The 72089-nt window shown below is 44.8% G+C and overlaps 1 protein-coding gene across 1 annotated transcript; it reads left to right on the top strand.

Annotated features, from left to right (window-relative positions):
- Positions 1-21506: 21506 nt before the first annotated feature.
- Tex36 (testis expressed 36) lies at positions 21507-45646 on the top strand. The gene is given in 6 exon segments (XM_050137180.1): positions 21507-21631; positions 32744-32846; positions 37681-37812; positions 38523-38603; positions 44207-44492; positions 44495-45646. Coding segments are annotated over 6 exon segments (807 nt in total). The 3' UTR covers positions 44575-45646.
- The last annotated feature ends 26443 nt before the right edge of the window (positions 45647-72089 follow it).

Below are 72089 nucleotides of genomic sequence, written 5' to 3'. Positions count from 1 at the left end.
ATAAATATACATACCTTAAGGTTTCATGCTCAGAAATATTTTTACAGAGCTAGTTCAGTTGGTAAAGTGCTTGCCACGCAAAACATGAGGACATAATTCAGATTCCCAGCACCCATGTCCAATGTTAGGTTTGGTGCCATGTGCCTGCAATCCCAGCATTTGGGGGCAGAGACAGCAGGATCTTTAGGTCTTCCTGGCCAGTCAGTATAGCCAAATCAGAGAGTACCAGATTGAGTGAGAGACCCTGTCTCCAAAAATAAAGTGGAAGGTGACTGAGAAAGAGCACCCAGCATAGCCCTTTGACCTCTCCACACCCCCCCCACACTTTATGTGTGATTTTAAAAGTTTATAAGCTACTGCTTTTGTATTATCTTGATTTATTTGCATTGTTTATTTGATCGATTTGGGATTTTTTTTTATGACATGGTCTCATGTAGGCCAGACTGACCTCAAAATCTGGAGACAGCCAAGGATTTCTTTGAATCTCTGATCCTCCTGCATCTGCCTGCCACATCCGGGGTTTACAGGCATGCATCATCATGCCTGGCTTTTAGAAAGACTATTTTAGATGCAATCAAATGCTATCTTTAAGTCAAGAACAACTAGCAAGTTAATGAGGTGTACTTTGCTTCACTCTTTAATTTGACAAGAGTAGACAATTTTGAAGCACAAGACAATATAAGCCTGGATGCGCAGTTCACTGGTGTAATGGCAAGATAGTTTTGGTCACAACTGCCTCAAGCCTTATTCACGAACTAATAATAATTTAATTTCAGTTATGAAATTAATAACATCTAAGCAGAGCGTTTGGAAACCCTTTTTTCTGCATCGGAAGGAGTTTGTTTCCTAGACACCCATGAACTCGGATTCTTTTGCGAGTTCTCAGCACTGGTTTTCAGAATACAGACAAGTGTTTGTAAGGGCAAGCTGTCTCTACTAGCTCTCTCTGTCTCTGTCTCTCTGTCTCTGTCTCTAACTTTCTACTTTCAGTCTATCTCTCTGTCTCTGTCTGTTTCTCTGGTCTCTGTCTCTGACTCTCTGGGAGATTGTTGGAGGAATGACTGTGTATACATGTGGAGCCCAGAGGAGAACCCTGGGTAGCTTTCGCTATCATTCCTCCATCATATCCTCTTGAGACAGGGTCTCCCACTTAATCTGGAGCTAAACTGGCAGCCAGCAAACCAGGGCTCCTCCTTCCTCTGCCCACCACATCGCTGGGATCACAGATGCATGTGCAGCCACACCCAACTAGCTCTGCATTGCTTGAGGTTTTATGCTTGCAGAGCAAGTGCTCCTACCCTTTAGCCACCTCCCTGCCCCTAGATACCGCTTCCTAGAGAAGGAGTATTCTCGAGTATTGCGTTTATCCTCCAAGCCTGATCGATACCAGAATCCTGGGAATAGTTTCAAAGTTGCTAACATCTGCTCTCTAAGCAGTGTTAGCTTAGTTAGCTCAGTGGCTGGAGCCCAAATTCAGTTATTTACACAGCACATGGATGAATAAGGGAAAAAAAATTTGCCCAGTGAACCATTCAACGAGTGTACCAGTCAATGATGTTGTGACCTCCCCACTCCCTCCCTAGTCCTCTCCCCTTCCCAGTTAAGGGTGTGGCCTCTGCAGACCCAGATGAATCCTTCGGCTATTAGACAATACAAGGAGGCGTCCAATGAGGGCAACAAAATGGCCACTGCCTGAGCCTCATCTCTAACCATCTCATAACATCATCTGATCGTCTTCCCCCAGGCACTGAAGAGATGTGGTTTCTATTCTCAGAGTCCCACAGTCACGAGGAGCCTAGTGACAAGACCCATTGCTTATGAACGCCATGCAGGATGGCAGCCGCTGCCTGAACGGTGGGTGTTATCCACATACGACAGTTTTTTTTTTTTACATATTTATTTACATTTTTTTCTCTCCAGGAAACGGAGCCAGAATCCACAGATGTCATTATCCATCTGCACACGTTTGTTTACTACCCAGAAGGCAAGATTGCATTTTAAAAGTCTTGGATGGTTATTCTTTCTTATCACAAGTGACTTTAGACGCTCTGACCATTCACATTGACCCTGGCTGAAAGTGTCTGTCAAAGCCTTGCTTCCTGGGGTGCTTTGAGATTCTCCTACAAAAGGCATTTTTCCACAGAGTGGAAAAACATCATTTATATTCATCCTTCGCTGTGGCATTTCTCCCTGGAATCTTCCTCTTGTCTGTCAACATTGGGGGAGAGGCACTGACCTCATCTCCATTACAAATGGCCTTCTTTTAACCAGAGGTGGGTAAGATACAAGCTATTCACACGCACATGCACACACATGTGCACACTCACACACACACAGAGGAGAGAGGAGAGAGAGAGAGAGAGAGAGAGAGAGAGAGAGAGAGAGAGAGAGAGAGAGAGAGAGAGAGGATCTTTTGTTCTTCTCTGGGAGAGTCTCAGGCTTGGCTATCCATTAACTGGTACAGCCAAATAGGTGTGGTTACAAATGTTCTGGAAAGGCTTGAGTACTTGAGGACTTAATCAATACAGTGTTTTGTGGATTTTTGTTCCTGGGGAGGTGGGGCGCATCCATGCTGAAGATTGCACAAGGTTGATTGGCTAGAGCTTCCTTGATTATGAATAGTTGAAATATTGTAGATCCAGAGCCAATTAACTTGAGCTATTTTTAGTCCCCTCAGTATCCATTCATTGCCCAGCTCTATGTCTGACTCAACATCCTTCTGACAGTCAGGTAAAGCTTTTGGAATTTATTAACAGACCACTAGCTTCTACTATAACTAAAAATTTAAGAATGTAGCTGGTTGGTGATGGTGCATGCCTTTAATCCCAGCATTCAGGAGATAGTGGCAGGCAGATCCCTGTGAGTTTGAGACTAGCCTGGTCTACAAAGTGAGTTCCAGGACAACCAGGGTTGTTACACAGAGAAACCCTGTCTTGAAAAACTACACACATACACACACACACACACACACACACACACACACACACTAAGAATACCATGCAATAGCATCAAAACCCTATGGCAGAGTTTTTTCTCTCCTCTGCTATAACCTGCACATTTGATCTCCCCACATTAAATTTTACAGATGCCTCGATTTATGGATGTCTTTTGTTCTATGATAGTAAGTTCAGGTAACAGTTCCTATACACGACACATGTTGTTAGGTAGCCTGTTACTACGACATGATCACTCATATTGGACACAGAATAAACTCTTTTTTTCCTTTTCAGGTGAGAACTGTTTTGTATTGACACCTGGATGCACAAAAATATTATTTTATATCTCTCACTATACTGTGACTTATAGGAGTATCACCAGAAAGAGGGGAGTGCTTTCCAAGGAGTCGTTTAGAAAGTAATGTAGACCAGGTCTACACTTTCCCAGGACTGTGTCTAGAGTAGAGAAATTTCTTTCTTTCTTTCTTCTTTCTTTCTTTCTTTCTTTCTTTCTTTCTTTCTTTCTTTCTTTCTTTCTTTCTTAAAAAATATTTATTTATTATGTATATAGTGCTCTGCCTGCACATCAGAAGAGGGCACCAGATCTCATTATAGATGGCTGTGAGCCACCATGTGGTTGCTGGGAATTGAACTCAGGACCTTCGGGAGAAATTTCTACCAAACTAGCCCCATGACCTGAAAGTAGACTCACACAAAGAGGGTGAGGTCCTAATCAGTGTGACTTTGCCTTATTGTAGTGGGTGGTTAGTGGCTGGATTAACTGAGGAGAGTCTCCATCCCATGGGCTCTTGTTCCCATTTGGTAAAGTTCTAGGAAGTGGGGCACAGCCTGAGGTGGCAATACCAAATGTGAGAGTCTGCACCTGTCACTGAGGGCAGAAGTGCTCCCAGGGGGCCAGGGGACCAAGGGAAAGGGGACCTATCCTGGAGCCCTTCTCCCACACCTGGGCCTGACAGCCTCTTGGTCTGCAAATCAGCTTCTGCTTGGTTCTCTTTCATCTTCAAAGCTCTGCATCACAAAAACATTTCAAAAGCAAACTTCTGTAGGGATGACAGAAAAACAATCTGAACTGGCACCTAGTCACCATCATCTTAATGACACGTGGACCATTGAGGTCCATGTTCCTTCCTCCTCCAGAAGACTACTGAAATTGGCCCACCCTTAACCGTGTTTAATTCAGTCCTCTCAGATGCGTTTCTTCTGGCCATGCTTTTCTGCCCTGTCAATCAGTGTCAACAGTCAGTCGTGGGTTGCCTAAGAAAAGCCATGTCTCCAGAGAGCCCCAAGCAGCTTTGAGAGAAGTGTTGGGACTGACTCCCATGAGGTATGATGGATTTAATTCATTTCAATGATCTTTTGAGTCCCAGTGGCAGCTCCGAGCGGAAGATTGTTATTCAGACATGACTTCTGACTTCTGAGGGTCTTTGCTCTAGGTCAGGATCATGGGCAAGGGCAGCAGCAAGTATTGAGGCATGAAAGGCAGAAGGACGAAGGGAAGGAACGAGGCCTGATGAGCACAGAAGGTTGGGTATGAAGGCTGATGGAGGAGAGGATTAGGGCGTACTGCAGAGTCTAGGTCCCCTGGAGAGACCGAGAGGCTGGGGTGGGGTGTGAACGTGAAATATGGAGGTAGGAATGGCCGCAGGGAACTGGGCAGCCCTAGAACACACTGTGCAAGGGGCCTGACAGGAGACAGGCTTTTGCTTCTCAACCTCAGAGTTCTTTACAGCTTGGTAATGAGATAATTCTTACTCTTTTAGAGTTAATTCTCTTTCTTTTTAAAGATTTATTTATGTTTATTTTGTGTGTGTGGATGTTTTGTCTGCATGTATGAATGTGTACCACAAAGTTTCATACATGGAGACCAGAAGAGGGTGTTGGATCCCTGGGATCAGAGTTACAGACAGTTGTGAGCTGCCATGCGGGCACTGGGAATCGAACCAAAGTCCTCTGGAGAATCAGCCAGTTTTCTTAATTCCCTGAGCCATCTCTCCAGCTTTCTCTCTGTAAATTGTGAAGTCCGGGCAGAACAATCTCTCTTTGTAAACAAAACAGAACTCTGACCATTTTTCAGAGGAGCAAGATTTCATTAGGGATGTGGGCGCACTTCCTGAGGTGCTCTCAACAGGGGCAGCAGAATGTGAGGGGAGAGGAAAATCTGCTGTCCTAAGAACAGGCTCCTTAGTCTTCTGAGATGACTCCGGCGATTCATGCCTCCACTGATCCCCATTCATCGTGCTTATCAGCGAGTTTAGACAACACAGTTGTTTTTAAAAGGTTTTGCTTGTTTGTTTGGTTATTGTGTGTGTGATCAGCCCACAGAGGCCCCCAAAAGATCCCTTCGAGCTGGAGTTCTAAGTGGTCGTGAGCCACCCACTGTGAATTCTGGGAGCCAGTAGCAAGTTCTCTTAATTGATGAGCCCCGAGCCTTTGCTATAGCCCCCAATCATAGTCTTGTCCCTGATGATGCTAATTGTCAACTCTCCCTTGAACTTTGATTTCAGAGAGGCCCAGGGGATACTCGTGGAAGGCAGCGATGTGCCCCAGTCTATCTTACCACACTCCCAGGAGAGCCTCTTTATAAAAAAAGAAAGCATAAAGGGTATTTTCAGATCCCTGGGAAACAAACGCCAGGCTTGAGGATGCTTACAGACAGAGGCTCACATGGCGTGTGTCTACTATGAAAGCTTCCTCAGAGTGTACTAATTGTTTTTCATCACGGCTACCTTCTAGAAACTACTAACTGAAACATCTCATTTATTCTCTTACCTCCATAGCAGCTGTCCCTTGGCCGCTCCCTCGGTAGGGGGCTGGATTAGTCAGGGTTCCCTGGAGGAGCAGAACTGATAGAATGAACTTATATATACTAAAAGGGGATTTATCAGAGTGGCGTACAGGCTGTGGTGGTTCAGCTAGTCTCAAAATGACTGCCTCCCAACAGAAAGGCTGAGAGTCCAGTGGTTGTTCAGGTCACAAGACTGCATGTCTCGGGAGTCTCCAGTCTTTGTTGGAACCCTGAAGTCTTTGTTAGGCTCTAACACTAGTGAAGGAACACCTCAGCATCAGGATAAATGAACTTGTCAGTGAGACTAAGGGGGAGCAGGCCAAAGCAAAACCTTTTCTTCTTCACATCCTTTTATATAGGCTGCCATCAGAAAGCTTGGCCCAGATTTAGGGTGGGTCTTCTCACCTCAGAAGATTCAGTCAAGCAAATCCTCCACAGGTAGTTTGAGGTGGTTGGGTTTCAGTTGATTCCAGATACAGTCACGTTGACAAGCAAGATTAGCCACCACAGGGATATATATGCCAAACCCTCTGAGGACAGGGCCTGGAAGCAGATTGGAAATCTCAGTTAAGGGTTTCTGAGGTTCCCTAAAGCACAAGTGAGGCAAAGTAGGGACCAAGACAGGTGCCCTTTGGGGCTCCGGTCAGAGGTAATCATTCTATATTTCCTATATGCAAATAGACTGGGTGCTGGGACACTGTTTTTTGAACATTGAAGTGCAGTCAGAATATCTAGGAACTTTTAAGTAAGGATCTCCAACCCTAAGACCCAACTAGAAGGAGGTTGTTTTGCAACCAGGGGTAGGAAGAAGGACACAATGAGAATTACAGGCAGAGAGAACTTCAGCAAGGTCCTAGCAGTTAAGAGAGCATTTCTGGTAGAGACCACAAGTGAGGCTGAGAGGGACTCGAGAGGCACGGGGATGGGGGTGGGGGTGGGGGTGGGGGTAGTATTAAAAAACCTCTGTCTGCCAAATGCTGGGATTAAAGGTGTGCACCACCACCTGGTCTAAAGTATTTATTTCAAAAGTTCAAGGACCTGAATTTGATCCCCAGAACTCATGTGGGAAAAACAAAAACAAAGAACCCAGGCACAGTGGTGATCTTGTGATCCCAGCACTAGGGAGACAGGTAAATTCCTGGGGCTCATTGGCCAGCCAGCTTAGATTACCTGCTGTGTTAAAGGCCAGTGGGAAGGCATGCTTCAAAAACAAAACAACAGGCGGAATAATACCTGAAGTTGTCTTCTGGCACACACATGCACACACACACACACACACACACACACACTCATACACATATACACATACACACCACACATACACACATACATACACCATATACACACACTCATACCCATACACACATACCCATACACACACATACACCACACACACACTACATACATATCACATAACATGTACATACACTACACACATACACACCAGACACACACACATACCCATACACACATACTACACATACACACCAGACACACATACCACACACACACATACCCATACACACATACACACACCCACCATACACACACTACACACACATCACATAACATATATACACCACACACACCATACACACATACTGCACATACACACCAGACACACATACCACACACACACATACACATATATACACACACTATACACACATACCACACAACACACACATCACACACACAAAACACATGCACGCACATACACCTTACACACATATTCGCAACATATACACACACTGCACGTACCACACCCACACCAGACACACACATCACACACATATGCATATACACCACACACACACATACACACACATAGCAATCCCCCAAACTCCCCATACATACACACACATACACCCTGCACATGAACACACATATGCATACACAAATGGTAATGAAAGACCTTCAAGTCACATTGTGTCATTGTAACCATGCTCTTCAAACAAATCATCTGCAACAACAAAGAGGTTTGTGGATGGATTTGATCACTGTAGCCTGAGCTCATTCATGCCTGCGAGTTGAAATCAGAGTCTCGCTCTTTGAGCACCATTTTGCTGTGTATGTTTGTAAATATATCTCCCTAGCATATTTTATGCTTCAGTTAATTTAGTTGACATCTAATTTAGTTGACATATAAAAATAAAATCAATTTTCAGGCAAAATACCCATAAAATAAGTGAAATGGTATAATAGGTTTCAAGAAATTAAAATGTAATATATTTAGGCTTCTAGTCTAAAGCAATTTCATCTAGAATAGTAGATACTGGAGCTGTAATTTAAAAGAAGAATCACTGTCAGTTGTACAATAACAAATGTTGCTACATATTCAAAAATTTATTGCTTGGAGTACTTTGTTATAAAAAATGAAAATTTTTGTTCAAGTGTCCTTTAAAATGTCAAAAAGCCTAAAACAGGAAAGCTCGGTGCCTTGATGCGCAGGCTGTGATTAAGCTGTGACAATGATTATTACTTTGGATATAAACACTATCACATTTCACTGGGTGAGTTCTTTAATTAATGTCGGGTTCTGTTCTGTTTATTACCCTGTGTGCTTATGCTTCCTGTCATTTTCCAGTTGTCTGCTTGAATCCCGTTTTTAAATAGTGATTTAGCAACTGATAATGTGTATTGATTTCCGTGTTCCCTCTCATTTACATTTTTATCACTTTGCTTGGCATATTCGGGTTTAATCATTTTATTTTTATAAACAGTCATACAGTGTGCTAATTTAGCTGCATGATTAAGTTTAGTTTCCAAAGAGAGTTTGTCTTAGAAACTGGTCCCCAAAGCGACTCGGAGCTGGGCATTTTGTGCGAGTGAAAGGGCCTGCTCTCCTGCTGATAACTGGGAACATAAATTCTTGATTTTCAAAAGTGCTTCTGTCCTCTGGGGCTTACAGCACCGTGTGTTCCAGCAGGGGGTGCAATGTGATTTAAAGCCAGGGACAGGATTTCAATGTGTCTTCTCAACTGCAGACGAAGGTCTCTCTAAGGAAAACTAGTCCAAAAGTCCCATCCTGCTGATGACCGCCCTGGGGACGTGAGAGGAGAAAGCAGAGAGGGCTAGAAAAACCAGAGGACCTGCTAAAGGTCATGCGCTGGGAGAACATTTGCTCATGCGCTCCAAGTCCATGATGCGTTAGAATATTCGCTTTCATGATCACAGGATGGCGTGGATGGGGTGCTCAGTGCAGCATATTTTGAAGAGTCAGTTGTTTACTTTCTTACTTTCTCTTTTGAGTTTTTGGTTTTGCGAGACAGGGTGTCTCTATGTAGCCTTGGCTGCCCTGGCACTCGCTCTGTAAACCAGGCTAACCTTGAACTTGGATGTCCACCTGCCTCTTAGAGGCCACCACCCCCAGTGCTGGGATTAAAGGCCTGTACCACCACTGCCAGACTTCAATTGTTTGCTTTCATTGTGTAATCTGTGACCATACAGGATGCCTAAGTGCAGGGACAGCTCTGGGTTAGTCTGCCCGAGAAGGAGCTTGCTACAGTTCTAGGTAGCTGCTTCCTTTCCAGTATCCAAACCTCCCACATACATAAGCACATAGGCAATGCATTTAGAGCATGGCAGACCATAGCAAGTGCTGTATACCTGTGTGTGTGTGTGTACATGTGTGCAGAGGCCAGAAGAGGATGTCAGGAGGTCTGCTCTCTCACTCTCCATTTTATTTGAGGCAGGGTCTCTGATTGAACTCAGAGCTAGGCAGGCAGCTGGCAAGACGCAACCGCTCTTTAGACTTCGCTTCCAAGAGTTCCTGTGCTGCAGTCACGTGCCATTATTCCTGACCTTTTATGTATGTTTTGGGATTTGAACTCAGGTCCTCATGCTTGTGTAACAAGCACTCTTATCCACCGAGCCATCTCTCCAGCCCCAACACAATATTCCAAAAGGTAAAATAGACAGATGTGGAGGCCAGGGCTATGCAGAGAGGCCCTGTCTCCAAAAAGCCAATAAATAAAATAAAATAAAAAGTAAGAGGGCTGGAAAGGGCTCAGTGAGTGAAGTGCTTGCCCTGCAAGTTTGAGGGCCAGAGTTTGGAGCCGGAGCACCCACAGAAATGCCAGGCAGCATGGTGGCTCACCTGTAATCCCAGATCTTTGGAGCAAGCAGGCTAGCTCAGTGAGCCTAAGTGGGGAGCTCTGGCCTGAACTGAGAGACCCTGTCATTATAAAAGGTGGAACTCTGTAGAAACACAGATCCTGTGTTTCTCCTGCCATTCGCTATCACAGCTTTTAAATGTCATCCTGTCTTTTAAAGCCATTCAAGCCACATTAGTCACCTTTAGTGGGTAATTTAGTAGCGTTAAGTATATCCACGGTGTTTTTATCTGCTGTTATCCACTTCTAGAAGTTTCTCACCATCCCAAAGTGAAATTCTGCCCATGAAACACAAATTCCCTAGCTCCCCATTCTATCCCCAGTTTTATTTTCTGTATCTATGGATTTGGCTATACTAATAGCCTCAGGGAAGTGGAACTAGACAATATCTGTTCGGTTGTGACTGGTTTATTTAGGGTGTGTCTGAGGGTGATCCTCTTTGTAGCCTGTGTGTCAAAATCTCATTCAGTGTGTGTGTGTGTGTGTGTGTGTGTGTGTGTGTGTGTGAAGTTCCAGAAGCTAACATAGGGTGCCTTCCTCAATCATTCTTGACCTTTTTTTTTTTGATATGGATTCTAACTGAACCTGAAACTTGCTGTTCCAGCTAGCCTAATGAGTTCACAGAGACCACCTGTCTCCATCACCTAGCAATGGGGTTATTGGTGTGTGCTGCTGTGCTGAGCTTTTTACATGGGTGCTCATGCTTGCACAGAGGCACTTTACTGACTGGATTATCTCTTTCCCCCTTGCTTCTTTATAAGACTGAATAATATTCCATCAGTGGACATGCCATACTTTGTTTATCCATTTCCTTGCCAATTGACATTTAGGTCTCTTCTGTCTGAGGCTATTGTGAAGATGTTATATGCCCCTGCTTTCAATTCTTTCAGGCAGGTATTTCTTGATTTATCTATTGTTTTTGATTGTTTGTTTTTAAATCTTCCAGACATGGCATGTTAGTCAAGAAAGAATGTGACCTGGAGTCAACCTCTTTCCTTTTACCCACAGAGCCCCAATTCCCACCCAACACTGGTACCAAGTCCATTTTATTAGGATCATAAAAATATGGGTTCCATCTGAGGCGTGTGCTCTGGACCTGTTTTTTCTTGACCATTCACTGCCTTTTGCTGGAGTTTTCCAGCATCAGTTATTACTTGCTAGGTCTGTGTGTCACCAGATCTCACATGGGGGCTCTGTGTGTCACCGGATCTTCTGTGCTGACTCTGTGTGTCACCAGATCTCATGTGGGGAGCTCTTGTGTCACCGGATCTCACGTGGGGACTCTGTGTGTCACTGGATCTCATGTGCTGACTCTGTGTGTCACCGGATCTCACGTGGGGGCTCTGTGTGTCACCGGATCTCACGTGGGGACTCTGTGTATCACCAGATCTAATGCAGTACTCTGCATATCATAAGTACTTTTCCATCAACATTGAGCTCCATGTTTAAGAATAGCAAGTTCTGGTCAATCAGACAAGGTAGTTTGTAGTGGGATTTCAACTGTATTTTAATAAATAAAGACTGCCTGATGATCTGAGAGTAAAACAGTCTACTGGTCAGCCTTACAGACCAGATTATGGTAACGCCCACCTTTAATCTCACACTAGTTGCCATGGAAACTGGGCGATGCATGGATTAATGCCTTTAATTAAAGGTGGTGCCCACCTTTAATCCCAGCTATAGAGAGGAATATAAAACGGGGGCAGAGGGGAGATAGCTCTCAAACATGCAGTCTCGCAGGACCGCCATTTTGGACTGAGTTCGAGGTAAGAGCCAGGGACTTGCTGTTTTGCTTTTTGGATCTTCAGGCTGAGCTCCAGTTCCTGAGTTTTTATTAGCCATGCTTCAGTAGTTCTTTTCCTGCATCTCATGTTGTCTTGTTTTCTTCTCCCCACCACCTCCAACCCAGAATTCTGTTATGTACCCTCACCATGTGTTGAAGGAGCGGCAGGGCTGCGTTTCTGGCACCCGGCCGCCTGCGCGGCTAGCTTTACCCAAAATAATTACACGGAAACTGTATTCTTTTAAACACTGCCTGACCCATTAGTTCCAGCCTCTTATTGGCTAGCTCTTACATATTAATCTAACCCATTTCTAATATTCTGTGTAGCCCACGAGGTGACTTACCAGGGATGATCTTAACCTGCGTCTGCCTGGAATGGGAGAATCATGGCGACTCCTGATTCAGCTTCTTTTTCCCAGCATTCTGTTCTGTTTTCTCCGCCTACCTAAGGGTTGGCCTATCAAATGGGCCTACGCAGTTTCTTTATTAATAAGAAATCACTCCCACATCAACCATGTCAGTGGGTACTCCTTTGTATGGCCGAAATTCTGTCCTCTTCTCCATTGTCCCAAGATATCCTTTTATTTTTTTAGATTTATTTCTTTTATTTTATGTATATGAGTGTTTGCTTGTATGTATGTATGTATGTATGTATGTGTACAACATGCCTTCCTGGTGACCTTGAATATTAGAAAATGGTATCAAATACTCTAGAACTAGAGTTACAGATGTTGCCAATCACCATCTAGTGCTGGGAACTGAACCTGAGTCCTCTGCAAGAGTAACGGGTGCTCTTAACCTCTGAGCCATCTCTGCAGCCCAAGACGTCCCTTCTTTTTGATGTTCACCACATCACATCTTTGTTGAATCCAAATGCCTTTCAATGGCTTTCTAAGAAAAAAAATGTACACTAAAGATCAATATTTTATTTGTATTGTTAAATGTATTTAGTCACTATGTTAGAAAGTTTTACAACTGAGAATAGAACACTAAATGGACAGATCACTTTATTTAGGACACTGTGAGGAAATACTTTATTTCCCCTCTTGGTCAGTCTAGAGATTGAACTTGGGAGTTAGCACACTCCAAGCCCATTTTCTGCCTCCAAACCATATCCCCAGCCCCTCTTGCTCTTGCTCTTAGTTCTCAATGTTGCTGCTGAGAAATCTTATGGAACTCTTGGTTTTCTGTTTTATTTCATGATATTACAAACCTACAAAAACCAGACAAACAAACAAAGGAGAGAATGGAGGGCACCTGAAAAACCACACTCGTGACTCATTACACACACGTGACCCATTACTGTCACCATCTTGTTAGGCACACCCTCTGTGTTTCTTTTCCCTTTTCGTCTGGTTTGTTTCCATCTGCTATGTGATTACTGTCTGTCCTAGTTTGCTTTCTGTTACTGATAAAAAAAAAAAACTGACCCAAAGCAGCTAAGGGGAAGAAAGGGTTTGCTTCATCTTACAGCTTATGGTCCATCATCAAGAGAAATCAGGGCAGGAACTGAAGAAGGGACACCGTAGAGGAATGCTGCTTACTGGCTTGCTCCTCGTGTCTTGCTTAGTCTTCTTCCTTATACACACCAGTACAGTACCACATGCCCAAGTGTCCAACTGCCCACAGTGGGCTGGGCCCTCTTACATCAACCATTAATTAAAAAAATGCCCAACAGGTTTGCCCAACAGCTAATCTGTTGGAGGCATTTTCTCAATTAAGGTTCCCTCTTCCCAGATGAGCTTGTGTCAAGTTGACAAAAAACTAACCAGCACACTGTCTATGAACAAGCTCTTTGCTCATCTGTTGAGCATTTGAAAGGAGCACCCATCGTCATGCCCATCCTGAATACTTCTGCATGGCTTTTTGAAGGAAAAGGACGTTCTCTTAGGTTTACACAATATTATCACCACAGTAAGACACTGAAAGAGACCCATAGAGCCCAGCATAAAGTCTGTACTTCATATTTCCCCCGTGAGCTCAAATCACCTTCATTTAGTGCCTTTATTCTTTTTTTCTGACCCCGGATTGAGGGTGGGCTCTCAAGGCACATATGGTGGCTGAAAAGGATGCTGCGTCCTGCCCAGAGCTTGGTTCTCCCAAGTGTGCATGCCAATATGCAGTCATCAGCATTGACAGGCCAGTGTCCTAGGCCTCATTTCCCCTCGTATGGAAAGCAGTTGGCCTGGCCAGAGTTAGCTTTGAGAACTCCCTCCTCCACTGCCTTTGGCTCTACGCATGGGAATAGAAGTTGTGCCTTAGCCGCACTGCAGTAGATTGTCAAGCAGCCCTCTGCTTCACTCTGCTGGGCCCCACACGCCTCCCTTGGTTTTTGTGTCTCCAGGTCTCCGTTCATGTGACCTGGCTAATGCCCTCTCGACATCTGGGATGTGGCTGCTGCTCTTTGCCATACAGCTGCTGTTTCTCTTGGCTCCCTTGGTTCTTGTGGGTCTATATCGGCAGTTCTCGACCTGTGAGTTGTGGCCCCTTTTCGGGGGGGGGGTCTATACCCTTTCAAAGGGGAAAATATATCAGATATTGACAACAGTGGCACAATTGCAGTTATGAAGTAGCAACAAAATTATTTTCTGGCTGGGGTCACCACAAATGAGGAACTGTATTAGGGGGTTGGGACATTAGGAAGCTTGAGAACCATTGCTCTACAGCTTTCAAAACTCCCTTTCTGCAGGACTTTCAGAAGCAGCTAGAAGAGACACCGCCATCTTGCCAAGAACTTCTCTTTGGTATTTCTTTTTACTCATGCTGGGGATTAAACCCAGGGCCTTGCACAAGCTAGTTAAGTGCTCTACCACCGAGTCACGGCCCTGCCCTCACTCTTTTCTAACGCTGAGAGAAGGTCTTGCTAAGTTACTCAAGATGAACTTGAACTCACTGTGTGGCCCAGCCTAAATTTGTAGTCCTTTTTTTTTTTCTCCTCTTTCAGCTTTCAGAGTAATTGAATAGCAGGCCGGCACCCCCTAGTCCCCACATTTGCTGCTTATTTTGAATGGACAAAGCATTACTCACTCAGGACTACTGAGAAGCTGCCATCCATCAGGCCACGGAGATGTGATGGTGGGCACTAATCTAAGGATGGCCTTTGCTTTATGGAGATCACTGTCTGGGGTATGTTTGTGCACGCTCATATGTGCATCTGTGTCTGAATGTGCATGCATGTGTGTCTGTGTGTTTCTGCAGGTCTCATTGCAAACTGTGGTAGATATTCTGCGGGATGGTACTAGTTTCTCTGCTTAACTGGGAGAGCTGACCCTGTGTCTTGGTACTCCGGGTTACCCAGGCCACTGAAGAGATCTGAAAGCATCAGCAGAATCTTCTTCATGTTCTTCAATGACTATGGGGAAAAGAATGGCTCGATGGGAGAGAAGTGTGGACCCGGGGACCCAGGGAGGAGGCAGGCATTGATCTGATAAATAGGGGTGACTTCCAGGATATGGCAGAACTTGGGGAGCGGGAGAAGCAGGCATCATGAGGCTGATGCCTATGCCTTTGGTATATGGAACTGGACAGATAATGAGTGAAGGAACAGAAAATTCTGGACAATAGCTAGGTTCAAGAACTACCAGAAATGACATTCGTCCAGTTGGTGCATGCCTGTGATCCCAGCATTTAGGTGGGAGCAGGAGGAGCAGGCCATCCCCAGCAACTTAGTAAGTTTAAAGCCAGCCTGGAATATATGAGACCCTGTATCAAAACAAAACATTTTAAAAAAGACCAGATTCTCCATCAACAGAAGAAACAATGCCAGGTAGAGTGTGATGGAAGCAAAGCTGGACAGCAAAGGCTGTGAGGAGCCACACAGACCAGGAAGGACTTGATCATGAGTCTGGAAGATAGGCTAAGGGTCCAAAACCACAGAGCTTTTGATCAGCCGAAGGTGCTGAGAGAATAACGCAGAGGCGGCAGCCCCTGTGGGTGTTTCTCCTTTGCGAACTGGAAACGACTGTTTCCAAGGGAAGCTAGCTGTCTGCAGAGCTGCATCATCCAGGATGACCACACGGGGGTGCTGAGTTGGTGTCCAATACTGGCTTGAGAACTAGGTGGATACAATTAATCCACCTGTATGGCTATGCAGGGCTGCCTGACTGCTAAACAAAGGTAAGCCATTGGCTTTCGTAAGATCCAGCTAGTCAGGGACTGCGCTGTAAGCAGGGCCCCTTGGTACCTGTCAAGAACCCCACATCTCCAGCTCATATTGCAACCTTACACTCTGTGGGGCTGCAGATGGGAAATAGAGAGCTTGACCAGATGGCTTCATGAAAACGTTTTCATGGAGCAATGATTCAGGGAGATATGGGCAGGTTATGAGACCATGTGCATATCAAGGCTCTGTCACTATTACTGGGACTACAGGACAGGGATGGATCAGTGGCCCCTGGAGCTCAGTGGAAACCAGAACCAGAGAAGAAATAAAAGAAAACAGAAACCTCTAGAGAGATGGTGCCATATCAAAGATGAAGCAGAAAAAAAAATATCCTAGCCTTTCTCCCAATTTGTTTCATCTTGCCTAGGCAGTATCTGCAGGGTTCAATCTTATATCCAGGAGCAAGGAGGAGGAGATAGACTGAGAAAGGGGGGAGGAATGGAGAACCACCCATGTACTGATTACTTTCCTAGTTGCTGTAGCGAAAGAGCCAACAGAAGGGAGGGATTACTTTGAGTCATAGTTTGAGGACACATTTCAACACATGAGAAAGGAATAGCAGAAGCGGCTTACGGCAGCTGCCCATACTGCATCCACAGTCAGGAAGCAGTGAGATGAACACCAGTGCATAGCTCACTTTCTTTTTAATCAGACTAGGACCTCAGCCTGAGGAATGGTGCTACCCACATTTAGGGTGTTTCTTTCCAGCTTATTTAACCCAGTCTAGATCCTGTCATATTGCTAATCAGTGTTAACCATTACAACTTCTAAACTGCCCTTTTCTTCTGTTGCTGCTCTTGCTGCTCCCTGGGAAAGATCTTCCTCGAGTCCAGCCTGCATCCAGGGCTCTGCTCAGCCCTCTCCCAGCATATGCACATGGATCTCCCAGGCTCAGAACTAGCACAGAAACTTCTCCTAAGGCCAAATACAAATGGCTTTGGATTCCCCACCATTTGGCTGGATTATCTGCACCATTGCTTCCGTCCGTCACTGAGGAGAGCCAGGAAGTGTCTGGACTGTCCTTGGTTTTCCAGGATGACCTTGTGTAGAGCTGATTACAGTGTGTGTGTGTTTGCTCACAAAGCTGTGTGACTGTCATTTCTTTGTTCCCTCTGGTTCTGCAAAGCTTAATCTTTGCCTTATGACTGGACCCCTGAACTGAAGAGGCTGCTGTTGCTCATGGGCTTTCTCACTCCGAAGGGAGTAAGTGGACCCTGACGGTAAAAGACTAAGCACATGCTAAGAACTCCAGGGAGATCTCTGGCTGGACAAGGAGGAGGGAACAATGGAGGCTCACTGTACCAGCTGGAGGAAAAGCCCAAAGAATGGGACAGAGGGGATGTCATGGAGGCCCGGGGCATTTTGAATGAAGTTCAAGTCAGAGTAGGCTGCTTGGGATTAGAGTCAGGTATGTAGAAGATCCCACCAGGACCAGGGAGCTGGAATCCTAGCCTTTTGCTCGTTCCCACAGGAGAGTAGGTTTCCACAAGCACCATCCCTGTGGAGAGTAAGGGTTGAGACCCAACTCTCAGCCTTGGAGAGGCAACAGCAAAGGTGGCCAAGGGCCGATTTGTGCTCAGCCATGGTGGACAGATAGGCCTGGAAAAGCCACATTGGAGGAGAGAGAAGTGTCCCTAGCTTTGAAGGCTTCAGTCAGGTCTCTATTAGGGTTTTTTTGTTGCTGGAGGGCCCCTCTCTCCCCAAGACTCTCTCTAGTCGTCATCAATGAGGCCTCACTTTCTTTCTTTTCCAGCTTCCCTTCGGATCCTCATTCTTTTTCTCCTTCCTTCCTTCCTTCCTTCCTTTCTCTTTTTTTTTGACAAGGAAATATCACAGGTGGGAAGGCAGCAGAACCAGCCTATATGGGTTCAGATTCAAATCTGTCAGTGAGGACTGAGGTTCTCGCTCTGCTCGAGTAAGAATTCCAGAGCTGGGTTTGATCCATGTGTTCATGCTAGACCCCATCATCCTTCCCAGAACAATGTGATGCTCTGATAGGCTGGTGTTGGAGCGAGGAGTAGAGCTGCCTCCACCTAGACAATACAGAGTACAGTGGGGTGATTGCTGGAAGGACAAGGAAGGTGATGATCTCAGAACTCCAAGGCCCAGGTGTCCTCTCTATAGCCTCAAGTTCGTCTGCCTCTAACCCTCACAATTACTTCATTATGTTAAGATCTGGTCACTGGCACCTCCCCTTTAAGGAGGAATGATTCAGGATGCTTATTTACATAAAAATTACTCCTGGACACTCAAAGAGTAAGGCCAATAGGCTTTTCGGAACTCAAGAAAGGAGATATATACATACAACCTTCAGTGGACACCTTCTATCTATCTTTTGGGGAGTCTGATTCTTGAGAATAAAAATTTAGAAAGTTTCACAGTTGTGTTCGGAGAAACCATGAAGACAATCTAAAGGGTCTTGGCTTCCTGCTTACAGATCTTATCAGGGATTTCCTGGAACTCAGCTCTGTTATTCTTCACTGTTGGACTCCAAAGCTTCCCTCTTCCAAGTCTGGTATAGGGCCAGGTATCAAGCCTCAGCAGACCGGACACTATGCAATTTCACTTTCCATAATGCAAGACTTAATTAAAGCGGCCCCCTAGGAGCCGATGAGAGAACTGCTCTGCCTGCCATAAGGGCGGATGGCAATGGTTCCCTGAAAATGTGGGTCCATCCCTCAGGCTGTGAGCCCTTGAGAATAGGAGCTCTTTAGCACCGAATGCTATTTGGTGTATCATCTGTAGATAGCCCTACCTCTGATCTGGCATCCACTGTGGCTTCGTCCCATTCTGGCCTGGCTCCTGAGTGACTGAAAGACGTTAATCATACCTTACAGGGTTTGCTATGCTTTCCTAAAAAAAAAAAAAAAATCCTTAGATTTTGCTTCCGGCCACAAATAACAATATATGTTCATTATAGAAATTTGAAAAAAAAAACCCCAATGCAGTTAAAAAGAAACAATTATAAAATATTTATGCAATTTCCACTAACCTATGCACATAACCTTTTTAAAGAGATCATTGTGTAGAAATATCTATCTTTCTCTTTAATCATATTTTTGTACCATTCTTTCATATTTTTCAGGGCTGACTGTCCCCCTTTCAGTTGCATTTAAATTATGACACATTTTTCTCCCATAATGAATATTATAATGACTATTGTATACTTAGGGAGAAATCTGTGGGAGCGCATGGCTGTTTTCTTGGGATGCGTTCTCAGAGGTAGAACTGCTGGACCACAAAATCTGGGTATTCGTACAGCCTCGGAAGGCTGTTGCTACCACTTACTCTTTGATGCCAACAGTAGTTTCTTCATTCTTGGTTCTGGTCCGAAGACGGGCAGCACCACTTAACACTGAGTGACGCTGGGGAATGCCCATACCAGCACCAGCCCTGACAGAGGAGACTCCCAGCCATAGAACTCTTCGTTCCTTACAAACTAACCCGCCTTCTAGGGCTCAGTTCCTCCCACTGCTTGTCCAAATATCTTGTGTATGCATGTTTGTGTGTGTGCGCACGTGTGCACCTGCACAGGTGCTCATGTGTGGAGGCCAGAGGAAGACACTTTGTGTCTGTTTATCCCCTTCTCTTCCTTATTCTTCTGAGATGTCTATCACTGAACTAGCTCATGGTTTCAGCTAGGCTTGCCCTAGGGAGCCATTTGTAACAACCCCATCCAATGCTGGGGTTACAGGCATATATATATAACCAGCATTTTATGTGGGTGCTGGGGATTCGAACTCAGGTTCTCATGCATGCACTCCAAGCAAGCAGTCTTTTCTATTGAATTATTTGTCCAGTCCCTAAACATCTCTGTTAACATTGAGGTGAATATGGTCTCCACCATTTTTGTATGTGTGTATGTTTGTATATGTGAGGGTGCACCATGCCTATGTATATGTGTGTGTGTGTGTGTGTGTGTGTGCATGCATGCACGTGGAGGACAGAGGTCAGCCTCTAGTGCCTTTCTTTCCTTAAGCGCATTCATCATTTTTTTCTCCTTTTGGAATCAGGGTCTCTTGCTGGCCTAGAACTCACTGAGTAGGCTGAGCTGGCTGGCCAGTGAGCCCCATTCTGGGATTCTAAGCATGTACCATTATGCCTGGGATTTTTTTTACATGTGTTCCAGAGACTGAACACAGGTTCAAGTTTTCCTGACTAAGCCATGTCCCCAGTCACCTAGTCCCCCACCCTGAGACCCTGATGTCTGAAACTGGTGGTGTTGTGTGTCTTTGTTTCATGGCTCAGCTTTTGTTCTGAGTCTGTTAGGGAGGGGCTGCAGGTCAGAACAGCCGTTCTTGAGAACATGTCCATCTCTCTAGGCTTTGCCATTTGGATCTAGTCCAACCAGGAGGGTTATTTCACCTTGACAACAGCTTGGTCTCTGGGATGGCCATAGAGATTTTCCTGGGAAGTGATCTGAGGTGCTTGAGCAGGACATTTTTATTTTATTTTATTTTTTTAAAAAACAAGAGCTGACTATTCTTTGTGGCTTTTTCAGATGCCAGTGATAACTGGCCAAAGAAGGAGATACTTGCTGGAACATTCCCTGGGCTAGCCAGGAGAAAGTCACAGCTGCTCTGGCCAATGGGAACCAGAGCTAATTTGCTCCAAGGCCCTAATTGGCTGATGGTGTAATTACGTGCCTACTATTTTAAGGCCGTGTTTCTAGCCCCAGCTTGGCAGGCTGTCTTGAGGCATCTGGCGGCAATGATCAACGCCTCTTTTTTTCAAGGAGGCTCACAATCGATTCATCTACGGACCCACAAGGACAGACTCATTTAGTAGGGCCAACATGTTTCAAAGAAAAGTATATTTTCATTAACTAGCCTCAAAGCGGTAATTATATGTTCAGAGAACACAGTAAAATTTTATTTCTAAATATTTGGCAGAGAAAGGTTGAAGGCAGTGTGCATGTGTGTGTCCAACATGCTGCATGTGTTTTAAATAAGCCCAGCATCTTCCCCTCCAAAAGGAAGCAGGATATACAATCTCATAGACATCTGAAATTTAATTTTTAGCAACAGGATGTGTTTCTAAATACCACTAACATCAAAAAGAGAGTGTGTAAAGGCTTTAAAATTGTTATCAAAGCAATTGCAAAGCAAATGAGGCGCCTTTCATTTTTTTTCCTCTCCTGTCTCCCCCCCCCCTTCTTTTCTCCTAAGCATAGTGGTGTCTGAACACAAAACCAATCTCCACTGAGAATCAAAAGCAACCTTGGTGTCTTTGCCCGAGATCCTGCTGAACTTGGACGCTCCCCCTGATCGGATTCACAGTTTATAATCACAGTTATCACAGAACCATTAAAAGCCTATTAACTTGAATTCCCACAATTCCTTGAGGGCAAGGGCAAAGAGAGAGAGAGAGAGAAAGAGAGAGAGAGAGAGAGAGAGAGAGAGAGAGAGAGAGAGAGAGAGAGAGGAAAGAGAGCGAGTGTGCGAGCAAAACAACTTGAATGTAAATGTAACACAACACTCGAAAGGAGAGAAGCTCTTAATTATGCCAGCCAAGGAAGAAGTCTCACGGATGTCTCTATACAAGCAGATGGCTGAATGAAAAAAAAAAAAGCCACACGAAGGCTTAGGCACAGGGGTTGCCACAAAAAATGCTTTTTCTGGGAAGAGACTGGTGTAGTGTTGTAGTGGGGGTGGGGCGTGCAATGTCCAGACTTCTCAGGAGGAGGATGCAGGGATCTGTAAGAATGCGTAGCTACTGGTTAGCTTGGCTGAACAAACATATTTTGGTGGCTGATGGGATCAGCCGGAAAAGAATGTTCACCATATTTGGTGGGAGCAAAAACCCCGAAGAGATTCGAGCTATTGTCATGTAAGAAATTTGATTTCTTGTTTCTGCACCCTCCAGTGCCTTCGCTGACATTCCCACTAACAATGCTATTATGGGCCACTCCACGAGACAGTGCAGTCAATAAGGTGTCTTGTGACTCGAGATGAAACAGAGTCCTTATCTCACCAGGAACAATTAGACACATCAAATTACTTTCTAAAAATCATACCGCAGTGAGCCTCGCACATACCAACGGCAGAGCCTGATCCCCAATATCCCAGCTGCTCATGTGAGGCAAAGATGCTCACCCTGCTGGGTCCCCACACCCCACACCCCCAGTAATTTGACCTTAGCCTTCATCTTGTGTTCATAAAGGAATATTGGCGTCATTTGAGGAGGGGCTGCACATTCTCGCTGCTGTCTGAAATGCTGAAGGCCAATCAATCCGCCCTCACCTTAAACGAGTCCTTCCTGCATGGATTACCCACACTCACTGCCCAGCTTGATCTCATTTCTGCAGTGGATGAAGCAAATGACTCAGCCCAGAGGGAGTGAGCTATTGACTAAATGCTTAATTAGGCACACAGCCCCGACGTGGTCATTCTTGTACACTCAGAACGACCGGACCACGGTGTGGCGAAATCATGACTCTGGCTAACTCTCATTCGCTCGAGCCACAGTAGAATCAATGGGGCAGCAATCTAAATTTAACAATAACACAGCAACACTGCAGCCTGTTTCCGTAACTGCAACGAAGCGGCATCCATCATAGGACCCTCTGGGAAAGCAGAATACTGACGTTGTTCTGATGTTCCCATCGGGCACCCTGAAAGGTGGCTATGGTGCAATCCAGAAATGTTTTATTCATTCGTTTGTTTGTTTGTTCAGGAATCTTGTTTGACGCAAGCTCTGATTGAGGTATAGAGCATGGCCAAGAACCTGTGCTTCTGATGAACTCTGGATAATTTCAATGTTCCTGGACCAATCTCCATCATAGGCACTGGAGGCCTGAGTGGAGAGTTCCCTCCCACAGCCCACTCAAAACGTCAGAAGGAAGGAGGGTAACCCTCACAGCTGACAGTTTCCTGGCAGGACATGGTGGGAACCAGCATGGGGGGCCATGTCTGGGTCTTCATTGTTTCCTGAACTGAGTAGCAGGTGGCTCAAGTGTAGAGACCTGTACAATGGGACTTAGCACCCTGTCCACTTCCTGTCAGCCTTGGGAGGCTCACTCTCCAAGCCAAAAAAAAAAAAAAAAAAAAAGTCTTGGAATGTGAAGAAAGAGCAAAGACAAGAAAGGACAAATTTGTGGTCATCCACACGATTAACTCAGTTGATGAACCCTGTGTCCCCATGGAGCTGCAGAGCAAGGCTGAGAGCCAGGACTCTCAGCCCAAGTCTGTCTTTTATGACTTTGTCTTATTGTCTTTGTAACAAGGCTCTTTTATTAGCTCACGATTTCCTGCCAACTTGATGAAATCTCCATTATGCTTTATAGTTCGAAATAAGAGGGTAAGGTGGTTTTTTTTTTTTTTTTTTAAAGTCTCCTGTTTAGAGACCCTGCCTCCCCTGCTTCTCCCTCTGTGTCTCCGCAGGGGTGGGACTGAACTCCTTGCCACGTTCCTAGCCACTGCTGATTTTCTCTGTAGCTGAAAATAGATATTTATTTTGCTGGTTTGTTTCAAAATTCTAGGGCTGCTGTTTTCCATCTTAGAGCGTCGTTTTGAGTCACACGTGTAATTACTGCTGTCATTTATTCTCTGTTTTTGGACAGCTATCCCGTTCGATCTGTGAAGACAAAAACAGCGGTTGGAGCGGCACGCGCCTGTAATCCCAACACTTAGAAGGAAGAGACGGGCCGGCTTAGAAGTTCAAAGTCATCCCTAGCTGGAGAGAACATGTGAGGCCAGCCTGGGATACACGAGTCCGTATCTAAACAAAATCGACCAACCAGCCAACCAAACAATTAACCAACTAATCCAACAGACGAGCGTCTGTCTTTCTAGAGGTGAAGCAAGCTGGAGCAGGATGCTCCACTCAACCTCATCTAACACTGAACCAGAGAAGCAGAGGGGGAGATGACAACGAACTGGACATTCCCACCTGCTGCATTTTAGGGTAAGATTTCTCAGATTTCTCTTCATAGGAGATGTTTTTCATCTTGGGCCTGGCTCAGTGGGTAAAGGGTTCAAGAACCCGAGTTCATATCCCCAGTATTCACATAAAAGTCAGGAGTGGTGACCCACATATGTAGCCCCAGCGCTGGAGGAAGGGGTGGAAACCAGTCTAGCTGAAATGGTAAGCTCCAAGTTTAGTGAGAGACTGACCCTGACTCAGAACACAAGGTGGGGAGGGACGGAAGATACTGGAAGGAGACCCTACTTCTCCAACCCCCACGCATGTGTACATACATGTACCCCAATATGTTCATATACATGCACACACACTTCCCCACACATATGCATACCAACACACACATGTTCACACCAAACACACATGCACACCCCACGTGTGCATGCACATGCATACACACAAATGCATGCACATAGACGCAAAAATATTCCCTTGAGAAAGTTGCTTTGTTGCTGCCTATTCTTTTCCTGTTTGTGTGTGTACGTTTTTGTGGGAGGGTACACATGTGTGTGGATATGCAAGTATATGTGTGCTCATGCATGTGGAGGCTGGAGGGCAACCTTGGGAGCCACTCTTCGGTCATGGTTTGCCTTATTTGGAGTCGGGGTCTCTCCCTGACCCGAAGCCTATTTCCTGGGTATAGCTGACTAGTCATTGAGAGCCAGGGATGTTTTCTCTACCTCCTAGGTCCTGGGATCGTAAGCATGCCAGCACGCACAGCTTTTGAAAATGTGGGTTCTGGAAACGATTTCTGGTTTTCCTACTTGTAAGGCAACCACTTTACAGACTGAGTCATCTCTCCAGTCTAACTCACTGATTCTGGAGCCTCTGCCTCCCGTTGACCAGCGGATCATGGTCACAGAGGTCTAGGTGCCTGTTTGTAGCTCCCAGGACTGCCTGGATGACCTACCTCTTTGCTCTCCCATCCAGCCTCCGCTCCAACCCATGCATGGCCTCCTCCAAAGTGTCCAAGCTACCCTGTCCTTTTAAAGAACAGCTCTTCTGCTCTTTAGTGAGAAAACTCCTCTGGATAGCAGGCCTCCAGCAGACTGTCCATCTGCCTGGACTGTTTTCTCCCTCTTTCCTGAGCTCACTGAAGTCATTCTTTATTCTTTTTAATTACCTTCCAGATTCAGGCTTCTCTGCCAGATAGTCTCCAGGAACCTGTACCTCTCCTGGTTATAACCAGGTACCTGTGTAGCAAAGCCTGTCTCTCTATCGGCCAGCCAGCTCAGTGAGAACTGAGACAGCATCTACAGTATTTATCACAGCATTTGGCATGCAACAACTCCCAGCTAAACCTTCTCTGGAAAGCTCTTAAAAAGTGTAGAGTGACAGGCCTGATCCACATGTTTGTAACTCCACAATTGGGAGGTGGAGAGGATCAAATCATCCTCTAAAACAAGGAGCAGCCTCTGGCACTAAAACACATGGCAGAGATGGACATGTGGGCCTTCCATAAACCCTTGGATGCTTTGGGCAGACATTGCCTGAACTTCAAAGTCATCTGTGAAAAAAACACAGGGTGAAACCATTTGCTGTAAATGTAGAAGACAGTTCAATGAAAATAATGTGTGTCACTCAGAGATTGGGGACACTGTTCCTTGAATGTGCTGCTGAAGCCACATTTGCTGTTCAATGAGGGCTGGTGCTGGTGACTGCAATGGTGCCGGCCCACAGTGGGTTTGCTGTAATATTTGTGGAAGTATCATTTTTTTTTTTTAAAAAAAGTTAAGACACATTCTTGTGGATGCACCATCTTTCTGTCTAGCTAGTGGAGGACTGCAACTGAGCGGTCCTGCTTGATGCTTCCATGCAAATGGCTTTAGCACATCTGGTCCAGTGGGATTCTATTACACATTGCAGCTGTGTGCCCACGCTGAGTCACTCCCCTCCCTTGCCAATGGAGATAATTACTAGTACCTGCTTCGGTTCCTATTAATGTCTCACTGAGGAGACTGGTGGTGCATTCCAGCACAGAGGAGGCAGGGATGTGGAGATGGCTCAGTGAGTAGTGCTCGCTGAACAGGCATGAGGACCCGAGTTCAGAGGCAGAGCATCCGGGTACAAATCTGGCACTGTGCTGTGCATTCGTAACTCCAGCTCTGGGGAGGCAGAGACAGGCAAATCCTAGAGACTTTCTGGCCAGCTAGTCCAGCCAAAAACACAGGGAGCTTCAGGTTCAGTGAGAGACCTTATCTCAAAAACAAAAACAAACGAACAAAACACAAGGTAGCAAGTGATACCAACATTGGCCGCCAACCTTCATATGTATAAACACACATGTGCACACAGATAGAGACAAAGAGGAGCAAGGGGATGAGGGATGGGAAACAGACACAGCTTACTGAAGTCTCTTCTAAGAGCTGGGGACAGCATCACAGGAACTGACAAGGAAAATACAGCTCCCGGGAGCAACAGTTGCAGGAGGCTTGTGCACCCTGAAACCAAAGGGTGCCTTTAACAGGGATAGCTGTGGTTGTGAAGACAGAGCCATCGATGCGGGTAGAGATGCTTAGCTGCTTCCAAGCCATGGCTTTTTAGGGAAGGAACCTGGAAGCTCAGCAATTTATCTCAGAAGTATATTAGAGAGTATCATATATAGTTCTTCTCTATCCTGTGCTCAATGGTATTAGTAGCTTGAAATCCACCAGCAGAAGCCCTCACAAAGTAGAAATGAACAAATCCCACCACAAATCAGACTGATAACCTCCCAGAGAGCTGAGCGCCACCTGCCAGAGGAGCACAAGCCTCCTGCCCCTTCTGCCTCTGGCCTTTCTAGTCCCCATCAGTGCTTCCCTTCTGGATGAATTAAGCCCGAGACAAACACTAGGGAATAGATTATGCAGTTTTTACACATCAAACCCCTGGGTGCACAGCAGGATGGGAATGAATCGGCAGTGGGTTAGTACACGTAAGTGGAAAATAACCAGCAAAGCTCTTAGGGGTGATGTGGAAGTCATTTCAGTAACAGCTAACATGGAAGCACTTAGCACACATTGAAGTATGTTCACTGTGTCCGTTCTTCATTTTCCAGTGTGCTTTTGAATTACTAATGTTTCCTGGGGTCCTCTGACCATAATGACCCCAGGAAGAGATGGCAAACTTCTTCCGTTTCTGCCACACTTGTACTATAAAGAATGAGTCTGCTGGGCAGTGGTGGCACATGCCTTTAATCCCTACACTAGAGGCAGAGACAGGTATAACTCCGTGAGTTCAAGGCCAGCCTGATCTACAGAGTGAGCTCCAGGACAGTCAAGGCTATACACAGAGAAACCCTGTCTCAAAAAATCAATCAATAAATGAATAAATAAATAAAAACAAAAAATGACAGTACCCTTTTCTCCATTAGAATCTAGAGAACCTGGAAATTCAAGATCAGGGTGGCATAGCTGACTGACCTTGGGTCTTGGTTCTGTCTCTTCCATTCTGATAGAACCTTGAGTTAAACAATATTACAGCACTACTCTGCCTGACTCATAGGCCCCTGTGGAAAAAAGTGTGGTCACGTCTTTCATCTCTGGGCCATAAGAGAAAGCGTTGTAATGGTGGCTTCCAGGGACTTTACTTAGACCACTGAGATCATGACAGATGTGAGCTAGGATTGATCTAGTATAACACATGGGTCCCCCAGTTCCCTCTTCTCGTCCTGCATTGTGATGCTGGAGTTAGATGCCAAAATACAGGGACTAGGAGATAACAGCTGCTTTCTGAGTCTGGTCTGCTGGTGACAGGCAGGAGGGAGCCCCAGTATCCCAGTACCCAACTTCAGCACAGCTATCACTCTGAAGCCAGTATTCAGCTCTGGATGTGAAAATCCCATGTTTGTGTCACAGCTGCAGCAAGACTGTGGAACCTCAGGCATCACACCCAGGAACTCATGTTGAGAAACCTTCAGTGCTGGCAGAGGGTAAGGTGGCTTGTCACTACCATGGCAACTCTTGTTAGAACCAGAGATGAGATGATTTGAGAAGGTGGGAGACGAAGACACAATTTCTTAACGCAAAGGATAGCTGGAGTCATCCTCCTGAAGATGTTCACTCTCATCGTCACATGGAATCGTCAAGAGAATTGGCTGGGTGGCATCCAACAAAAGGAGATAGAAAAGCAGAAAGCACAGCACAGAGAGGGAGAGAGGCAGTTCTGTGTCCTGGCCTAGGGAAAGATGTCAGGAGCAGCCTTTGGCAGCGGAAGAGTGGTAGCAGTCCTTGGGGGTGTTCATGGTTTCTACAGGGGACCCATGACCTCGCTTTGCCTTCTAGTGCCCTATCATTGATAACATGACCCCCATGGAAAATAAATAAAGTAAAAACACAGAAAAGAGTTTATTCCAGAATAGCATCTGGTACATAGTTGTGTACAAATGTTATCTCCCTGTGGCTTCTATGCCGTGCCAGGCAGGTGAGTGAGCCTAGGAGTGTGTGTGCCATGATTAGGTCTGACCTGGGAAACAGAGAACACCATGGCAGGAGATACTGGCTTCTTTGGTTCTGGTACAGCAGCATTGCTGATGTGAACAAGGTCAACTGCAGCCCAGGTCTCGGTTTTCTGAAAACTAAGAGATTGAAACAGATGGTTGCTATGAGGACATTAATGAAAATATTGGTTCCAGGAAGGTGCAAAATGCTTGCCATGTTCCCAGCATTGTCTTGTCCTCACCTCTCTGGCTGCTTTCTGGGAATTTTTCAGCCGGGCTCGGGCTCAGGTGATTGGAACTCTGGATGTGCTTAGGGAACCTGACACAAGGAACAAGTGGTAAGAACCCTCCTTCGGGGCTTAGAAGCCTCTGCCCATTGTGACATGAGCTCCCTTTCTATGACAAGCAGTGGGCATTCTCTGCCACCTCCCTGACTGGGCAGCAACTGAGAAGATCAGGGATGGGGTGGAGGGCTTTCCAGATGTGTCAAGCTTGTGAGGCCATGGAGAGGTGAGGAAGCCAACCTCAGTACATTCAGCTCTTTGGAGAGAATGACCAAAGGGAGGCGGTTCAACCCGCCTTTGGACAAGGTTGGAAGATGGGTAAGGAAGATGGCCTCCCTGGAAGCTTCCTCATGGAATGTGGCTGTCATTGAGGGCACAGAACTGATCAGATTTCCTTCTACTACCTATGGGAGCATGGCCTTTGACGGGTTCCTTCCTTTGGCCATGGTTTCTCTACCTGTCAAATGGGAAGCTCAGCATTCTTTTGAGAACTGAATGAAGGCACGCCAATCTGGGGGAGGCTGCCCAAATCTGTAATCTTAATACTTGGGAAGCTGAAGCAGGAGGATTGGGAGCTTCTAAGGCATCCTAGGTTGCTTAATAAGACAGAGTTTCAGAAAATGAAACTAAAAAAGACAGAGGAAGGACACGGAGAGAGAAGAGAGGCGTGGGGAAACAGAAGGGAGGGAAGGATGTGGGAATGACGAAAGAAGGAAGAAAGGAGAATGAAGAATGGAAAGGAGGAAAGAAAAGGAGGAGAGAAGGAAGGAGGAAAAGCAAGAAGGAGGAAGGAAGAAAAGGGGAAGGAAAGAGGAAGAAAGGGGAAAGAAAGGAAATGCTTGGCACAGTGTGGGCTCTTGAGAGTGCTCGTCCGGCAGCAACAGTCACCTGAGCAGGCGTTCCCGTTTCCGAACACCTGTCTTCTCTAGCACTACATTGTAAGCTGTCTCTTCCTCCTAGAGTATAAACTCCATGGGGCCTTTGTCACTTTTCCTCAATGGCATTCCATCCGGTGCAGAAGGCACACTCAGTATTTATTGAATGAAGAATTCTTAAACTCCCAAGTCCTGTCCGATTTCCATCACCAGACGATGAAATGGACAGAGCCTAGGAGTGTGTCCTTGATCACACCTGGAATGTCCGGACTCGAGCTATCCTGGCAAGACATCGCAGACAGCCCAGTTTAGGCGTGCTGTTGTTCTAGGGTCTTCTAGAAACATTTGCAACTGTCTCCAGTGTGAGGTCTTTTCTTTGTGGCCCAAGGACTTTTCACCCACTCTTTAATATGTATCTTCCATGCCTTCTCAGTTTCCCAGGTCCAGCTTCCTCAACTTGTCCAGAAAAGGGGAATTCCTGTGTCCTCTTCCACTTTCACAACCAGAGGCAGAGTCTGAGAAAAGACGGGTGTTCAAAGCACTTAGTCAATAACATGGGGGAGATTTGTGAAGTTCTTTTTTTTCGTGTGTATGTGAGTAGTGTATGAGTGTGTTCACATGTGTGGGCATGTGTCTATGCACACGTGTTTGTGGGGGGCCCAAGGCTGATGTCAAGCATCCCCCTAAACAGCTCTCCCCCTTGTAGACTGAGGCAGAATCTCTCACTTGAATCTGTAGCTGGTGTATTGGGTTAGTCGGAACAGTCATCTTGCTCTGGAGATTCCCTGTCTGCCTCTTGAGTGCAGGGTGACAGGTGAGCTCCTGCTCCCATCTGGCTTTCATGTAGGTGTTAGGAATCTGGTCCTCAAGCCTGCACAGCAAGAGCCAAGCTCTTTAATCAGTCATCCCTAGCTCCCAAATGAAGTTTTTGTTTGTTTAAAAGAAAAAGATAAAGGGAAAAGATGTTGGCAAATTTGGGTCTTTAAAATTTACAACACTGATCACACTCTCTTCAGCACCACCTTAGACGAAGGCAAACAAGTTTTTGTCTAATCTTGGCTTTTTAAAATGTAAAATGAAATATACCAAAATTAGAGCGCTGCCGTGAGACTAATTCATTCAGAAGGGCAGAGGTAGGCAGAATAGTCAATCAACACTTCCTAACTGTAGCGTATCTGTATCTCATATTCATGTATTCACACACACACACACACACACACATTCACACACCAGCACACACACTGTAAAATTTCCTTTATTCCATTAAGATCAAAAGTAATATGTGGGGTATATAAAATAAAGCAGAAACATCTTAACTAAAATAAAATTAAATTCTAGTATAAATATATGTTAGAATAAGAGGCTGAGACTGAGAAAAAAAAACTTAATCTGGGTTCTTTGGGAGCCAAAGTCAAACGGGAAATAGTATCAGCCACATTTTAATTTTGTTCTATTCTAGTTTAGTTATTTATTTTTTTGAGACAGGGTTTTACTGTGTAGCCCTGACTGGCCTGGAACTCACTATGTGGTCCAGGCTGCTTCAAACTCACAGAGACTTGCCCGCCTCTGCCTGTGTCAGCCCCATTGTCATAATGGCCCATGGTGAGAAAAACGTTTCTCGGATTAAATGGCTACCTTTTCTGTCATCTAAATGTCAGTTAGGATTGCGTTTGACTGACTACGAGAATGGATATGTAGCTCATCTATATATAATATATAGCCTGTGTCATATATTAGCATGTGCAAGGCCCTAGGTTTGGGCTCTGGTCACCAGCATGGTGGGGGTGTGACCGAGAGTATCTTAATCAGACACAGATTTGTGTTCCTTGTTAGATAACAGCAAAGTTGGGTACATGTCGTTGTGGCATGAGTGCGCATCTTTTGGGTATATACCCAAAAGTGGTATTGCTTGGTCCTGAGGTAGACTGTGTCCTAATTTTCTGAGAAATCGCCATACCGAAATCCAAAGCAGCTGTACCAGTTTGCACTCCCACCAGCAATGCAGGAGTGTTCCCTTTACCTCACATCCTCTCCAGCATAAGCTGTCGTCAGTGTTTTTGATCTTGGCCATTCTCACAGGTGTAAGATGGAATCTCAGAGTTGTTTTGATTTGCATTTCCCTGATGGCTAAGGATGCTGTGCATTTTCTTAAGCATCTTTCAACCATTTTAGGTTCATCTGTTGAGAGTTCTCTGTGTAGGTCTGTACCCCATTTTTAAATTGGATTATTTGGAGTTTTTTTTAATGTCAAGTTTTTGAGTTCTTTGTATATTTTGGAGATCAGTCCTCTGTCTGATGTGGGGTTGGTGAAGATTTTTTCCCATTCTGTAGGCTGCCGTTTTGTCTTGTTGACCATGTCCTTTGCTTTACAGAAGCTTTTCAGTTTCAGGAGGTCCCATTTATTAATTGTTTCTCTCAGTGTCTGTGCTACTGAGGTTATATTTAGGAAGTGGTCTCTGTGCCAATGCGTTCAAGTGTATGTTCTACTTTTTCTTTTATGAGGTTTACTGTGATTGGTTTTGTGTTGAGGTTTTTGATCCATTTAGGCTTGTGTTTTGTGCATGGTGATATGGATTTATTTTACATGTTGATAACCAGTTATGCCAGTACCATTTGTTGAATATTCTTTCAATATATTCAAACATATGTTTAATATGTTTTTTCATTTTATATTTTTAGCCTCTTTGTCAAAAATCAGGTGTTCATAGGTGTGTGGATTAATACCAGGGTCTTTGGTTTGATTCCATTGGTCCTCCTGTCTGTTTTTATGTCAATACCAGGCTATTTTCATTATTGTAGCTATATAGTAGAGTTTGAAGTCAGGGGTTGTGATGCCTCCAGAAGTTCCTTTATTGTACAGGATTGTTTTGGCTATGTTCATACCAGCATTATTTGTAATAGTCAGAACCTTGAAACAACTTAGATACCCCTCAACTGAAGAATGGATAAAGAAAATGTGGTACATTTACACGTTGTAGTACGACACAGTGGTAAAAAAAATAATGACATCTTGAAATTTGTAGGCAAATAGATGGATCTAGAAAAAACATATTGAGTGAGGTAACCCAGACCCAGAAAGACAAATATAATAAGTAAACACTCATAAGTTGCTTTTAGGCATAAAGAAAAAACAAAACAAAACAGCCAGCCTACTGTCGAAAACCCCAGAAAACCTAGACAACAAAGAGGACCCTAACGTAAAAGAGACATACATGGTTCTACATAGGAAGGAGAAAAAAACATGATCTCTGGAGTAAATTGGGAGTAAATTGGGATCACGGAGGTTAGAGGGGAAGAGGGAGGGAAGGGAGGGGAATGAAGAAAAATGTATAACTCAATAAAAAATAAATCTCTTCTTAAAAAATAGCAGCAAAGTGTAGAAGCAGGCAGATGAGAGGTGGGAACTCTGCTCCAGGGAGTTTTCAGAGCCGTGGGATCTTTCCAGCCTTCTGTTCAGCCATTTTCATCATCAAGCGGAGTCCTCTCCATGTAGTAGGGAGTCTACATTCCAGGCAGGAAAACAAGATCACGGGACCACAAGAAATAAGGTATCTGCTTTTCAGGAAAACAACCTTGCAGGCTCGTGGGTTCACATAGCCAATACAGCTTCAAGGGAGTATGGGAAGTTTGTTTGTTTAAACCAAGTACGTTGTTTAAATCAAGTGCATTGACATTCCAAGGGAAGTCAGGTTCCGTTATGAGATGAAGTGAGAATCCGCACATGGTAGGTCAACACTTCATGCCACCCCCAGCCACAAGTCCCGCAGGGCAGCCCGGTAAGGAGGAGTTCGGAGGAGAGGCGCTGTCTGTCCGTCCACATCTTCAGCTTACCTCGAGCCTTTGGCAAAAGTCCTCCCTGCTGTCAGCACCTAAGAGCGTGAAAAGAATAGCGCTGATGGTGAAGTTTCCGGAAGGAACCTTAGGCGAGTGGGGGAAATTAAAGAAACCGTTGGCTGCGAGTCAGCCGCAGCCCATCTGCGAGGACAGTAATTGTCCCATTAGAGGTGACAGTCATTTTGCAGTTGACCTTGCTGCTTGTACTCTGGCTGTTGCTGGGCAGGAAAAGGCTTTCTTTCCCTCCTACTTACTTTCATTTCCCTATTTAATATTTCAGTCACTGACTGACGGAAGGCCGAGAAAATTTCACCACCAACTAGTTTAAAACGCTGTATTTCACAGTTACGCTATCCAACAGAAGGGTTTATTCCACCGCGATCGTGTTATAGCCATTAAATATATATTTTAAAAGAGTGAAATTAAAATGCCAGAGCCATATTTTAACAGTGATTTAGTCCATAGACTGGCAGAATATAAATGAACTCAAGCCAGTTGTCAGCTGATGTGAACCATCGTCCCTGCTGTCAAAGCAGCCTCCCCACCAGCCTGGGGCTCAGGGCTTTTCCGAGAGGGATGCAACTTAGTGGGATGGAGGGAAAACAGAGAGAGGCTCCACCTGGAGCCTGCTTGCACTATTTATATTGATCTTTAAAAGTGATTGTTGGGGGGGGGGAGGTTACTGGGGATGAGATGGGGGATGGCAACATGAGGGAACAGATGGTCGAGTGGGGGGGTGGAGAGGGAGAGTAACAAAAGAGATATCTTGATAGAGGGGGGCAGTATGGGCTTAGGGAAAAACTTGATGCTAGGGACACTCCCAGGAATCTACGAGGATGACCCCAGCTAAGACTCCTAGTGATAGTGGAGAGGGTGCCTGTACTGACCTTGCCCTGTAATCAGATTGATGACCACCCTAATTGTCACCATAGAATCTCCATCCAGTAACCTATGGAAGCAGATGCAGAGATCCACAGCTAAGCACTGGGCCGATCTCAGTTGAAGAGAGGGAGAAGGGTGAGGGTGTGTGTGTATCAAAATCATGATGGAGAAATCCACAGAAGTTGACCCAACCTCATGAGAACTCACAGACTCTAGACCGACCGCTGGGGAGCCTGTATGGGACTGACCTAGGTCCTCTGCCTGTGGGTAACATTTGTGTAGCTTGGTCTGTTTGTGGTGCCCCTAGCAGTGAGACCAGGATCTTTCCTGACACATGAGCTGACTTTTTGGAACCTATTCCCTACTGTGGGATACCTCGCTCAGACTTGATGCAGGGTGGAGGAGCTTGGTCCTGCCTCAATTTGATATGCCATGCTTTGTTGATTCCTGTGGGAAGCCTTACCCTTTCTAAGGAGTGGATGAGGGTGGTGTAGAAAGGAAGGGGGAAGGGAATTGGAGGAGAGGAGGGAGGGGAAACTGTGGTTGAAATGCAAAATAAATCTTAAAAATTTAATTAAAAAAAAGCGACAATCTAGAGATGAGCAGGTAAAGGCACTTAGCACGCAAGCTGACGACCTGGGTTCAATCCCTGGAATCCTGGCAAGGTAGAAGAGAACCAACTTCACAAGAGCTGTTCTCTGACTTCCACATATGTGCACTTTACATGCACACAACATGCACACACATGCATGCAGTAAGAATAAGTAAACAATCAACATCGTTTAGGGCCTTGGAGATCTCTCAGTCAGCAAGGTGTTTGCCTTGTAAGCATGAGGGTCCAAGTTTATTTCCCTGGCCCCCTAGAAACAAATGGTTACAGTAGCGCCTGTGTGTAGCCAAGTGCTGGGGAGGTGGAGACGGGCAGATTTCTGAGGCTTACTGGGCAGCTAGCCTCTCCTTACTCGGCAGGTGAGAGATTCTAACTCAAAAAACAAGGTAGACAGTTCCTGAAGAACTGCTGAGGTCAACCTCTAGCCACAACATGAACATGCACACACAAGAACAATAATTGTTTGAAACTGCTTTTGAAGTTTAATACAGACCTAGTTAGCAATATATGTAAGCTGTCGAGAACTTTCTAATGTATGTGATTAATGAGAAAAGCAAGGTGCACGCCATGGACAGCATGGCCTCTTTCTGTAAAGCAGTATTGGTCCTTTTCACATGTGACACACGAGGGCTCAGTCAATGTTGTTATCTGGGGTGGTGGTGCAGGCAGCAAGTGGAGAAGGGGAGGGCAACAAAAAGTTTGTGATAAATAAAAAGGCATTGAAAAGCCGAGTGGTGGTGGCACACACCTATAATCCCAGTACTTGGGAGGTAGAGGCAGGTGGATCTCTGTGAGTTCAAGGCCAGCCTGGTCTACAGAGCAAGTACCAGGATAGCCAGGACTACACAGAGAAACCCTATCTTCTGTCTTGAAAGACCAAAAAAAAAAAAGCATTTATTGTTTAGGAGTGACATCAGTTATACCACATGGCCACATGTGATTTCTAGAATTATGAAACATTCTAATTTTTGCATATCCATATGATACAATGCATGCAGTTTACTCATATGTAGAACCGTACAAAGTGCTAAGGGGAAAATGGCGGTGGTGAGGATTTGGGGAGAATGTTTTCTCCTCTACTTGTTTTGTGGTTCTGAGAATTGAACCCACACTAAGCAAAGTACTCTACCACTGAGGTATAGCCCTGTCTTTCTTTTTCACTTTTTGTTTTGATGCAGACTCTCACCAAATTACCCAGGATGGCCTTGAACTTACAATCTTCCTGTCTCAACCTCTTATGTAGTGGGTTACAGTCTTGTACCCCCAGACTTGGTTGTTTCCCTATGCTTTTCCTCTACTGAGGGTTTTTTTTAAATATTTATTTATTTATTATGTATACAGCATTCCTTCCATGTATGCCTGCAGGCCAGAAGAGGGCACCAGACCCCATTACAGATGGTTGTGAGCCACCATGTGGTTGCTGGGAATTGAACTCAGGACCTTTGGAAGAGCAGGCTTTGGAATGAATGCTCTTAACCTCTGAGCCATCTCTCCAGCCTTGAGGGTTTTTTTTTAAGTCAAGCTTATGTACTACAAGTCTCTCCAGGAGCAAATTCATCGGTGCCCCATAGGCAGTTTCCTATGTCACGAGGGTTGGGGGGCTGGGTCTGCATATGTACACCCAGTGGGCTTCCCTGGTGGTTTCATGTCAACGGTCTCGTTCTTCTCAGCCCACAGGCAACCACTGGGACATACTTGGTGGTAGCTCTCTTGTTATACTGTGTTCTAAGTTACCTGTTATTTTGCATGCACAGGTTATATATTCACATCGGTGGTGCTGGGTTATACATCTGTGAGGTTCAAACTCCATTGCCAGGAAAGGAGGAGGGTCCCAGGAGCCTGGGAGGTGGAAGAGAATTAGGAAACTGTAGACTGATGCGACATACTTATTTTATATACTAGGTAGGGGGTCCCAGACAGGCATACAGGCACACACTGATACCCACAGGCAGGTGACACATGAGCCTACAGACAAAAATACATGGGCAGCTTGGAAAAGTCAAAGACTCAAGCCTTTGACATCAAGGCCGCATTTGCGCAGAATCCACACAAAATGGCACTCTGCCAGGCCTGGTTTTATGACATATGATGTAACCGTTTACTTTTGGGGTGCCCAGGACATTGAGTATCACTCATCATATGCAGACTCACAGCCCCCAATATCCAGTGTCATCCTATTGTAGCGGATTCACTCCAGATAGCCATATCAGCGCCATGTTATCTAAACACAAAACCGACCCTTACAGCCCTCTTTTCTCAACAATAGCTCTCTGTCTGTTTCTTTTTTCTCTCCACTCTTCCAAGTCCTATGTGTCTTCTAGCTTCTTCACAGTCGGAGTGAATACCCACAATATCGATAGTATTTATAACACAATCTCCCAGCCTACCCACATAGCACACACTTGCACAGATGCCAATCAAAAGCCCCCTGAACATACAGTTGTATTTGAACATAGGAATGGAGAGAGAATTCTGGTTAGCCAATGTCTTTATACTTCAAAAGAGAAGAGAGTAATTGGGAAGATGGCTTGGTTGGTAAAACACTTGTCTTGAAAGTGTAAGACCATGAGTTTGCTCCCCAGAACCTCCATATGGAGCTGGGAATAGTGGCACACAGTTGCAATCCCAGTGACAGAGAGATAGAAACAGACAGAAGATCTGCATGTTGGCCAGATAGTCTAGCATGCTTGGCAACCTCTAGGGCTGAGAGCAGACCCAGTCCTGAGAACATGGGCTGGACATGAGGCTCCAAGTGCCAGGGCTCCCAGGCCTGGGAGGACGTCAGACCACACAGTCCTGTCGTTGTCCGGTACCTTCACTTGTGCTACCTTTTGCCACTCTTTGCCAGAGCGTGGAAACATTTCCAGGTTCCCTGAGACCTTGAATCAGAAGAGGCCCCGGTGGCTTGAAATGTTCGTCTGGAAGGAATACTTCAAAGTTACACGGGTTTTTTACCATTCCCTCGGCACACCAGAAGTGCCCAAACCATCTTTTATCATTTTGCACACAGATTCAGCTGTGTCTGGTTCTAATCAAGCTGCGTGTTGTGTTTCCAGTTCCCTCAAATTGGACTGGTACAGAAGACACCAGAATCCACCACGAGTGCTACCCTGAAGGAGATCCACTGTCCGTACTTGTCTCAGCAGGTGGAGAGGAAGCTACCGCCGATATACAAAATCCGAGAGAAGGTAAGATAAAAGCAGGCCCCACTTCCAGGATCCCGGGGCTTTTCTGAGGAGGCGGCAGTTTGGTCAGCCGATGAACTCATTTGCCCTTGCCATACCCAGTTTCCCTATGATGCTCCCAAGTGCTCTACAGCTAGAGCTGCCTCCTGCTCTAGCCGATTGAGCCGGGATTCTCCACAGGAACCTTTAGTCACTGACAGCCATGGTCGGCCTCCCTGGTCAGTTCATGAGCAACTGCCCCACCTCAGTAGTGTGAAGGAGGAAGCAGAAGGGTTTTAATAGTGACATCAGTGGCACCACTGTGAGCCTCAACTCAAGCTCCAAGCTTCTGGGAACCCATCCTCAGGGGCTTTTAGGATCTGGTTAGGTTTCCAGGATTTGGTTTCTGCCATCCTTATCAGTCAGATAAGAGGTTGGCTCCTGTGCCGTCAAAACTCCTTGTCAGCATTGGGTTCTGTGCATCTGTGCACTTTTGCATCTCTATCTCCAAAGACGTTTTGAAAGAGATTTTTTCCCGTGTCAAGGATTGGTAATAGGGTTGAGTTTGGCAGCCCCACGCCTGTGCCCACATCCCTCCTCCGGTGCTGTTCGCTCCATGCTGGTGATGGATCCTTGGTCCCACCCCTTGTCCTTCCCCACCACTGTGCCCCAGTCTGAGGGCATCCCGCAGTTCTGACATGTACCTTTTCATCTCTCTCCTCGTTCTTCTCCAGCAAGCAGCAAACAAAAGTTTCCCCTTCTCTGTGCATGACAATCGCTACAGTTTTGAGAACTCTGGATACTATTTTGACTATGTGAGTACTTCTCTGCAAACTGGTAGGGCCTCCGCGATTGCTCAGTGGGAGCGCTCTTGCCTAGCATGCGGGAGGCCCAGGGGCCATCGCTAGTGCAGCCAGCAGGCAACTGGTAGAATGGGGAGCAATGATGGGTCTCTTAATTTCTAAGGTGCACAGGTTACGGAAAGCCGTGTGTTCCTTAAAACTGGAACTAGGTAAAAACAGCTAGGGGTCTTCAAGAAGACTCACAAAAGGTCGCAAAACAAAAGTCCCTCTCTTGAAGCTCTCAGAGTTGGGTGGAATTTTTCAAGCCCGCACAAGCCTTCTGCCTCCATGCACGCTCAGGTCAAGCTTACTAAGTGTCTGCCTTTGGAATTGTCTCTTTTGCGATTCCTCGAGTTATCCCAGGGGTGCCAAGTCCCCTGCCACTGGAGAGCTTAAGGTCTGAGAGTACTTGGTAGCAGCTTAATAGAGCATTGGATGTAGAGATGTAATACCAGCTGCAGGCGTCATTTTCAAATTCCTAGTAGTGACAGGGACATTTAAAACCCGGGGGAAATTGATAAAACAGACGTTCTACTTAAAAAGTTTCAATTTTATGTTACTGTGAAAGTAACAGATTCGCTAAAACTTCAAACTCAGAATTTCCCTTTTCTTGGGCCATTGCCAGGCATCAAGTATTTTGTATCTTTGCTTCTTTCGAGGCGCTGTCATAGACATTAGGTCGCAGTTCCCAACAAGACCCCGCTAGACAAATTTAGTTCTCTGCAGTGTAATGCATTGCCAAGCTAGGTCACACGGTCAGATGCACCTTGTTTCTTTATAAAAAAAATTATATTTTTTATTGTTTGGGAATTCCATACACGTATATAATGTGTTTTGATCTCATCTAGCCCAAGCCCTCCCCTCCAGCGCCTCTCCTATCCCTGTGCCCACTTTTTTTCTCTCAACTTAGTGTGCTCTGTTTTAAACTCACAAAGGCCACTCCAGATGTACTTTGAACTTAGAATATTTTCAGCTTCCATTGGGTTTATTGGGTCCTAAATCTAAAGGCATTTGCATATTTTATGCAACCCAATATTTCCTCTGAATTATCAATTCAACATGTAGAGAAATTCATATAAAATTAAATATTAAAATTACTATTAAATTTGTTTTAATAAATTCTTAAGCTTTAAAACATTTTTACATATACCCTGTGTGCGTGTGTGTGTGTATTAGTGTGTGTGTGTGAGCAAGAGCACGTGTGTGTGTGTGTGTGTGAAGGTCAGAAGACAACTTGCAGTTGTTTTTCTCCTTCTACCATGTAGTCTCAATGGAAAGAACTCTTCCCTGCAGAGGAATCTCGTTGGCCCCAGAAAAAATTATTAACCAGTTATTCTACATTTTTCTTTTCAAACTAAATCCTTAAAAATCTGATACACATGTTACTAATCTCAGTTTAAACTTCTCCCATTTAAATGCTCAGTAACTAGTAGCCAGTGGCTGCTACACAGGACGCAACAGGTTAGCATGTATCAGGCAGAAGAATGTGTTAGGCAAGCTTCAAGAACACTTCCCAAACTTGAGAAGCCACTTGACAAAGGCGCTGTTAGCAGCGCCCTTTATTCATCAAGCCTTTACTACACACCAGTGTTTCCCACTATCTTGTAGCACTCCTATGGGTTAATCACTCATATCCTTGATACAGCAATGAGCAAACTGAGAACCATTGAGATGAAACATCATGCCCTGAGAAACCTTTCCTTCCACACAACCATGTTCCAAGTAAACAGAGGAGCTTAACCTGAAACCCACTTTCCTTTGACAGAGTACTGAATAGAGTCAGAATTTCCACCCTGTCCTTTCCAAGTGGCGTCTTAATGTTTTCTTCATAAAAAAGTTTATTTTTATTTTACTGTTTGTGTATGAGTGTTTTGCCTGCATGAATGTCTGGGCACCATATCACCATGTGCCTACCTGGTGCCCATGGAGGTTAGAAGAAGGATTCAGATCCCCTGGAACTGGAGTTGTAGATGGTTGTGAGCCACCATGTGGATGCTGGGAATCCAACCTAGTTCCTCTGCAAGAGCAACAAGTGCTCTTAACTACTAAGCTGTCTCTCCAACCCCACCTAATATACCTTCCAAACTGTCACAATAGCATATGCTCATCAAAAAAGTCAAGTAAGTGATGGTGAGATGATTCAGTGGGTGCTTGTTGCCAGCCTGGAGACCTGAATTTGATCCATGGGACCCACACGACGGAAAAGAACCAAGTTTTACAAGTTGTCCCCTGCCCCCCCCCACAGTTAATATTTTTTAAAAGTCAACCCAGATTTATGTAAAATTACAAATAAAATTTTGCTTCTTGTTTCCCTTTTCAACACCTTACCCTGATCAGGGTCTAGTGGGCAGATCCACCGAGTGTGTATCATGTCAATGGCACAAGTAGCCTTCTTTCCATGCATCATAGGAGGGTGCTGAGAGCCTCCAGGAAGATTCCAGAGGTTTCCCAGCTTTCTCTGTCTTCCAGAAGTGTTTGGAGCTTCAGTTTATGGTGATTTGGTAGAACAGGACCTAGGACAGCGCCAGTAGTTCAGTAGGGTGGTTTGCCTACTGCACAGGTAGTCCTGACTAAAATAATTTGGTTCACAAAACTGCTTAGGTTTGGTGCACTTCTTTAGAATGAGGTTTTTGAATTTTTATCTTGACTACTAGTCTGTCTATTTAAGCCTCATGCTTCCTATTGCATAGAGTTTAATGATGTGTTTGCCTGGAATTTATCTCGTCCATTTCAAATTTAATGGTATCATGTCAATCAAAGTACCAGTACTTTTCTAGTCTTTAAAATGTTCTCCAGTTGACAGTTGAATTCAAATACTTGTCATTTTTGTTAATGAGATTATTAAAACTATGAATATTCTCTAGTTCTGGCTATACCAAGAAGATATTATTATTCAGACCTAACTGATAATTCTAATGTTGTTCCAGTATCTGAACAGAGTTAAAGCTCTCTGCAGGGGTTGCTTTTTTTCTTGGAGAAATCTGCAGGTGATCAATTTTATATCCAGAAGGTAGTGCCTTGTTAATACACTTCTTAAACATTTATACTTAAAGGTAACTACTAGGAAAATATCAGAAGTCAGAATGAGCAAATAAATGAACAAATAACATTTAGGCAAACGCATCATTAAAATCTGTGTTAATCAGACCTAATTTGTCTGATTAGTATTTGCCTCCAAATACTCTTTATTTACTTTTTAAATTCTCCTTTAACAGAGCTGTTTGGAAGATTCCTTGCATTTCTAACGTGGCCAGAATTCATTAGGTTACATATTTGCTGCTGATACCTGATTTTGGTGTTACAATAGGTTTGATGGAGGACACTCTGTGATTTTGACTTCTTAAGTAGTAGAGATTATTTTTGCATGTGATTAATTTTAAAGTGTCTCATTAGTGATTAAAAATATTATGTAGTTCCTCATTCAACTGCAAAATTATTGGCTGAGGACTGTTAATTATGTTATAAAATATTTCCTATTCTTTGTCTTGGCCTGTCAGTTTCTGCTTCTAAGAGTTCCTCCTAAATTCAACACTTTTTGGCTTTTCTTTAAATAGTTTAGTATCATGTCTTGTTGCATAAAAATTCATGATTGCTTTATTTTTATCTTGATGGCTTCGCCATATACCACTATGAGTTTCTGTTGTGGGATTCTGCACACTGTGTGAAGATGTATGGCTGTGATGTGTGTAATAAAAAGCTGGAAAGCCAATAGCTAGGCAGGACATATAGGCAGAATTCCAGGAGAGAGAGAGGAAGAGAAGGAGGAGGAGGAGGAATCAAGATTTGCAGGAGACACAGTGAGGAAACAGGAGGTGCAAGATGGAAGAGAAGTAACACCACATGACAGAACGTAGATTAGTATAAATTGGTGAAGTTAAGCTATAAGGACTAGTTAGGAACAAGCCTAAGCTATAGGCCAAACTTTTACGATTAATAAGAAGTCTCCATGCCATTATTTGGGAGCTGGCTGGAGGGGCAGAAAATGACTTGTTACAAGTATCCATCAGCCTATGTGTCTCTTTTAGCCGTGACTCCTGCCTTGCTGTGCTGTTTTACAAAGTGTAGTTCCTTCGTCTTTAGGAATTAAAATTTTATTTTTTACTAATTCTTTGAGCATTTCATACACACATGTGATGCATTTTGATCATATTTGCCCCATTCTCTCCCCTAACTCCTTCCAGATCCACCTCCCAGCTCCCCACCCCTTTCCAACTTCATGTCCTGTATTCTCATGGCTATGACAGTATCCCCTGGGCCTCACCTACCATGGCCATACCCTTAGAAAAACAGACCCTCTCTCTCTCCCAGGAGCCATCGACTCTTTATCTCTCAGTGAGGGGTGGGGGCTACTGAGTCCCTCCTTCCTCCATGCCGGCCTGTTGACTAGCATGATCTTGCCCAGGTCTTATGCTGACAACCGCGACAGCTGCGAATTCCTAAGTGCAGTAGTGCTGCCAGGTTCAGGGTATGCTTCATTCCAGTCCTCCCTGACCTCTGACTCTCTGCTGTCTCTTCTACAACTGTCCTGGAGTCTTGTTGGGAGGGCGAGTGATACAGATATCCCATTGTGTTTTCATGAACTTTGGTCATGCTGCTTTGGGTTTGTCTTCCTTTATAAGCAGGGGGCAGCTAATTAAAAAAGAAAAGCAACACCCAAAGGCCACTGTTTCTCTGTGTAAGAATTTAAGCCATTCACATTATTAGGACAGTTACAAGTTTTGGTCTTACACCTGTCACTCACTTCTAGTGCTTATCTATCATAGTCTTGCTGTCTCTTTTTTTCCCCTCTCTTCCCACAGTCCTCTGGCAATTGAACTTACTTGCTTATTCTCACTTCTGCTGACTTTTGACTAATAGCTTCCTTCAAATACAAATGTTTAAAATGTGCACTAGCAAGGCACTACTCTGTGTATACAAATTGAACACCCGAAGACTTCCCCTAGGATAAAGAGCCCCTTCCAAGGGCCTTATCTCTGTTCTTTCCTCCCTAGGGCTGGCAGGGTGGTGGCCTTGACTGGCTTCTCTGTCTTTGGATGAACCCCATTTCCATCTGCTTCTCAGCCACTGGTCCTGATTGCTCCAGTCTCACTAAAACCCTACAACTTCCCTCCAGTCTCCCCTCATCCCTCTCGTCCTCTTTCCTTTCCCTCCCTTTTCCTTTCCATGTCTAAGCACTTCCTGCTCGCTCCCTCTTGTTCCTTCCTCTGAAATTTCCAATATATTTCATGGCCACATGTGCAGCAAGAGTTTTGACGTATATTGCCACCCTCTTTCCTTGCAGTTCCTTCCTATATTGTTTTTTTCCCTTTTTCTTTTTCATTTTGCTAGAATATCCTCAGATAACTTCTCCAAAAGATGCCACGTGCCCAGTTCCCTTCGTGGCAAAGGAACACTGAGAACAGAGATAAGGCCCTGCCAGGATGTTGTTGACTTCTGATGCTCAACAAGTTGGCTTTTTATAACAATCGTCTTATGTATGCCTTTAATTATATACATGCTGTTAGCTGATTTCATTGAAATCTTCAGAACTATGTGGCCTTGTGCGTATCTCCCCTAATCTTGTCCCTCCTTCCTAGGGCTTGGGACGCAAGAAGACCTCACCAGAGAGAAGGCAACACATTTCTAGGAACTTCAATCTCTGGGCCTGTGACTTCATCCCGTCACATCTTGATGGCCTTTCAAATAACAGAACATCATACGTACATAAGGAAGCCATGGTCATCTCAACGTTCCGACGCTTCCCTAGATGTTACGACGAAAAATGGAGTGCCTTCAAGTTTGTTCCCAGGAAAGCCTACACAGAGTTTTTGGAAAACCAGCCAAATGAGGAGTTTTCTGTTGACACAGAGGCTGTCTCTCCACAGGAGCCCGATTAGAAGATTAGAAGATTCTTGATGAAGTTTGTGATGTCATCTCATCAGGCATTCATAAAGTATATCTCTAATCCAACACTTTTGAGATTTTCATAAAGTTGAATATATTCAAATTCTTACCAAGCTGTGCAAAGCTATACACACATGTAAATAAACTGCCAAGATTGTCACGTTTACCTTTGGGGGAGTTAAAAATTGTGTACTTCATATATGATTAAATTTTCATTCTGAGATTCCAAACAATGCAGAGGAGGCAAAAACCCCCTCGTTTCTCTTTTAACTCCAACCCTTGTCCTGTCATTAAAAGTGATTCAACTACTTGCTTGAATTCAATGCATGTGCATCCAGACATATGCATATAGATACATAAAACCTTGAGCGGATGCTACGTCTCACCATATGTAACATTTCATAGCTCAGTTTTGCTATCTAGCCATGTACTTTGGTTTTCTTTCAACATCATATATAGCTTGATTTCTTTTCTTAAGAACTAGGTGATGGGCTAGAGAGACGGCTTAGTGGTTAAGAGTGTATACTCTTCTTGCAAAGGAAACTCATTTGAGTCTCAGCACTCACACTGGACAACTCAGACCACCTGGAACTCTAGCTCCAAGGGAATCTCATGAATTCTGGCCTCACCTATACCCATGTGCACCACCCCCTACACACATAAAAATAATAATGTGAACCTTTAAAAAGTTTTTAGAAAGAACTAGTCATGCTTTATATCCAAGTGTGGGTGCCCACTATGTTTTTAGAAATTTAGATTTTCTTTTTACTAGGCAATTGGACTGCTAATAACTTTTGGAGTCCTTCTACAGCAACTGTGGTCTCATAGACAGAATGCTCTGTGGATACGTTAGATCAGCCTCTTTGGGTGCATGCTTGTGTGTACCTCAGAAGCATATAACAAAAGTTGAACTCATGGGTGTGGAATTGGATAGAATACACAATCCAACATCATGACTAAACTGCTTTGGAAAGACTGGGACCCATTAATCCCCTGCCAATTGTATCTGTGAGTTTGCATTTTTCTCCCCTCCCATCATCTTTTGGGTGTTTATAGGTGAAAAGACAATGATTTTGCTTCTATTTTCCCTTTTCTTCTTTGCACATGTATGTGTGTGTTGTGTGTGTTTGAGTGTGTGTAGATCAGAAGTTGACCCTTTCACTTCGTTCAATGAGGCAAGATTTCTAAATCAAACCCAGTGCCCCCTTATATGGCTAGTCTCTAGCCTGTTTCCCCTACCTCCACCTTTGGAGACTGGAATTATAGGTGAGCTGCAACACCATCCCCGGGCATCCACACAGGCCTCCTCACAATGGCATGACAAGAATCTTAACCAATGAGTGCCTCCCTAGCCTTAGTTTCTTAATTTATACCATAATGTTATTGTTTATGATGAAATATTTTTCTTATTAATCAGAATTAATTATTATCAATAACATTATTTTTATATATTATTACTTAATAATAATTGATTAGTTATTAATCACAATCAGAACAAGATTGTCATATAAAAACAATGAAATCTATTGTCAACTTGATAGGAATTTCCTCAAATGTAGATGCTAATTTATGGGAAAATTGTCAACTTTGTACTATGGTGTATCTCCCCCTTTATTCTAATCTTTAAAAAATTCTGGGACAGGCTCCAAAACTACAGAGAAAACTGTCTCGAAAAACAAAAGTAAAAAAAATTCTGAAGTCCCCTATCCATGCCGTAGTGTTCTTGAGCAGGTCTTAGGCATACGGTCACAGCCACTGGGAATTAATATGTGCCATCACTCTGTCGTGTCTGGAAATACAGTTTCACAGCAGTCATTCACTACCTTTGGCTCTTACAATCTTTCCACATCTTTTTCAATGGTGACCTCTGAGGCATGCGCATGTGTGTGTGTGTGTGTGTGTGTGTGTGTGTGTGAGTGAATGATATAGATATTCCATTTAGAGATCAGTACCCCATAGTATTTTATTATCTGAAGATTGACCAGTATTGGGTCTCTGTATTAATCGTCATCTATTGCAAAAAAGAAGTTTCCCCAATGACAGTTGAGAGATACATTAATCTACGCAGATAAGAACTTAGGGGAGAGTTTATTGCTATGTTCATTTAGTAGAATAGCAGTAGTAGGTTCTCCTATAGGACCTATGTCCCAGTGAGTCATGGGTTTTTGTCTCAGTTAACAGTACTGGCATGAATTCCATCTTACGGAGTGGACTTTAAATCCAATCAGAATGTCGCTGGTTACTTCCATAACATTTGTGCCACTATTGCGCCGTTGAACGTATCTTGCCAGGCTATTCACTGCTGTAGCTTGGAGATGGATAAAACTGATGATAATTTTCCTCTTTCAGTAGTGTCCATAGCATCTTCATCACTATAAAAGTTATCCAGTAGGGATAAAGCTTCCAGGTGGGTACCAGCTTGATTTTTCTGTCCTATGACTCCATTAAGAGACATCTTTAGCAATGAGGGTTGGCTTTCAAGTTATGGAGGATAACCAAGAGCAATGGCAATATTCCATAATGTTTGGGGGGGGGTCTATGATATCCCATTGACCAACATCTCAAAAAGCCTACCTGATACTGGACTTTTTATTTGCTAGCCTATGGTGTCTAGGAGAAGGATTGCTCCCTGTTAAAGGGTAATTCCATTTAAACTCCACATGCATACACACACATATGCATGCACATGCATGTGTATATGTGTGTGTTTTAAGAAAATTTTACCGTAACAGGCTTCCACGTGGCATTTTCAAAGGTCTTTAGTGTTATCTCTCCACGCACTCTGTCCTGTGTCCTGTCTTTCCATCCCCCACCCCATCAAGTCCTTTGTGCTACACTGTACCCTAAGCCCCCTTCATACCACCTGTGATGATCCCATTGCTCTTGAAATTCCCCCATGGCATCATAGCATTTGTGTATGAGAGACAACATGCCACGCTTGTCTTTCTCAATCTGGGTTTTGGTGGTAAATTTTTAATATTTTTTCAAGTTTCACTTTTAGATTAGCTATGATTAGCAAGAAGTTAATGGTTTCCATATGTAAATCTTTCATTTGTCCCCACAGCTGTACTTCTAATAAAATGATCTAAAGAAATAAAAATTAAGTTCTGGTAATTTTCCATTTGCTTCTCCCTTCTTTTCTATGTAAACAATTCCATCTTTGGCTAAGTAGTAACTTGATATCATTTTTGACATGTTCTTTGGGTAGGTCTAGATATACTTTAAACATTAGCATTAATAATACTTTAATTTTATTCCTAAGTTTATAGTGGAACCCAGAATCCCAACTTCTTCTGTAGGTTTTATAGAATTAAATTATACATCATCTAATTGAACATAATCTCTGATAGTCTTATTTAATTTTTTTCCCTCTAATGCATTTTTTTGAGTACATGCATGTTGTTTTTTTTCTCAGAAATTAAGGCTAAATAGTGACAACAACAACCATGTTCCTCGGGTTCTGACTGTAGTCCTTATTTTTCTCCCAGGGCTGGCTCTAGGCTGACTTTGTGTTCCTTCCCCAGGCAGCGTATGTATAGATTCTCTCACACCTCCTTTCTTTATCAACAATGCCATAATAGACGCCATCCACTCTTGTTCCTTGCCTGGAAAATACACGTATAACTTGAAGTCACTTGTTAGTATTTACAATTTACTCTATCTGTGTGTGCATGTGTGTGTAGCACTAGAAATCAATGCCAGGAGTCTTCCTTGACCATGCTCCACTTTTTATTTATCAAGACAGTTTCTCTTTCTGATTTTTACTTATGGATCAATGCTGCCAGATACTAATTTTAGTGGCTAATGTTCTGTCATTCCCCTCCCCTCACTGTCCTTCTCAGGTACAGCACACACATTTTGATTCTTGTTTTTATGTTCCTGGCTTTTGAGGGACGTTGTGTGCTGTGTGTGTGTTCTCATACTGACTGTGGCAGGGCTATGGTGAGAGACAGGACGGACAAGTAGCTCTGGGTATGGCTACTAACGACTTGGAGAAAGAGCTTCCAGTTTATCTGACCCCAAATCCAAGTACCTACTTCTCAGTTCATCCACCTTAACAATGCCTTTGATTCATTTTAGTACTTAGTAGAGAGAATGGTGAGGACCAGACAAGGCAGAAGACCTCTATAAGTAACCCCACCAAATGGCCTTGCTCCAATCTATCCCCAAATCCATGCCAGCACGAGTGGAACCCAAATTTCCACATTTGCAGGAGACCTGACCTGGGCTCTATCTGTCTTCTTTGCCTTAGAAAACCAGACACTCTGGCAATAATCTAAACGTAAACACGATGGGAGACAAACACAAACAGCGAGATGAGGCCAGCCCTCTGTCTGTCGGAACTAGAGATCAGTATGTGTCAGAGGGGTGTTAGCCATGTCATCATCAGATCCCAGAGACGTTCTCCTTGAAGTCAGCAGGCCTGAGAAGAAGAGAAAAATAGAGAACTTTCTTAATGTGTGGGTGAGTGTAATTGAATGCTGCCCCTTGGTTGTCACCGACATGCTGTCTCCTACACTGTAGGAAAGGCAGGCTGAGGATACTTCATGTTCACAAGACAGACTCTTACAGATGGGCTCAAAGAAACAAGAAGACTAGCAGACCCTGTTTTATGCATCACAATTAGGTAACGTGGTAGTATCCGCCTGCGTCTTTGCAGAGGGTACCTTGTAGGCACACTCTCTGGTTTCTGGTTTCAAGAGGACTGTCTGGTTTGGTTGCGGTTCATTGAACAGAACACAGTGGTGAGACCAGAGCCTCTTTTGAAGTCTAGTCCTACTTTGTGTGCCACTCACCTGATGCAGACACAGTCATCGGATGCTTGATAACCTTGGTCCTTGCATTATACTTAATTCCCAAATTCATGTCCAACACCTACATCCATACGTGTGCGCTTGCACACACACATGCACGCATGCTGCTAAAAAGTGTTCAGAACCAAATCTGCAATTACATGGCGATTAATGAATGGGGGGGGCATGGTTATCATCATGGAAACACTCCTGAAAACTAGTCTTTCTTTACTTAATTGTCTCCTGTGCAAAACAAATAACATCATCTAATTACCCGCAATTCTTAATGCAGTGAACCAAGGACAAGGGGATACTTGACTTTAATGGAGGGTGGAACTGAGGATTCCAAACACAGTTCACTTTGTGCAAATAAAAGTTTTCCAAAAATTGACCCCATGCTAGTGAGTTGCTGTAGCTGACTCCTGGCTTTAGTGGGTCGTTTTGAACAGAGGAGTAAACAAGAAGTCAGTTGCAGACACCCCGACTCACTCATCAATTCCATGCAGGTGTTTATAGATTTCTTTCACCTTAATGGATTAGCTTTGGACTTGTGCCATGCTAGAAATCACTTAGTCCCTAAGAGAGCAACTGATGGCCCAGCGGGCCCAATCTGGAGAGACGCTGCCTGATTCTTGTTCCAGAATAATACCAGGAAGCTCCCGTTACTTCCTGTGCATGTAGCAGGCGTACGCATAGCTAATGAGTCTCATTTCTGCAAAAATGGGGCCTGGAGGTCCATGCGTAGCACAGACAAAGGGACAGAGTGGCGGTTTGCTGTGTGGCATGCACTCTCCAGTGCTGTCTACTTTTGAACAGAGGCACATAATCCCCTGTGGTTCATTTGGACTTTTATGATTGTGTTGTAAAGATTATTTTTGTTACTTCCTTTTTTAGTATGCATGTGTCTGTGTGCGGCATATGTACATGTTACAGAAAGGTATATGCACATGCATGTGTCTGTATTTGGTGCATGCACATGCTCAGATAGGTATATGCACATGCATGTGTCTGTGTGTGGTGCATGTATATGTTCAGATAGGTATGGGCACATGCATGTGTCTGTGTGTGGTGCATGGACATGTTCAAATAGGTATGAGCCCATGGATTCACATGAATGTGAAGGCCAGAATCAACAAGGTCAAGGGTTCACTTTAGGCATCTTTCTCTATGGCTCTCCACCTATGTTTTAAGGCGAAGTTCTGCAAGGAAGAAGAAGCAACTTACTGTTTTGGCTAGGCTGCTTGGTCAATGAGCTCTAGGGAGCCATTGTGTTTGACTGACCACCCCCTCACCCCAATACTGGTGTTTCAGATGAGCCCTGCCACACACAGTTTATTTTAAATACAGGTTTGGGGGATTTAAACTCAGGTCCTCATGTTTCTGCTCAAGGCTGCCCCAGCTCCTGCTCAGTGACTTACTCAGAGCACCTTGAAACTGCCTTTGGCCTAAAGCGTTCTTCTGTGTGGCCTTGTTTTCTGTCTTCTACTAAAGCTGATATGACAGTGTTCTAGGAGCAAGCTTCACACAGAGACTCACCCTAGTCACAGCTCCAGGGTGTAAGACATGTCGCCACTGCCTCAGGGGTCAGAAAGAATAGACATTCACCCAATTCAGCTTTTCCCCCACCTACATAATGGGTCCATATTGAGGACTCCCAGGGAGAGAGATGGGTGTGAGGGAGGAATGGTGAGCTAAAAATAGGATTCCCATATGTTCTGCTGAGTTCAGAAAAGGAACTGTGCTGTTATGGTAACACCCTAAGAACATCATATAACAGGCGAGAATAATCAATTTATTCCTTCGGGTTTCTTGGAGGATGCCCATCATCTTTGTTTGGATTATGACAGTGGGAGCCAAGGGTCTGGGAAGACCCCTTTCAGCTCTGCTGTGAGCTTTGAGGCTTGGGGGTCCTTCCCAGCTCTGCCTTTCTCTGGTTGAAGCAGCCCCACACTTCACAAAACTCAGTAAGACACAGGGTAGTCACTGCGCTCATCCTTGTGCCGGTGGAGGATGGAAAGTGCTGGGTAAGTGTGAAATGCGGAGTAGTGCCTTCAGGAGAACCCATCAAAACAAATGAAAACATCTTGTTTAACACCCAGAATTTCAGCAAACATGTTCCCAACACACCAAAAGGATCCCCCTCAAATATTAAACAACAAATCAGCCCCCTGCCAGAGCCTGACTCACCAAATCAACGTAACGGGGAGGACTAACTCGCTTGCTTCACCATGTCGGTCTGATAGCATTGAATTAACCACGGTGTGTGATTTCTGCAGAGGAACAGGAATCACCTCATTGTTCTGTCTCTTAATCAAAGTCAAACACCCACAAGTTCCCAAGCCAGGTAGTACAGGCACAAAAGTGCAGACAGATCCTGTCCTTGTCCCTTCTCCTCTTCAAGATCAAAGAGGTGCCAGCGAAAGAAAGGACCACCACCTCTGGTTCCCACAGACACCCACCTGACAATCCTGCTTCCGGGGAGAAGAGCAACTCCGTTCATGACTCACGTAGATGATGACTATGTCAGAAACAGGAAGGAAAAAGAGAACATCATTGTGCAATATTACAGAGTCTTCTGTGGCTAGAATTTCTGTTCGAGATTCCATGACCGGCCTCAGCTGGAAGTGGAGAACCCACTCCTTCTCCAGCAAATATTAATGAGATTCCAAAAGAGCAGCAGGAAGTCCCCTGTTTAATCGCACAGGAGATACACATTCCTGTTCCTGGTGGTACAGACCTGTGACGATAACATCCTTGGGTCCATAGTAAGTTTGAGGCTAGCCTGGGCTACATAGGGCCCACTCTGTCTTAAAGCAAACAAAACCCCAAACAGGATTGTTTATAGCATCAAATATCTGGAAGCTTCTCAATCTCTTAAGGAAGAACTTGGCTTTGCTAGAGCATATGGATCAAACATTGGGTATCCTTGACCAATTAGAATGGTCCAGGTAAAAGCAGATGCTGTTTCCAGCTGAACGTGAGTTGACTGAAAGTTTATTTTCTAACATAGTGTCATCCCTTCTTACTCACAACCCCCACCGTGCATTAAGCTCCCCCCCCCCAGATGCCCCGCTCCTTTTGAGGCCCACTATATAGAGCTACGCCACATGGACAAATGCTCAGGTGTTTAACCATTTGGTGACTGCTTAGAATTATTTTTCTTTAAAAATGTTTTTCATATAATATATTTTGATCATATTTCCCCTCCCCCAGCCCCATGTCTGTCCCACCTCCCTACCTAACTTCATGTTCTCTCTCCAAACAAGATAGAAAAAAAAAAAACATCAAAAAAGGAAATCAAAACAGACAAATTAAAAAAATAAAAATCAGTAAGACAAAAAACTAAAAGCCTAAACAAAACAAAAGGCAAGTGTGTGCCACACACACACACACACATACACACACACACACTAAAATGATAAACAGAAAAACATGGAGTCCTTTTCTGGTGACCTGGGGCATGGACCCTGCTCTGGAGTGCGGTTGATATACCCAGAGACATTCCATTAGAGAAAACTGATTTTCCCCTTCCCAGTGAGTATCAATTACGAATAGGTTCAGTTAGGGATGGGACTGGTGACTGCTTTGGGAGCCCTCCCTTGGATTCAGCACTGCTCTGGCCTCTGCATTACAAAGGCTGGCAATGACAGACCCCACCCTTGCTGTGCATCCAGACCTGATGACCTGTCAAGGAACTGCACCTGCCCCTAGAAAGAGCCAAGATTTGACGCTAAGGATGCCACATCAGTGTGGATATCGTGAGGACGCTTTGAAAGGTCATAATTATAATTTTATTAAGCTGTGATCAGGGAGAGAAGATAAATGTCATAGCAATGAGATTAATATTGGATACATATTATATTACGGGATGATTATGAATTTGTGTTTCTTGTGTACATTCAAATTTGGATATGTATGAGGGAGAAAGCCGTCTTTAATTTTTTATCTGCTGGGTAAGGAATTGATTTTATTTCTTTCTCTGCTAATTAAAGGAAAATTAGAAAAACAAGCTACTTACTAAAGCACTAAATACATTTTGATTACTTATGGATATAAGCAGTTGTGTTGGCTTCATTTATTTATTTACTGAAAGCCTAATGATAGGTAAAATGAAGAATTAATAGTGTAATAGAAAGGGATAATGGAATTTTTCAGCAGACAGAATGAGGTCTACTGTTTTCCCACCTTCCAGCCAGGAACACGATGCATTTGGTCTCCACCCATCCTAGGTAGTGCACAGCCCCTGTTTGAATGGAACCAACTGTAGGGCAACTGTGGAGGGATGGGGAGGGGACAGCAGGTAAGTTCAGTTTAATGTACCTTAAGGAGGCTGAGGGAGTGTCTGGCATTCAGCTGGGTGTGGTGGTTGTGATAGTTAACCTTCATGGTCTCCTTGATGGTTTAGAATCACCATGGAGACATGTTTCTGGGTGTGTCTTTGAGGGGGTATCCAGACCACTCTGAATGTGGATGGCACCATCTCATGGCCTTTGGGGTCTCCAGACTGGAGAGAAAGGAGAAAGAGGGCTGACCATCATCTCTTTTCTTCTTACCAAGGATGCTGTGTGACCAGCTGTTCACATTCAAGCCCTGACGGCATGGGAGGCTGGGACAAGATGAGAAAGACGTTAAGAGAGGAGAGGGAGAGAGTAGAGGCCCTCCAAGATGATGTTTTGTTGTAAGGGGGTGGACCCAGCATGAGGCTGGAGGAAGCCTAGCAGCAACGGTCCAGAGATCCTCTGGGATCTTATGTAGTAGAGCTTGGCAGATCAATAAAGGGGCAGGAGAAAATGGCTAAAGGGAGCAGAAACTGTTTCCAGAAGGAAAATGGAGATGTGTGTAAGACAAGGCTGGACTAAGACTGTTTCCTTTAAAGTTTATTTTTACTTATACGCGTGGATATATCTGTATGTGGGTGCCCAAGGAGGCCTGGGGATGGACTTACAAGCAGTTGTGAGCTGCCTGATGTGGTTGCTAGGAAGTAAACATAAATTTTAAGCAGTGAGCGCTCTTAACCACTGGGCAATCTCTCCAGTCCCAAGTTTGTGTGCCCAGTAAAGGGGCTAAGACCTATGAGGCTGACTGTTCTTCACGTTTCCTGAGGAGCCCAACTGGCATCCCTTAGTGCCGAGGTCCCACTAGGCCATCCTAGGTAAGATTCTGGAGGTGGGGATGCCTCAACCTTTATATAAAACTCTCCAGGTGATTCCATACAGGACTGGTAGGAAAACAAGATCCGAAAGAATTGAAATCAGCATCTCAAAAATCTGCAGCACTGGACTTAGGGATATAGGGGCCAACTGTACAGAGGCTGAATAGGTAGATGTGACAACCCACAGAGATACTCCACACTGTGCAGCCTCAGAGAGGAAGGCACTGTGGTGACATGCAGTAGCCTGGGGAGACTCTGAGGACATGTGCTAAGTGAAATAAGGCATACACAGGAAGAGAGATGCTCCCAAGTATTTAAAACAGTCAAATTCATAAAGCCAAAGGCTAGACTAGTGTTTACCATGGACTGGGGAAGTTAGTCATCAACAAGCCAGAAATTTGTATTAAGTGAGAAGAATAAACTCCAGAGATGCCTTGAGCCAATGATGCCTAATGATGCTGCACACAGCACACTTAAGATTTAAGAGGAAAGATCCATACTAACTACCAGAGCTTCTGTAGATGCTAGAAATAGCTGAGAAGGATATGCCGGGAGGGAGGAGATGAGAGGAGAGTGGCAGATAGGATGGGTCACAATGTGCACAGCACTTGCAGAACCAGAATGCTGAGTTTAGAAAAGTGGTATGTGTGAACTGGTTTGGAAATTTTGTGTAGACAACAAAATTGAATATAGATTGGTCATTCCATTAGTGAATGCATCATAATCAACAACCAACAGAAGAGTCTCAGGAGTTCAGGCTGCAGGTAGAATCTCCTAGCCTGGAAACGACTTGTGCATGACATCGATGCTGGCCGGGATACCCAGAAAACAGGATGAAAGGAAAGAGTAGGCAGGTCCAGGAGATGCGGGGACACCAAGACAGCCACATTCTCAGACCTGGAGACTCTGTTCTCCCCTTTCTGCTGCACTGCTGATACCAGCGAACAGCACTTGCATTGTCACAGAGGATGACCGAAAGAACATTCTAGAATGTATGTGCATGGGACTGTGATGAAGGCTGCTTTTAGCTCACTCGTTGAGGAGTGAAGCTTTGATGCCCAGTCTGCCCATCATCTTTGTGATGGCAAACAAGTTCCTGCCAAGTCCTAGTTGTTTATAGGACTTACCTGTTAGCACTGAGTGTCACATGAGAAAATACATGTGGAATGCTTTCCAAAGCACTAGATGCAAGGTGTACATTCTACACACAGGAACGGAGCTCATTGACAGACTACTTGCCTAGCATGCATGAGTCTTAATCCCTAGCAGTAAAAGGCAAAAGGTGACGATCATCAAGAGGTCTGGGTATTTGCAAGCCAAAGGACCCAATCTGATGCCCAGAACCTTCATTTTTAAAAAAGCCAGGTATGATGTACACTTGGAAGCCTAGTTCTTGGGAGGAGAAGGCAGGTGAGTCCCAGGGGATTGCCAGCTTTTTAGCCTAATCTAACCAGCCATCTTCAGCCCAATGAGAGACTCTGACTCCCAAGAAGATGGACAGCCTTTGAGTAAAAGCACTTGAGTTTGTCCTCTGGCCCGCACAATAGAGCGTTGTGCCACCCCCAACATGAACATGCATGTGATGTATATAGATATACACACATCAGGCTGATCTCTCAATGGCTCATCACTTGATAGACGGAACACCGGGATGGTGCTGGTATTCCTATGTACCAACATTATTTTCTGACTGTTTGTAGAGAACCAGAGAGTGTTATTGAGGCAGGTGGTGGGACTGGGTCCATTGTGACTGTAGCGCCTCTTCCTGCCTTGTTTAGAGAAAACCCGGTCATTCCATTCACAAATAATGTGAACTCTCCCTCAGAGAGAGCCTTGAGCATGACACTTGCGAAGTTAGGTCTGTGTGTAGGGTCTGTTTTCCTCAAAGACAACAGGCGTGGGGTGGGTAGGTTCCTTCCAAACCTTTCATCTTCAGCTGGCCATAGGCTTAGTGCCCTGTCTCTCTCTGGCCCCAAGAACAGCTCACTGGTGAGCGTTTTCAGAGCAGCTGACCACTAAACCAAAACCTGAAGACCTGAACATTTTGAGTCTCCTGGGGTTTCTGTTGTTGTTTTGTCTTGTTTTGAACCAAATGGGTGTTATCCAGCTCAGCCTGCAGCCACTCTCACTTTGCTAGCCAAAGTCGCAGCAGTGAGTAAAGACATATCTGTAAAGATGACAGCCGCTCGGGCTGTGTTTCTCTGACGACAGATTCCTGTCATTTGTTTATTTAATAGCTGTGATCACAGGTAGAGGAGAAAACACATTAGCTCTAAACTAAGCATACAAGGAAACACGTTTCACAAGGCATGGTGTCCAGAGCTCACACACCACCTCCTTGGGATCATGGGTAAGACCAACGACTTCACAGAGCATGCAGAAGCAAACAAGGTCAGAGTCCCTGCAGCGACCTGTATGGAAGAGAGACCCCACAAAGCTGGAAATGGGCTCTGTCTGGCTCTCCAACAGCTCCTCCTTCACACTAGAAGCTGCAAGCCCATGAGTGCTGCACAAGACACTCAGACCCAGAGAACCACAGCTTTTTAAAATCACTTAGTGGCAAACTTCCTTTACCCTTTTCTTAAGCGACTGTGAGAAGACCAGTTGCTTGTTTTTAAACATCTGGACAATACTAAATGAAAACCAGGGCAATTGACATACCCCAGGAGCAAACATGAACCTGGAAGGTGAACACGCGCGCACACACACACACACACACACACTCTGAGGGATGGACTGGCCAACTACCACTACCCCCTCATAAACTTCTACCCTGCCTCCACCTAGTTCCAAATTACTCCATGGCATGTCTTTGTTCCCTGACCTGTGTCCGTTTTTATAGCACACTCAAACAAGGTAGAACTGTGTCCACTTACTAGCAAGTTAAAGACCAGTACATAAAAAGTTTAATTTCCTGATTCCCCAAAGACTGCGAGGTTTAGGGAGGTAGGACTCAACAAGCTTTTTGGTTGTAGTCTTCTTTCAAAACAGCAGTGACCAGCCTCTCAGATCAAATTTCATTGCTCACTAAAAAGAAGGGAAAAAAAGGAAAGAATCAGATAATGCTAAGCGGAAGGAAGCAGGCGACAAGACACACTGTGTTTACAACTAAAAGGCCGCCTGCCTGTGGGGAAAGACAGCAAGGGTGCAACCACGCCCACATCGGAGGTTCCCGGAAGGCCTGGAGACGTACTGTGCTCTTTTCCACATTTTGACTTTTACACTGATTTCAACACACACACACACACACACACACACACAGAAACACACAGAGACACACACACCCTTCACGAAGTCTCCCTATCAATTGGCTTCTTTCAGGTAATAACGCTTAAGAAATTGTCCACCTGCAGAAATCAAGCAGAAAAAGAGACAGCTGTGCATGGAATTTTCTCTAGAAAGAAAACGGCTTGAGAGATGCCGCAGTCACATCGCTTTCCATCCTCGGGGGAAGTCAGCCAAACCTATTCCAACCCAGTCCATGTGCACCAAGAAGCCTTCAGGTGCAGCGAAACCCTGGCTCTAAGCCTTTGAAGTCTTCTGAGACCCCAGATAACCCCTTCCCTGTTTGACTTTCTCACTCAGAGAATGGTTATTTGGTAGCACTAAGTTTTGAGGTAAAAAGTTACAAGTCCCTAGTACACAGAAGAAAGTCAATGGTGACACACAAATGAAACAATTTTGCCAAATGTGAGCATCCTGAGGGCTTTCACACCCAGCAGGGCAGATATATAGCAAATGTTGGGTGTTTGAGAACGAGAGCCCGTGCTTAGAAGCGTGGAGATCCACTTGGATTATTGCTTAGGAAAAGCCATGTCTTGGCTTTACAAACAGTGACTGTGCAGATGCATGCCACAAGAGGGCAGGTGTACATACTAAATGGTTCCGGAAAGCTAACCTCCGTCTCCCCGAAAAACATTCGCCAGTGGGTTTTATGTCCTATCTGTCCCTGCCCACAGACAGGCTTTGGTTACAAAGAAGCAAAACCACATTGCCAAAGAAACCCAAGCAGAGAGGAAAGCCTCCAGAACAGAATTCCCCAGCACTGAATTTAACTCTGCTGTGTTTGTGTGTATTACGAAATAGATTTTCACAGTGAAAACACCTCCAATTTCATTACCACAAAAGATGGAGCTGCTATTTTTACACGTCGGTGGGGTAAACATTTCCCGACTCCGTGTCACCACACGAGTGCAGAAGTACCATTTCCTCAATCTCATTTACAGAATAATGGGATCGAATAATGCTTCATTATTTCATAATGAACAAAGCAATACGGGAGTCTGAGAAAAAGAAGCAATTCCACTTATTTTTCTTTCATCCCAGACCCTCTCTCCCAATTGCATTCTGATATTACAATGAACTTAACATGTTGGGTAATTCCAAGACCTTGCTTCCAGTTCTCTGAAGATGAGGGTTCAGGCTTCTCAGAACTTGAGGTTTTCTGGTTACAAACTGTTTTCTCTAAATGTTTCTTAGAGCCCTTAGCCAGCCTGGCCCGGGGGCAGGGTGGGGTGGGCACTTACTTTCTGCATACTGAGCAGTCTGTACTGATGCTGGGGGACTGGTCAGTGTTAGCTCCGGAGCAGGGTTTGCCTAACTATGACACAGACAGCAAAAGGCTCAAAGTCTGGCTGCTCCTTGCAATTTGTTCTGAACCGGTTTGGAGCTACAGAGCCAAGATCCCAGTTTGTCCGCTTATAGGGATCTAGATGTATCTAGGAGACAAATCTCTGAGCATGTCTGTGAGGGGGTTTCTAGGTTTAGGGTAACTGAGGTCGAAAGATCCTCCCTATATGTGGATTGCACTCTTGATAAAAAGGCGGAAATGAGCTGAGCATCGGCGTTCATCTCTCCAGGCTTTCAGACGGTGGACGCCGTGGGACCGACTGATTGCCTCAAGCTCCGGCTGCCATGCCTTCCCCAGCATGGTGACTGGCACCATCAACTGCGAGGCAAAATAAATTCTCTCTTCCAAAGTTGTTTTGGCTTGGTGCTTTGTCACAACTCTGCCAAAAGTGACTAATAGGCTGGGCGCGCGTCACGTGACTTTAGGCCCTTCACTGTCTCTTTCTTAACCATGGCTTTTCCATCTATAAAATGGACACCACGTTTTATTTTTCCAAGAGGATGTAATGAGATAACAAAGGTTAAGCACCAAACCCCGCGTCTGGTGTAAAACTGTCACTCTGAAACAGGTCCGTCCTTTCCCAAAGCGATTTCGCTCCCTAAGCTCACATCTTCTGTGGCAGGTCCTCCAGGCCTGGGCACGGCAGACACAGTAAGCTGTTATCTATCGCTACTTTTTATCGTCCCACTTTCTGCTCTGTAACCATAATTTTGAGGACAACAACAACTGATAAATGCTAAGTCTCCTTTAGCAACTGCCGACAAAGGCATGACCTCTCTGACCTTTTCTGGAAGAGTCCTCATAACAAGCTTCTCATCCTCATACCATGCTTCTCATCCAGTTCCTTATTGTACCTAGTAGCTGCAATCTATTCCATCTGGCACGTTATCACTAGGAAAAACCACAAAGTGGATGAAGCCGTCTCACCCAACTCTCTGGGTTGACATTGAGGCCCACAGACTTAGGGACTCCAGGAAGAAGCAACTCGCCAAGCAGTCGCTGTGTTCTCGGAAGCAGGTGCCCACCAGCCCACACCAGTGCTGCAATAACAAGGAAGATAGAGTGCCAACTTTAACTGTGCTTCCGAGTCCGAGGGACCAGGGTGGCTATTGTTTTTGATAAGACACGCATGGCTGTGCTGCTTGTATGGAACAGGCCCCTTATGCAGTGGCTTCAGATGGGGCTCTCGCAGGCCTGGCTTCCTCCCAAGACCAGCACGCAATGTCAGATGTTTTTATAAGGGCCGTTCCTCTGCTCCAGATCATAAAACCCAGCACTTGCAGTTTTGTTCTCTCTCAACACAACAAATGTTTATCATTGCATGGTTTCAGACACATTTTATTACTACTAACCCCCCTCCCTTCTTCTAAAGGTACCAATAACTTGAACAGCATTTAACCCAGGAATGCACACACACTGCATTTGTACAGGTAGTAAATTACAACAAGAAAGTCATTTGGATTGCCTGGACAGTCTCTTCTGTGTGTGTGTGATGGGGTGAATGCCAGAGTCAGCTTGGGTATTGCTCCTCAGAAGCTGTTCATTTGTTTCTCTTTATTTTTTATTACATTGTTTATGTGTGATGTGTACACGTTCAAGTACATCCATGCCCAGCACAGTCTGAGTACAGAGGTCCAAGGACAATCAACAGGAGCTAGTTCTCTCCCTCCACCACGTGGGTCTTGGGGAGCTAACTCAGGCCGTTAGGTAGGGTGACAGGAATATTTAATCTCTGTGCCATCTTACCAACCCAAAATACTGCAGAATGTGTGTGTGTGTGTGTGTGTGTGTGTGTGTGTGTGTGTGCAATACTTTACCACTGAGCTCCAGCCCCACCTTGGTTATTTTTTTGAGACAGGATCTCTCTAGGTCAGGAGCTTACCACTGAGGTTGGGCTGACTGGTCATTGGGTCCCAGGGATTTACCCGAAGCTCTCTCCATCATTGTGATTAAAAGCATGTGCCGTCATATGTTTGAAGAGTCTCCTGTGGCTTTAATAGTTGCGATCAACGGTTCTCAACCTGTGGGTCGCGATCCCTGGTTTGGTGGGGGGTGTGAATAACCCTTTCCCAGGTGCTATTTAAGACCACGAGAAAAACACAGATGTTTACATTAGGACTCATAACAGTAGCAAAATTGCAGTTATGGAGCAACAATGAAAATAATTTGATGATGGGGGTCAGAACATGAGGAGCTGTTTTAAAGGCTCACAGCGTGAGAAAGGTTGAGAGCCACTGTTCTCAGGGGAGGTTGGTTGCCTTCTCTGAGCACTCAGGGGGCCCTGAGCTCACTTTCATAGCTTCAAGGGCTCTGTTTCACCCCATCTCCAAAGTTTCACCCACACCTGGACCGCTCCTTGAGAACACAGCATGAATGGTGTCTTCTGTCCTTCTATGTGTAACACGGGCACGCAAATATTCGCTGAATAAAAGACAATGACTTGTATTATTTCGGACACAAAATATTCATTTTAATCATTCTGGATAAAATTAAGATCAGGGTTGTTTTTAGAATAAGGCAAAATGCAATGCTTAAATAGAAAATGACATTTTAAATTAAAGGCACACTTTCAAAGAACTTAAGTTAATAGTTTTTTTTTTCTTGAATGATTTTAAGAATGACTTAAATATTCTAACAGGCCAATGGTTTATTGATCAGAAAAAACTTGGGTATTAAATTACCAGCTGAGTATCGCCCTAGGAATCCCATTTGTCTCGCGATTATAGGGTGATTAATTTGATAAATAGCCAAGATCTATTTTCATCTTTGTGGCATCTTGAAATGCATCCGATGTCCATTGTTCTTCTAACCAGATGTGTTCTAAAAAGGCACATCTGACCACACCCCTAAGACTTTGCATTCTGCCCCTCCCCAGGCCCCCAATACAGTTAAAGGCTAACATCGCACTCACATCTGTTTTATTTTTTTAAATCTATTTCTCTAATTTCTTTCATCAGCGATATAAACTTTAGAAAATCGTGCTGACTTTGGAAAGTGGCAAAGAAGGATTTAGGTAGGCCAGCGCATGAAGTGGGACCTGGGGCAGTTTGCCAAGATCAAACTTTCCTTAGCTGGAATCCTCCTTCCTTCCCTTCCACTCCTCCGTCTCCCTGCCCAGCTCAGCTTCCTGGACTCCAACCAGTGATGGCAGAGGGTGGAAGGAGGTACTGAAGGGAAGCAGAACCTACTGGTTCTACTGGGTTCCTCCCACCCTTGCCACCTGGCTCAGATCAGTAGAATCTCCTGTGTGCAGTGATGCTCTGTCGAGTGGAACAGGAAGGATCAGGCCCAGGGCTGTGTTGATTGCTCTCCACTTGCTAATTCCATGTTCCACACAGCCGCCTCCCTCCCCAGGAACTGCCCTCAACTGCCATATGCTTTGTTCCACTCCACGGCTTCTGTGACCTCTGCATCGTGGCCCTTTGTACCTGGGAGACTTCAGTGGGTGGGTATCAGCCTGCTAGATTGGACTGAAAGTTGTCAGAGGAAGGGAAAGGTATATTCTGCCTTATCTCTTCACTTCTGCGTAGAGCTGGCACTCTGTCAAGTCCTTAGGGTAAAGACGTGAGTGAGCAGATGAGACTTGAAACCCACAAGAGTTTGTAAGCACAGTTCCTGGAAAGGGACAGACAGTAGTGGCCACTCTGTTTACACCTGGGAGGACCCGGAGCCTCACTTGCACCTAGAGGGCTCAGAACCATCTATCTAGAGGAAAGGAAAATGACAGAAATGAAAAGAGTCAATCCAACCATGGGTCACATCCCTGGGATAGGCTGAGGTGGAGCCCCAGGCTGCAGGATATTTACTAGGGAGGCAATGGGACCGGCTTGTGGGATGAATGGGAAGAGGAGGGTAAGGAAGAGATAGAAATTGCCCTTGATGTTGGTCAGGGACAGCTTGGCTCTGGAATCCAGTGACCCTTCAGAGTTGATCTCTCTGAGTTGGACCCAAATAACCTAACCTTCATATCTGACACCGACTATCCTTGGCTGGGAAGCTCTTTAGAAAGGGTGATGACCTAGGTGAAGTGTCTCTAAAGGTGCAGCCCTTGGAGCTGTGTCTGATATTTCACTGGCTAGTGCTTCCTTCCAGAAGAGGATCTGGGCAGCATGTAGCATGTCCAGCATAGTATGATCACAGGGAGCTAAGAAGGCTGGGCCCTGTGGACCAACGCACTAGAGATGGCTGCAGCTAGGAAAACAGACTTGGGAGGGACATGTGTGTGTCTGTGGCCAAAGGGCTTCTGCATCTGGGTCAGGTGCTGGAGTCTAAGCCCCGGACCTCCGGCATGATGCAGTGTTCTGAGTCTTGCTCTGAGCGTGGGGTTATATTAAGTCATACACATACATTATGTTTATATTGCATATATATATATATATATATGTCCATTGTGAAAATTATATCTCAATAAAGATGTTCAAATTCGTTTTATGTTTTAAGTTTAAATTAAGTTTCTATTTAATTCATTTTTACAGGTATGGGTGTTTAGCCTGCATGTAATCTGTGTACCGTTTGCTTTCCTGTAACCTGCAGAGGCCGCCCCAGAAGAGGACATTAGATCCTCCTGTACTAGAGTTACAGACAGTTGCGAGCTGCCTTGTGGGTGATGGCAATAGAACCCAAGTCTTCTAAATGAGGAGTCAGTGCTCTTACTCACGGATCATTCCGCCCCTGGTTTAGCATTTTGCAGTAACTACGCTGTATCAAACCTTCCAGCTGGTGCTGCCCCATTCTGTCTTATCTATCCCAGGCTGACCTCAAGTTTGCCACATAGCTAAGAAACACCTTCGGATCCTCCTCATCCTCACCACCTAAAAGCTGGGATAACAACTGTGAGCCACAACCTTCAGCTTAGGTGACCCTGTGCAAACAGTCCACCAGCTAAGCCATACCCCCAGCCTTCATGTGTTTTTTTTAAGAGAAAATATAATAGGAGTTTGACTTCACAGTTCTTCAACCCCCAGGAGGAAACGGGTATCTTCGAGTGAAACCGAGCTGAGCAAGGCCGTCACAATGATCTGAACTTGAATCTGACAATAAACTTGGAAAACTTGTCTGTCCTTCACCCTAACCCTTTGGCAGCCCTCTGACGTCACTGAAGGTAAAGAGTCAAACAGTCAGGGAAGAGTGAAACTATTTCCCATTTCTTTTGCTTTTACCTGAGTTTAGCTGAGCATTTGCCTTGGTGTTAGCACCATGGCAGCTCTGAAACGAGGGCTGAACAGGGTTCATCTGACCACATTAGGTGCCTTCTGCTGGAGTCTTAGATACTCACAGATGGTCCACATCTGAAGAACTCAGTGGGTGCGCTGAGGTGGCATCCTTCAAAGGAGGACAAAGATCAGCATGGCCTCTGTGGAAGAGGTGGGACCCTTACCACACTGTAAGATACATTGTCATCTAAAATGCTTGGCACACGCCCTGGAAACTGCTTTTTGCTTGTGTGTGGTTCTCCTCTAAGCATCAAGGTCACCATGGCCTCCTTGGCCAGTGGGCTCCTAGAGTTTCCGCTCCTGCCCTCGGACCTATTCCTTACCTCTCTATTCACAAAGGTGGCTTGTTTGCTGGAGTGGGTCCTCTGCCTTTGGCCTCTTTTCCCAAATGCTCTGTGCCACCCATTTCCCTGAGTCTGGTGGACAATGTTCTCACAAAATCCATGATTTCTTCTATGTTTTCATATCTTAAAAAAAAAAAAACAACTACAGCCCTCTATGCCTTACTAATATTTGGAGAGCACTCATTTTTCATGCTCCACCCACAGGAACAAGGTGCAAGGGAAACAGAGGAGCCCCTAGGGCCAGATGGACTCCCTGACTGACTGCTACCCAGCTTGACTAGTACCGCTCCACCCTGTCTCCTCTGGCACCCTGATATCTTAAAGGATAGTAGTGAGGACCAACTCCTTCCATTTTTCCGGACCCTAAGCAGCTTGCCTAGGTGTTCACCCAGGGCAGAGTCGCACGTGCCTTGTCTCACAGGTGGAAGCATCCTGCTCATGTTCACAGAGACATCCTTGGCCTTTGCTTCCACTGACTCCTTAGGACCGCAGGGAGGTCTTTGGAGAAGACCGTGATACTCAACAGCTTGGGCGTGTTTTGCTTCCATCAACACGGAGATGAGCTTGCCTCTTTGAGCCTGTAACCACATACAGAAAAGGGAAGGGAGTTGGGCATGCAAAGTTTGCTGAGGATCTAAAATCCGGGGAGAAAATTCTGAAAGCAGCGATGTGTAAGAGTTGTCAGCAAGAAGGAAAAGAAAAATATGTCTGAGAAAGCCTCTCACAGTAAGCCAGGCATACTGTCACACGTCTCTAATCCCAGCACTTCAGAGGCTGAGGCAGGAGGATCGGGAGGCCAAGGTTAGCCTTAAGCTAAATAGTGAGTTCAAGGATAGACTCATAGCCTGGTCTACATGAGACCCTGACCCAAAATACAAAACAAAGCAAAACAAAAAAAGGAAGGAAGCTTCTGACTCCCACGGGTCTTAATTTTGCAGACTCTCACAAATGCACCTACTCTGAGGTGAGAACAAGCAGGTCCCAGTGAATACATCCCCAGACTTCCAGCCGCAAAGCACAGAGGTGATTGGAGATTCACACTGCCTAGACAGCCATTCCAAACAATTTACGCCCAATCCTTTCTTAATGCGTTGTTAAATCTCTGGGTACATATTTGCTGATACAACATTCACAGCAAGGCTCCGAGAGCTGGGAGGGACAGGAAGGGCTTTTCTTTCCAGACTCACTTCAGCCTTGCTTGTCAGAGCCCATCAGGGTCCCACACCTCAGTATCTCAGCATGGGTGCAGGACAGGGTGGACCAGGGACCCACGCAGCCTTCTCATCTATTGTAAAGTTGGTCAGTCCCATGGATGGGTTAATACCACAGGTATTGATTCACTGGTTACTGGTTGAGTGACTGATTGGCTTAGTGTGAGTCTATATGTGTGTGTTCATTTGTGTGCATGCGCACCTGTGTGTGTGGCTGAAGGTTTATGTGTGTGTGCATGTGTGTGCGTGCATTTGTGCATGCCCTGGCACTCAAGAGCATGCACATGACGCATGTGTGGAGGTCAGAGAACAACTTCTTGGCGTTAGCTCTCTTCTTCTATTCCAAGTAGGTCTTGGGGATTGAACTCAGGTTCTCAGACTTGGCAGCAAGCACCTTTACTTCCAAACCTATCTTGCTGACCCCGTTGCACACAATTTATGAGAATAGAAACTGGTGCAGCTGACACAAAAATAGCATGATGCTTCTCCCAAAAGTTAAAAATAAAACTGTCACATGATTCCACAAGTTTGCCTCTTCCAAGATAGCCTTCTGGATATGTACTCAGAAGATGCTTGCAAAACCATTGGCTTGGCAGTTTTCTCTACAATAACCAGAAGGCATGAAAAAGTCACAAAGTTTTGACAGGTGAACAAAACATGGCCTGCAATATAAAGGAATATTACTCAGCCTTAACAAGGAAGGGCGTTCTTCCACCTCTTTTAATGGGACAGAATTTTGAGGACACCATGTTAAGTGACATAAACTACACAGAGAGAAGCTCTCTGTGTGATTCCCATGTAGCAGGTCCCAGAGTAGACAAATACACAGGGATGGGCAGCAGAAAGCTGGTCAGCAGCATCTGAGAAAAAATGACACAGAAAGCTTTGTTGCCATGGGGACAGAAGTTCGATTTTACAAGATGAAACCGTTCTGGGCACAGGTTACACAGCAATGTGGATAAAACTGCTGGAGTAGACCTTGAGAAACAGTTAAGGTGGGGCTGCAGCTCAGCAGTAGCACTTGCCTGGCATGCACAAGGCCACGGAGTCTGTCTCGAGCACCACACATACACAAAATGTTTAAGATGACAACTCTGGCCACTATGGAAAGAAACAGTGCATACTTGCTTCCTTGTAGCGATGGTCACTGGCTGCCAGGTAATGCTTGGTCTCCAGGTATGTCGTGTGCTCCCCTCTATCTCTTCCCTGATCCACATTCCCCACACTCAGGGTCAGACAAATGGAAGCTCAGCACATCTTCACTGGGTGTCAGAGGAAAACAGGGAGTGGTCAATGGAGAAAGGAAGGAAAGAAGGAACAGAAAATCAAGAGATAAATTACAAATGGGTAGTAACCTAATGAAGCGACCTTCAGTGTCCACTGCTCACCATAAAGTGAGGTTTTATTAAATGCCTAATGGTGGAGAGGATTGGATAAGTTCAGTCAGAGTCAGCACATTTCTTTCCGTATGTCTGTGGCCATGTATATATGTATATGTTCATGGATGTGTAGCTTCACCTGAGTATGCAGGTACTTGTGCAAGTATGTGTTCGTGTGTGGTTAAGTCAGAAGGCAACCTTGGATGTACTTTCTCTGGTGGCATACTCTTTTTTTTTTTTTTTTTTTTTTTTTTTTTTTTTTTTTTTTTTTTTTTTTTTTTTTTTTTTTTTTTACTTTTTAAACCAATATTTTTCTTAAATCTTTGAAAATGGCACGCAATGAATTTCTATCATATCCACACCCAACTCTTTCCATATCTACCCTCACTCCCACACCCACCCAACTTTGAGTTTTCTTCTTTCTTTTTCACTTCAGTTTATATGTCCAATTACACTGAAGTATGGGACCTGTCCTAGCATGCAATTGACCAGTATTTTGAGGCAAGGTCTCTTATTGGCCTAGAACTAATCAACTAGGCAAGACTGGCTGGCCAGTGATCCCCAGAAATATGCTTTTAAATATTGTGTTTGGTGGCTGATAAGCCCAGGAGGATTGCTTAGAAACCTACTGCATCTCAGAGAGCAAGATGGTCAGTGACCATAGCAGAGTCCTGCCTGGATGCAAGCTCACAGAGGGGTCTCTAGGTTGCCACTATACATACACACTCATATGCTTACTGCTATATGCCTGCACTGTGTTGACTCAAGCATATGCCTGCATACGTTTGTGTCTACACACACACTATATGTTAGCTCTCACATGTGTGCATATATACACTTATGTCTCTGTGGTTCTTAGCTGAGCCAAACAGCTGCAGCCAGGGCTGGTGGAAACAGAAGTCCTCAGGTGTCTGAGTGGGAGTGCAGGTGCAGAAGCAGGTGCCTTGGATGCATGCTGGAAGGTAACTGTAGGACCAGATAGAGCACTTGCCTCCATGGGGCTTCACGGTGTAATAGGACCCGGATCTTTCTGAAGATTTTCATAGCTGGACAACTTGGCTGGTGTGTAAAACGCCAGGCAGAGAGGTAAACGGTGCTCTGTGGGAGTCACGTGGGGGGTCCCCAGCCAGGAGAGGTGGGGAAAGGCGTGCACAGCATACCCACTGAGAGCTGAGTGAAACTAAGAAATGAATTAAAAGAAAGTTTTTTAAAAAAATGAAGAAGTAGAAAACAAAGAGGGATAATTGTGTGTGGGAATAGGGCTTCTTTATTTTTCTTTTTGCTTCTTTTTTGCTGTGATACTAAAGACAGCATTCCTGGGAGTGGCGAGATGGCTCAGCCGGTGAAGGCATGCTCTTGCCACCAGGCCTGAAACCTGAGTTCTATACCAAGGACCCACACGGTGGAGCAGAAACAGAGCTCCTGTAGCTGTCCTCTGGCCTTCACACACATGCCATACGCACATGAGCACACAGTAGCAGTAAATAAAATGTAAAATGTAATAAAACTTTTTAAAAGAAAGCCCTGCTGAATTGGACCCCATTACTACTGAAGCTTCTGCGCTGAGAAAATGCTACCAGCAAAAAGCAGAGTGCAACAAGAAACAAACAAATCACAAAATACCCTGCAACAAACACAAGCCAGGGTTACAAATCTCATAAACAAAGAGCTTTGTCCATCAATAAATAACTCCTCCCTCTCAGCGAATGGATTGAAGACAGGAAGTCTCACATGCATGCCCAAATAAGTCGATACAGAAGGCCAATAAGCAGGGGGGGGGGGAAGAGTTGCCTTCGGTGGTAATCAAAGACACATGAATTAAAACAGTCATGTACCTTTATTTCTTTGTTTATTTTTGCTGATAAACTCAGTGGGGATTTAGTGCTGAGGCATTAGGATTTGAAGGAAGCAGCCAGAAGCAGGTGGGAATATAAATTGGTGTAGATTTCCTGGGAGGCCATTTGGCAGTGTCCCTCAAACGCTTCAGAAGTATGCTTACTTGGTCATTTTACCTAAAGAATTTCTCTTTGGGAAGACAATGCGCAAAGATTTGGTGACGGATATCAACTTCAGCATCGCTCACAACAGAGCAAAACTGAGAACGCTGTAGCTGTCTAACAGAATCAAACGGGACAGGATGATAGGCAGCCATTAAAATTTATGTCACCGAGGGCACCTAACGATGGGGGAGAGTGGCCACAATAGATGGTAAACAGGAAGGAAAACAGTTTACACAACCGGGACATTCAAATCGAGAGGCCAGAGACGTAAATCAGTCAGGTGTGGAAACCTGAGAGACTGTCTGGGACTGGGCTCACATTGCATGTCAGAGGAGATGGGAGAAGCAGCCAGCAGGCGGCTCAGGGTCACTGATTCGCCATATGAGAAGGTAAATGAGAGCATCATAGGCCACCGCTGACAATCCCAGGTTCCAGGTGCAGGAGCAACAGGTGAAAAGGAAAACTAAATGGTTTAGAAGGAAAAACGGCATGATAGTCACATGGCTTCAGACGGAACAATGTCTTTAGTGACAAGATATACTCAGCCCAGAGTTTAGGAAAAAAAAACAAAACAGGAAGTTTTGTGAACTTAGTCCCAGCTGCTGTGAGTTTATGCCTAACAAATACCATCAGGAGCTGGAGGGGAGAGAACAGGGGATGATTTGAATTCAAACGCATTACATCCATACCCATATATGAATATTAAATAACTATTTTCAAATCCTGGAAAATAGTACAATGAATGAATTCAAGGCGTTTAGAACCAGGAAAATTCATCATAGAATACGCGAGGCAGCACACACTCCACTTCAGTGTGTCTGGGAATCACAGGTGGATATGTGAATTGACGCCGCTGGTCCATGGAACACATTTTCAGTCACAAGATATGAAGGAGTATTACAGGTAAATAAAAAATAGAATCGACACCTTAGGCTAAGGCTGGTGAAGGGTCTGAGTAGGCAGTCCTTAGAGAAGAGAAACTAAATGGCCAGTAGACATGCTACATCGCTTAGCACGATAGGATGGTTGATTTACATGGCTGACTAGATGAATTTAGGATGACCTAGGAGATTGACTTCTGAGTGAGTATTTCCAGAGAGGTTTGATTAAGAGGGAAAGACAGAAGACCCTTGAATGGGAGGCAGGAACACTCAATGAGTTGAGATGCCAGACTGAATAAAAAGGGAAACGGTCAGGAGGATGCTGGATGTCTTCCTGCTTTGCTCAGTGGCCAGTGTCAGGACCAAGCCGCTCCTGTCATTTCCCCTCCCCGGCACGATGGACTGCAATCCTCCAAACATGGGTGAAAATCCATCCTTCTTTCCTTAAGTTGCGTTTTGTTACCGATTTCATCACAGCCACAAGAAAAGTGAATGGAGAGAAGCAGGTTTTATTGCTGTGTAGTTTGTTGGTCTTCGGAACCCGTGATGGGAGGGATGCGGGAAAGTTTGAAGCTGCCTGTGAGGTATAGCTCTGGGGTGCTGTAAGAAGAACTTCACCTCCAGGGAATTTGGAAGACCAGAATGCAGGTGGAAATGAAGTCAAGGGCCTCCAAAATTCAGAAGGGAACACAGATCCTACTGAGAACTGGAGCAGAGGGTGTTGATCTTGTATTACGGGGTAGGAGGGGACACATCCTTATGCTCGGATGGCACACCTCTTCTCTGATGTCCTTCAGCTGCTTTCTCTCAGGTCCTTGGTACAGATAAGGTTGCTGCTGCAACTTGAAGACTTGACTACAAGTTCATCGCTTAACTAAACAGGCCCAGTGTTCTAGGCCATTGGAGGGAGTGTAGGGTTCTGCTCTTCACAGTCTTTGGGGTCTCAGGCTGGAGTCTCAGAAGCATATTTCTAAGCTGCTTTAGGAAACTTAGTAGTTGAAAAAGGAAAAAGAGGACTGTCCTGGGGGGAGGTTTCCCCAGGTTAGACCAAAAACCAGTGTCAGAGCTTCTGTTATTATCCATCGGTTGGATGCCAAGGCCACAGCTAACTAACTGCAGGAGAGGCTGGGAGACGGAGTCAAACTGTGCCTGAGAAAGGGGAGAGCGGTTGGGAAGCAGATAGCAATCTTGGCCACACATCTTCAGAGACACTCAGCTCCCGCTAGCAATCAGGGCAACGTAATTAAAGCCGTTTCCATCACCAGACTGGCAAAACAGATGATCAAGACTATCCCCAGCCAGCAAACAGCTTCCCAGAGAATATCCCCCAGCCCCCCCTCCCCCATCCTGTTTAAAATTTCTATTCTATGCATGTGCTGTCGCTAACATACCATTCATTTACTTGTTAGTAGTGTTTACTGTTTACACGCCGTCTTCCCGCTTTGCAATGCTAACAGGGTAGGGCTGTGTGAGCGGTACCTTAATGCACGCCCAGCATCCACAGCAGAGGTGGCACTGTTTGGCACAGAAAAGGATCTGCGGAACAGAGGGGCATCATAGGAGGTGGTCCAGGTAGGCCCTTCCTCGTTGATCCCCAGTACCCAAGAGTAAAGAAAGATTCAACTCCTCAATCATATGGTCACTTCCAGGCCATTGGCTCAACCCAGCTCCAGTTCCATTGAGCTTGCTCCATACATTAATGAGCGCAAACAGCTCTTGTCTTCAGCCTCTATGTTTGGCTATTTATATTTTGTGTGTGTGTGTGTGTGTGTGTGAAATATAAATAAGATGCCATTTGAGGTACAATTTGATGAGTTTTAACAAATGTAAATCCTCAGTGAAGGGACTGGGTCTTGGCTACTCTGCATTGTTGTAGCAGAATACCTGATACAAGCAACTTGAAGGAAGGAAGGGAAGGGTTTCCCTCAGGGTTTTGGAAGTTTCAGTCCATGGTCACTTGGCTTCATTTCTCC

This window comes from Alexandromys fortis, unplaced genomic scaffold (assembly GCF_014885135.2).
Source record: "Alexandromys fortis isolate MF-2015 unplaced genomic scaffold, M_Fortis_MF-2015_v1.1 scaffold_3, whole genome shotgun sequence".
Lineage (NCBI taxonomy): Eukaryota > Metazoa > Chordata > Mammalia > Rodentia > Cricetidae > Alexandromys > Alexandromys fortis.
Note: the sequence above shows the minus strand (reverse complement) of the source record. Positions and strands in the feature narration are given on the sequence as shown.